This window comes from Phalangium opilio, unplaced genomic scaffold (assembly GCF_054372755.1).
Source record: "Phalangium opilio isolate 3A_F unplaced genomic scaffold, DU_Popi_V2 ptg000056l_1, whole genome shotgun sequence".
Classification (NCBI taxonomy): Eukaryota; Metazoa; Arthropoda; class Arachnida; order Opiliones; family Phalangiidae; genus Phalangium; species Phalangium opilio.
This window is the reverse complement of record NW_028324175.1, coordinates 3,747,556-3,809,912: the sequence shown is the minus strand read 5'-3', so window position 1 is coordinate 3,809,912 and position 62,357 is coordinate 3,747,556. Positions and strand designations below refer to the sequence as shown.

The 62,357-nt window shown below is 38.0% G+C and overlaps 1 protein-coding gene and 3 non-coding genes across 4 annotated transcripts; 2 read left to right on the top strand and 2 right to left on the bottom strand.

The window, feature by feature from the left end:
* The first annotated feature begins 22,525 nt into the window (after positions 1 to 22,525).
* LOC149668034 (uncharacterized) lies at positions 22,526 to 25,288 on the top strand. Its single transcript, XM_089840935.1, has one exon. The coding sequence runs from the start codon at positions 22,526 to 22,528 to the stop codon at positions 25,286 to 25,288; it is 2,763 nt and encodes a 920-aa protein (XP_089697061.1).
* Positions 25,289 to 31,303: 6,015 nt separating this feature from the next.
* Positions 31,304 to 31,376, bottom strand: TRNAD-GUC (transfer RNA aspartic acid (anticodon GUC)). The gene has a single exon. It is a non-coding gene; the product is annotated as a tRNA-Asp (tRNA).
* Positions 31,377 to 34,862: 3,486 nt separating this feature from the next.
* Positions 34,863 to 34,935, bottom strand: TRNAD-GUC (transfer RNA aspartic acid (anticodon GUC)). Its single transcript has one exon. It is a non-coding gene; the product is annotated as a tRNA-Asp (tRNA).
* Positions 34,936 to 54,767: 19,832 nt separating this feature from the next.
* Positions 54,768 to 54,840, top strand: TRNAS-GCU (transfer RNA serine (anticodon GCU)). Its single transcript has one exon. It is a non-coding gene; the product is annotated as a tRNA-Ser (tRNA).
* The last annotated feature ends 7,517 nt before the right edge of the window (positions 54,841 to 62,357 follow it).

Genomic DNA, 62,357 nt, shown 5'->3' with positions numbered 1-62,357 from the left:
TCAGCTTAATTCCCTATAAAACACTCTTTGAAAGTGATTTCATCTTGATTGAACAATAATTAAAAATTTACCTCGATTTTTAATAACATTTTCAAAATCGACGTTTCACGGCCAAAGAAGCTTACTTTGAGTATTTCTTCACTATTTTCAAATATGTTCACTGAAACCATTATTTTTATACTTTTTGCTTTAATTCAAGCAAATGTAACGATATTCAATCAAAAAACTGTTAAAATTAAATTTTTCAATAAGAAATCGTTGTCACGGATTTTGTATCTTGAAGAAGAAAAACATGCGATTTTTTCGGTACTTTTTTGAATGCATTTTTTTCTGGAGAAAGTTTTGACCGAATTCAGCTTAATTCCCTACAAAACACTCAATAAAAGTGATTTCATCTCGATTGAACAATAAATAAAAATGTACCTCGATTTTTAATAACATTTTCACAATCGACGTAACTCGGCCTAAGAAAAACATTTTGAGTATTTGTTCACTATTTACAAATATATTCACTGAAACCATTATTTTTATACTTTTTGCTTTAATTCAAGCAAATGTAACGATATTCATTCAAAAAACTGTTAAAATTCAATTTTTCAATAAGAAATCGTTGTCACGGATTTTGTATCTTGAAGAAGAAAAACATGCGATTTTTTCGGTACTTTTTTGAATGCATTTTTTTTCTGGAGAAATTTTTGACCGAATTCAGCTTAATTCCCTATAAAACACTCATTGAAAGTGATTTCATCTCGATTGAACAATAAATAAAAATGTACCTCGATTTTTAATAACATTTTCAAAATCGACGTAACTCGGCCTAAGAAAAACATTTTGAGTATTTGTTCACTGTTTTCAAATATAACCACTGAAACCATTATTTTTGTAATTTTTGCGTTAATTCAAGCAAATGTAACGATATTCATTCAACAAACTGTTAAAATTCAATTTTAAATAAGAAATCGTTGTCACGGATTTTGTATCTTGAAGATAAAAAACATGCGATTTTTTCGGTACTTTTTTGAATGCATTTTTTTCTGGAGAAATGTTTGACTGAATTCAGCTTAATTGCCTATAAAACACTCATTGAAAGTGATTTCATCTCGATTGAACAATAATTAAAAATTTACCTTGATTTTTAATAACATTTTCAAAATCGACGTTTCACGGCCAAAGAAGCTTACTTTGAGTATTTCTTCACTATTTTCAAATATATTCATTGAAACCATTATTTTTATACTTTTTGCTTTAATTCAAGCAAATGTAACGATATTCAATCAAAAAACTGTTAAAATTAAATTTTTCAATAAGAAATCGTTGTCACGGATTTTGTATCTTGAAGAAGAAAAACATGCGATTTTTTCGGTACTTTTTTGAATGCATTTTTTTCAGGAGAAATTTTTGACCGAATTCAGCTTAATTCCCTATAAAACACTCATTAAAAGTGATTTCATCTCGATTGAACAATAAATAAAAATGTACCTCGATTTTTAATAACATTTTCAAAATCGACGTTTCACGGCCAAAGAAGCATATTTTGAGTATTTCTTCACTATTTTCAAATATAACCACTGAAACCATTATTTTTATACTTTTTGCTTTAATTCAAGCAATGTAACGATATTCATTCAAAAAACTGTTAAAATTCAATTTTCAATAAGAAATCGTTGTCACGGATATTGTATCTTGAAGAAAAAAAACATGCGATTTTTTCGGTACACTTTTGAATGCATTTTTTTGGAGAAATGTTTGACCGAATTCAGCTTAATTCCCTATAAAACACTCTTTGAAAGTGATTTCATCTTGATTGAACAATAATTAAAAATTTACCTCGATTTTTAATAACATTTTCAAAATCGACGTTTCACGGCCAAAGAAGCTTACTTTGAGTATTTCTTCACGATTTTCAAATATGTTCACTGAAACCATTATTTTTATACTTTTTGCTTTAATTCAAGCAAATGTAACGATATTCAATCAAAAAACTGTTAAAATTAAATTTTTCAATAAGAAATCGTTGTCACGGATTTTGTATCTTGAAGAAGAAAAACATGCGATTTTTTCGGTACTTTTTTGAATGCATTTTTTTCTGGAGAAATTTTTGACCGAATTCAGCTTAATTCCCTATAAAACACTCATTGAAAGTGATTTCATCTCGATTGAACAATAATTAAAAATTTACCTCGATTTTTAATAACATTTTCAAAATCGACGTTTCACGGCCAAAGAAGCTTACTTTGAGTATTTCTTCACTATTTTCAAATATGTTCACTGAAACCATTATTTTTATACTTTTTGCTTTAATTCAAGCAAATGTAACGATATTCAATCAAAAAACTGTTAAAATTAAATTTTTCAATAAGAAATCGTTGTCACGGATTTTGTATCTTGAAGAAGAAAAACATGCGATTTTTTCGGTACTTTTTTGAATGCATTTTTTTCAGGAGAAATTTTTGACCGAATTCAGCTTAATTCCCTATAAAACACTCATTAAAAGTGATTTCATCTCGATTGAACAATAAATAAAAATGTACCTCGATTTTTAATAACATTTTCAAAATCGACGTTTCACGGCCAAAGAAGCATATTTTGAGTATTTCTTCACTATTTTCAAAAATAACCACTGAAACCATTATTTTTATACTTTTTGCTTTAATTCAAGCAAATGTAACGATATTCATTCAAAAAACTGTTAAAATTCGATTTTAAATAAGAAATCGTTGTCACGGATTTTGTATCTTGAAGAAAAAAAACATGCGATTTTTTCGGTACTTTTTTGAATGCATTTTTTTGGAGAAATGTTTGACCGAATTCAGCTTAATTCCCTATAAAACACTCTTTGAAAGTGATTTCATCTTGATTGAACAATAATTAAAAATTTACCTCGATTTTTAATAACATTTTCAAAATCGACGTTTCACGGCCAAAGAAGCATACTTTGGGTATTTCTTCACTATTTTCAAATATGTTCACTGAAACCATTATTTTTGTAATTTTTGCGTTAATTCAAGCAAATGTAACGATATTCATTCAACAAACTGTTAAAATTCGATTTTAAATAAGAAATCGTTGTCACGGATTTTGTATCTTGAAGAAAAAAAACAAGCGATTTTTTCGGTACTTTTTTGAATGCATTTTTTTGGAGAAATGTTTGACCGAATTCAGCTTAATTCCCTATAAAACACTCTTTGAAAGTGATTTCATCTTGATTGAACAATAATTAAAAATTTACCTCGATTTTTAATAACATTTTCAAAATCGACGTTTCACGGCCAAAGAAGCATACTTTGAGTATTTCTTCACTATTTTCAAATATGTTCACTGAAACCATTATTTTTGTAATTTTTGCGTTAATTCAAGCAAATGTAACGATATTCATTCAACAAACTGTTAAAATTCAATTTTAAATAAGAAATCGTTGTCACGGATTTTGTATCTTGAAGAAAAAAAACATGCGATTTTTTCGGTACTTTTTTGAATGCATTTTTTTGGAGAAATGTTTGACCGAATTCAGCTTAATTCCCTATAAAACACTCTTTGAAAGTGATTTCATCTTGATTGAACAATAATTAAAAATTTACCTCGATTTTTAATAACATTTTCAAAATCGACGTTTCACGGCCAAAGAAGCATACTTTGAGTATTTCTTCACTATTTTCAAATATGTTCACTGAAACCATTATTTTTGTAATTTTTGCGTTAATTCAAGCAAATGTAACGATATTCATTCAACAAACTGTTAAAATTCAATTTTAAATAAGAAATCGTTGTCACGGATTTTGTATCTTGAAGAAAAAAAACATGCGATTTTTTCGGTACACTTTTGAATGCATTTTTTTCTGGAGAAATGTTTGACTGAATTCAGCTTAATTCCCTATAAAACACTCATTGAAAGTGATTTCATCTCGATTGAACAATAATTAAAAATTTACCTTGATTTTTAATAACATTTTCAAAATCGACGTTTCACGGCCAAAGAAGCATACTTTGAGTATTTCTTCACTGTTTTCAAATATAACCACTGAAACCATTATTTTTGTAATTTTTGCGTTAATTCAAGCAAATGTAACGATATTCATTCAACAAACTGTTAAAATTCAATTTTAAATAAGAAATCGTTGTCACGGATTTTGTATCTTGAAGAAAAAAACATGCGATTTTTTCGGTACACTTTTGAATGCATTTTTTTCTGGAGAAATGTTTGACCGAATTCAGCTTAATTCCCTATAAAACACTCATTGAAAGTGATTTCATCTCGATTGAACAATAATTAAAAATTTACCTTGATTTTTAATAACATTTTCAAAATCGACGTTTCACGGCCAAAGAAGCTTACTTTGAGTATTTCTTCACTATTTTCAAATATGTTCACTGAAACCATTATTTTTACACTTTTTGCTTTAATTCAAGCAAATGTAACGATATTCAATCAAAAAGCTGTTAAAATTAAATTTTTCAATAAGAAATCGTTGTCACGGATTTTGTATCTTGAAGAAAAAAAACATGCGATTTTTTCGGTACTTTTTTGAATGCATTTTTTTGGAGAAATGTTTGACCGAATTCAGCTTAATTCATTATAAAACACTCTTTGAAAGTGATTTCATCTTGATTGAACAATAATTAAAAATTTACCTCGATTTTTAATAACATTTTCAAAATCGACGTTTCACGGCCAAAGAAGCATACTTTGAGTATTTCTTCACTGTTTTCAAATATAACCACTGAAACCATTATTTTTGTAATTTTTGCGTTAATTCAAGCAAATGTAACGATATTCATTCAACAAACTGTTAAAATTCAATTTTAAATAAGAAATCGTTGTCACGGATTTTGTATCTTGAAGAAAAAAACATGCGATTTTTTCGGTACACTTTTGAATGCATTTTTTTCTGGAGAAATGTTTGACCGAATTCAGCTTAATTCCCTATAAAACACTCATTGAAAGTGATTTCATCTCGATTGAACAATAAATCAAAATGTACCTCGATTTTTAATAACATTTTCAAAATCGACGTTTCACGGCCAAAGAAGCTTACTTTGAGTATTTCTTCACTATTTTCAAATATGTTCACTGAAACCATTATTTTTATACTTTTTGCTTTAATTCAAGCAAATGTAACGATATTCAATCAAAAAGCTGTTAAAATTAAATTTTTCAATAAGAAATCGTTGTCACGGATTTTGTATCTTGAAGAAGAAAAACATGCGATTTTTTCGGTACTTTTTTGAATGCATTTTTTTCTGGAGAAATTTTTGACCGAATTCAGCTTAATTCCCTATAAAACACTCATTAAAAGTGATTTCATCTCGATTGAACAATAAATAAAAATGTACCTCGATTTTTAATAACATTTTCACAATCGACGTAACTCGGCCTAAGAAAAACATTTTGAGTATTTGTTCACTATTTACAAATATATTCACTGAAACCATTATTTTTATACTTTTTGCTTTAATTCAAGCAAATGTAACGATATTCATTCAAAAAACTGTTAAAATTCAATTTTTCAATAAGAAATCGTTGTCACGGATTTTGTATCTTGAAGAAGAAAAACATGCGATTTTTTCGGTACTTTTTTGAATGCATTTTTTTCTGGAGAAATTTTTGACCGAATTCAGCTTAATTCCCTATAAAACACTCATTAAAAGTGATTTCATCTCGATTGAACAATAAATAAAAATGTACCTCGATTTTTAAAAACATTTTCACAATCGACGTAACTCGGCCAAAGAAGCTTACTTTGAGTATTTCTTCACTATTTTCAAATATAACCACTGAAACCATTATTTTTATACTTTTTGCTTTAATTCAAGCAATGTAACGATATTCATTCAAAAAACTGTTAAAATTCAATTTTCAATAAGAAATCGTTGTCACGGATATTGTATCTTGAAGAAAAAAAACATGCGATTTTTTCGGTACACTTTTGAATGCATTTTTTTTTGGAGAAATATTGGACCGAATTCAGCTTAATTCCCTATAAAAAACTCTTTGAAAGTGATTTCATCTTGATTGAACAATAATTAAAAATTTACCTCGATTTTTAATAACATTTTCTAAATCGACGTTTCACAGCCAAAGAAGCATACTTTGAGTATTTCTTCACTATTTTCAAATATGTTCACTGAAACCATTATTTTTATACTTTTTGCTTTAATTCAAGCAATGTAACGATATTCATTCAAAAAACTGTTAAAATTCAATTTTCAGTAAGAAATCGTATTCACGGATTTTGTGTCTTGAAGAAGAAAAACCTGCGATTTTTTCGTTACTTTTTTGAATGCATTTTTTTCTGGAGAAATGTTTGACCGAATTCAGCTTAATTCCCTATAAAACACTCATTGAAAGTGATTTCATCTCGATTGAAGAATAAATAAAAATGTACCTCGATTTTTAATAACATTTTCAAAATCGACGTAACTCGGCCTAAGGAAAACATTTTGAGTATTTGTTCACTGTTTTCAAATATAACCACTGAAACCATTATTTTTGTAATTTTTGCGTTAATTCAAGCAAATGTAACGATATTCATTCAACAAACTGTTAAAATTCAATTTTAAATAAGAAATCGTTGTCACGGATTTTGTATCTTGAAGAAAAAAAACATGCGATTTTTTCGGTACACTTTTGAATGCATTTTTTTCTGGAGAAATGTTTGACCGAATTCAGCTTAATTCCCTATAAAACACTCATTGAAAGTGATTTCATCTCGATTGAACAATAATTAAAAATTTACCTTGATTTTTAATAACATTTTCAAAATCGACGTTTCACGGCCAAAGAAGCTTACTTTGAGTATTTCTTCACTATTTTCAAATATGTTCACTGAAACCATTATTTTTATACTTTTTGCTTTAATTCAAGCAAATGTAACGATATTCAATCAAAAAACTGTTAAAATTAAATTTTTCAATAAGAAATCGTTGTCACGGATTTTGTATCTTGAAGAAGAAAAACATGCGATTTTTTCGGTACTTTTTTGAATGCATTTTTTCTGGAGAAATTTTTGAACGAATTCAGCTTAATTCCCTATAAAACACTCATTAAAAGTGATTTCATCTCGATTGACCAATAATTAAAAATTTACCTCGATTTTTAATAACATTTTCAAAATCGACGTTTCACGGCCAAAGAAGCATACTTTGAGTATTTCTTCACTATTTTTAAAAATAACCACTGAAACCACTATTTTTATACTTTTTGCTTTAATTCAAGCAAATGTAACGATATTCATTCAAAAAACTGTTAAAATTCAATTTTTCAATAAGAAATCGTTGTCACGGATTTTGTATCTTGAAGAAGAAAAACATGCGATTTTTTTCGGTACTTTTTTGAATGCATTTTTTTCTGGAGAAATTTATGACCGAATTCAGCTTAATTCCCTATAAAACACTCATTGAAAGTGATTTCATCTCGATTGACCAATAATTAAAAATTTACCTCGATTTTTAATAACATTTTCAAAATCGACGTTTCACGGCCAAAGAAGCATACTTTGAGTATTTCTTCACTATTTTCAAAAATAACCACTGAAACCATTATTTTTGTAATTTTTGCGTTAATTCAAGCAAATGTAACGATATTCATTCAACAAACTGTTAAAATTCAATTTTCAATAAGAAATCGTTGTCACGGATTTTGTATCTTGAAGAAAAAAAACCTGCGATTTTTTCGGTACACTTTTGAATGCATTTTTTTCTGGAGAAATGTTTGACCGAATTCAGCTTAATTCCCTATAAAACACTCATTGAAAGTGATTTCATCTCGATTGAAGAATAAATAAAAATGTACCTCGATTTTTAATAACATTTTCAAAATCGACGTAACTCGGCCTAAGGAAAACATTTTGAGTATTTGTTCACTGTTTTCAAATATAACCACTGAAACCATTATTTTTGTAATTTTTGCGTTAATTCAAGCAAATGTAACGATATTCATTCAACAAACTGTTAAAATTCAATTTTAAATAAGAAATCGTTGTCACGGATTTTGTATCTTGAAGAAAAAAAACATGCGATTTTTTCGGTACACTTTTGAATGCATTTTTTTCTGGAGAAATGTTTGACCGAATTCAGCTTAATTCCCTATAAAACACTCATTGAAAGTGATTTCATCTCTTTTGAACAATAATTAAAAATTTACCTTGATTTTTAATAACATTTTCAAAATCGACGTTTCACGGCCAAAGAAGCTTACTTTGAGTATTTCTTCACTATTTTCAAATATGTTCACTGAAACCATTATTTTTATACTTTTTGCTTTAATTCAAGCAAATGTAACGATATTCAATCAAAAAACTGTTAAAATTAAATTTTTCAATAAGAAATCGTTGTCACGGATTTTGTATCTTGAAGAAGAAAAACATGCGATTTTTTCGGTACTTTTTTGAATGCATTTTTTTCTGGAGAAATTTTTGAACGAATTCAGCTTAATTCCCTATAAAACACTCATTAAAAGTGATTTCATCTCGATTGACCAATAATTAAAAATTTACCTCGATTTTTAATAACATTTTCAAAATCGACGTTTCACGGCCAAAGAAGCATACTTTGAGTATTTCTTCACTATTTTCAAAAATAACCACTGAAACCACTATTTTTATACTTTTTGCTTTAATTCAAGCAAATGTAACGATATTCATTCAAAAAACTGTTAAAATTCAATTTTTCAATAAGAAATCGTTGTCACGGATTTTGTATCTTGAAGAAGAAAAACATGCGATTTTTTCGGTACTTTTTTGAATGCATTTTTTTCTGGAGAAATTTTTGACCGAATTCAGCTTAATTCCCTATAAAACACTCATTGAAAGTGATTTCATCTCGATTGAACAATAAATAAAAATGTACCTCGATTTTTAATAACATTTTCAAAATCGACGTAACTCGGCCTAAGGAAAACATTTTGAGTATTTGTTCACTGTTTTCAAATATAACCACTGAAACCATTATTTTTGTAATTTTTGCGTTAATTCAAGCAAATGTAACGATATTCATTCAACAAACTGTTAAAATTCAATTTTAAATAAGAAATCGTTGTCACGGATTTTGTATCTTGAAGAAAAAAAACATGCGATTTTTTCGGTACACTTTTGAATGCATTTTTTTCTGGAGAAATGTTTGACCGAATTCAGCTTAATTCCCTATAAAACACTCATTGAAAGTGATTTCATCTCGATTGAACAATAATTAAAAATTTACCTTGATTTTTAATAACATTTTCAAAATCGACGTTTCACGGCCAAAGAAGCTTACTTTGAGTATTTCTTCACTATTTTCAAATATGTTCACTGAAACCATTATTTTTATACTTTTTGCTTTAATTCAAGCAAATGTAACGATATTCAATCAAAAAACTGTTAAAATTAAATTTTTCAATAAGAAATCGTTGTCACGGATTTTGTATCTTGAAGAAGAAAAACATGCGATTTTTTCGGTACTTTTTTGAATGCATTTTTTTCTGGAGAAATTTTTGACCGAATTCAGCTTAATTCCCTATAAAACACTCATTGAAAGTGATTTCATCTCGATTGAACAATAAATAAAAATGTACCTCGATTTTTAATAACATTTTCAAAATCGACGTAACTCGGCCTAAGAAAAACATTTTGAGTATTTGTTCACTGTTTTCAAATATAACCACTGAAACCATTATTTTTGTAATTTTTGCGTTAATTCAAGCAAATGTAACGATATTCATTCAACAAACTGTTAAAATTCAATTTTCAATAAGAAATCGTTGTCACGGATTTTGTATCTTGAAGAAAAAAAACCTGCGATTTTTTCGGTACACTTTTGAATGCATTTTTTTCTGGAGAAATGTTTGACCGAATTCAGCTTAATTCCCTATAAAACACTCATTGAAAGTGATTTCATCTCGATTGAACAATAAATAAAAATGTACCTCGATTTTTAATAACATTTTCAAAATCGACGTAACTCGGCCTAAGGAAAACATTTTGAGTATTTGTTCACTGTTTTCAAATATAACCACTGAAACCATTATTTTTGTAATTTTTGCGTTAATTCAAGCAAATGTAACGATATTCATTCAACAAACTGTTAAAATTCAATTTTAAATAAGAAATCGTTGTCACGGATTTTGTATCTTGAAGAAAAAAAACATGCGATTTTTTCGGTACACTTTTGAATGCATTTTTTTCTGGAGAAATGTTTGACCGAATTCAGCTTAATTCCCTATAAAACACTCATTGAAAGTGATTTCATCTCTTTTGAACAATAATTAAAAATTTACCTTGATTTTTAATAACATTTTCAAAATCGACGTTTCACGGCCAAAGAAGCTTACTTTGAGTATTTCTTCACTATTTTCAAATATGTTCACTGAAACCATTATTTTTATACTTTTTGCTTTAATTCAAGCAAATGTAACGATATTCAATCAAAAAACTGTTAAAATTAAATTTTTCAATAAGAAATCGTTGTCACGGATTTTGTATCTTGAAGAAGAAAAACATGCGATTTTTTCGGTACTTTTTTGAATGCATTTTTTTCTGGAGAAATTTTTGAACGAATTCAGCTTAATTCCCTATAAAACACTCATTAAAAGTGATTTCATCTCGATTGACCAATAATTAAAAATTTACCTCGATTTTTAATAACATTTTCAAAATCGACGTTTCACGGCCAAAGAAGCATACTTTGAGTATTTCTTCACTATTTTCAAAAATAACCACTGAAACCACTATTTTTATACTTTTTGCTTTAATTCAAGCAAATGTAACGATATTCATTCAAAAAACTGTTAAAATTCAATTTTTCAATAAGAAATCGTTGTCACGGATTTTGTATCTTGAAGAAGAAAAACATGCGATTTTTTCGGTACTTTTTTGAATGCATTTTTTTCTGGAGAAATTTTTGACCGAATTCAGCTTAATTCCCTATAAAACACTCATTGAAAGTGATTTCATCTCGATTGAACAATAAATAAAAATGTACCTCGATTTTTAATAACATTTTCAAAATCGACGTAACTCGGCCTAAGAAAAACATTTTGAGTATTTGTTCACTGTTTTCAAATATAACCACTGAAACCATTATTTTTGTAATTTTTGCGTTAATTCAAGCAAATGTAACGATATTCATTCAACAAACTGTTAAAATTCAATTTTCAATAAGAAATCGTTGTCACGGATTTTGTATCTTGAAGAAAAAAAACCTGCGATTTTTTCGGTACACTTTTGAATGCATTTTTTTCTGGAGAAATGTTTGACCGAATTCAGCTTAATTCCCTATAAAACACTCATTGAAAGTGATTTCATCTCGATTGAACAATAAATAAAAATGTACCTCGATTTTTAATAACATTTTCAAAATCGACGTAACTCGGCCTAAGGAAAACATTTTGAGTATTTGTTCACTGTTTTCAAATATAACCACTGAAACCATTATTTTTGTAATTTTTGCGTTAATTCAAGCAAATGTAACGATATTCATTCAACAAACTGTTAAAATTAAATTTTTCAATAAGAAATCGTTGTCACGGATTTTGTATCTTGAAGAAGAAAAACATGCGATTTTTTCGGTACTTTTTTGAATGCATTTTTTTCTGGAGAAATTTTTGAACGAATTCAGCTTAATTCCCTATAAAACACTCATTAAAAGTGATTTCATCTCGATTGACCAATAATTAAAAATTTACCTCGATTTTTAATAACATTTTCAAAATCGACGTTTCACGGCCAAAGAAGCATACTTTGAGTATTTCTTCACTATTTTCAAAAATAACCACTGAAACCACTATTTTTATACTTTTTGCTTTAATTCAAGCAAATGTAACGATATTCATTCAAAAAACTGTTAAAATTCAATTTTTCAATAAGAAATCGTTGTCACGGATTTTGTATCTTGAAGAAGAAAAACATGCGATTTTTTTCGGTACTTTTTTGAATGCATTTTTTTCTGGAGAAATTTTTGACCGAATTCAGCTTAATTCCCTATAAAACACTCATTGACAGTGATTTCATCTCGATTGACCAATAATTAAAAATTTACCTCGATTTTTAATAACATTTTCAAAATCGACGTTTCACGGCCAAAGAAGCATACTTTGAGTATTTCTTCACTATTTTCAAAAATAACCACTGAAACCATTATTTTTGTAATTTTTGCGTTAATTCAAGCAAATGTAACGATATTCATTCAACAAACTGTTAAAATTCAATTTTCAATAAGAAATCGTTGTCACGGATTTTGTATCTTGAAGAAAAAAAACCTGCGATTTTTTCGGTACACTTTTGAATGCATTTTTTTCTGGAGAAATGTTTGACCGAATTCAGCTTAATTCCCTATAAAACACTCATTGAAAGTGATTTCATCTCGATTGAACAATAATTAAAAATTTACCTTGATTTTTAATAACATTTTCAAAATCGACGTTTCACGGCCAAAGAAGCTTACTTTGAGTATTTCTTCACTATTTTCAAATATGTTCACTGAAACCATTATTTTTATACTTTTTGCTTTAATTCAAGCAAATGTAACGATATTCAATCAAAAAACTGTTAAAATTAAATTTTTCAATAAGAAATCGTTGTCACGGATTTTGTATCTTGAAGAAGAAAAACATGCGATTTTTTCGGTACTTTTTTGAATGCATTTTTTTCTGGAGAAATTTTTGAACGAATTCAGCTTAATTCCCTATAAAACACTCATTAAAAGTGATTTCATCTCGATTGACCAATAATTAAAAATTTACCTCGATTTTTAATAACATTTTCAAAATCGACGTTTCACGGCCAAAGAAGCATACTTTGAGTATTTCTTCACTATTTTCAAAAATAACCACTGAAACCACTATTTTTATACTTTTTGCTTTAATTCAAGCAAATGTAACGATATTCATTCAAAAAACTGTTAAAATTCAATTTTTCAATAAGAAATCGTTGTCACGGATTTTGTATCTTGAAGAAGAAAAACATGCGATTTTTTCGGTACTTTTTTGAATGCATTTTTTTCTGGAGAAATTTTTGACCGAATTCAGCTTAATTCCCTATAAAACACTCATTGAAAGTGATTTCATCTCGATTGAACAATAAATAAAAATGTACCTCGATTTTTAATAACATTTTCAAAATCGACGTAACTCGGCCTAAGGAAAACATTTTGAGTATTTGTTCACTGTTTTCAAATATAACCACTGAAACCATTATTTTTGTAATTTTTGCGTTAATTCAAGCAAATGTAACGATATTCATTCAACAAACTGTTAAAATTCAATTTTAAATAAGAAATCGTTGTCACGGATTTTGTATCTTGAAGAAAAAAAACATGCGATTTTTTCGGTACACTTTTGAATGCATTTTTTTCTGGAGAAATGTTTGACCGAATTCAGCTTAATTCCCTATAAAACACTCATTGAAAGTGATTTCATCTCGATTGAACAATAATTAAAAATTTACCTTGATTTTTAATAACATTTTCAAAATCGACGTTTCACGGCCAAAGAAGCTTACTTTGAGTATTTCTTCACTATTTTCAAATATGTTCACTGAAACCATTATTTTTATACTTTTTGCTTTAATTCAAGCAAATGTAACGATATTCAATCAAAAAACTGTTAAAATTAAATTTTTCAATAAGAAATCGTTGTCACGGATTTTGTATCTTGAAGAAGAAAAACATGCGATTTTTTCGGTACTTTTTTGAATGCATTTTTTTCTGGAGAAATTTTTGACCGAATTCAGCTTAATTCCCTATAAAACACTCATTGAAAGTGATTTCATCTCGATTGAACAATAAATAAAAATGTACCTCGATTTTTAATAACATTTTCAAAATCGACGTAACTCGGCCTAAGAAAAACATTTTGAGTATTTGTTCACTGTTTTCAAATATAACCACTGAAACCATTATTTTTGTAATTTTTGCGTTAATTCAAGCAAATGTAACGATATTCATTCAACAAACTGTTAAAATTCAATTTTCAATAAGAAATCGTTGTCACGGATTTTGTATCTTGAAGAAAAAAAACCTGCGATTTTTTCGTTACACTTTTGAATGCATTTTTTTCTGGAGAAATGTTTGACCGAATTCAGCTTAATTCCCTATAAAACACTCATTGAAAGTGATTTCATCTCGATTGAACAATAAATAAAAATGTACCTCGATTTTTAATAACATTTTCAAAATCGACGTAACTCGGCCTAAGGAAAACATTTTGAGTATTTGTTCACTGTTTTCAAATATAACCACTGAAACCATTATTTTTGTAATTTTTGCGTTAATTCAAGCAAATGTAACGATATTCATTCAACAAACTGTTAAAATTCAATTTTAAATAAGAAATCGTTGTCACGGATTTTGTATCTTGAAGAAAAAAAACATGCGATTTTTTCGGTACACTTTTGAATGCATTTTTTTCTGGAGAAATGTTTGACCGAATTCAGCTTAATTCCCTATAAAACACTCATTGAAAGTGATTTCATCTCGATTGAACAATAATTAAAAATTTACCTTGATTTTTAATAACATTTTCAAAATCGACGTTTCACGGCCAAAGAAGCTTACTTTGAGTATTTCTTCACTATTTTCAAATATGTTCATTGAAACCATTATTTTTATACTTTTTGCTTTAATTCAAGCAAATGTAACGATATTCAATCAAAAAGCTGTTAAAATTAAATTTTTCAATAAGAAATCGTTGTCACGGATTTTGTATCTTGAAGAAGAAAAACATGCGATTTTTTCGGTACTTTTTTGAATGCATTTTTTTCTGGAGAAATTTTTGAACGAATTCAGCTTAATTCCCTATAAAACACTCATTAAAAGTGATTTCATCTCGATTGACCAATAATTAAAAATTTACCTCGATTTTTAATAACATTTTCAAAATCGACGTTTCACGGCCAAAGAAGCATACTTTGAGTATTTCTTCACTATTTTCAAAAATAACCACTGAAACCACTATTTTTATACTTTTTGCTTTAATTCAAGCAAATGTAACGATATTCATTCAAAAAACTGTTAAAATTCAATTTTTCAATAAGAAATCGTTGTCACGGATTTTGTATCTTGAAGAAGAAAAACATGCGATTTTTTTCGGTACTTTTTTGAATGCATTTTTTTCTGGAGAAATTTTTGACCGAATTCAGCTTAATTCCCTATAAAACACTCATTGAAAGTGATTTCATCTCGATTGACCAATAATTAAAAATTTACCTCGATTTTTAATAACATTTTCAAAATCGACGTTTCACGGCCAAAGAAGCATACTTTGAGTATTTCTTCACTATTTTCAAAAATAACCACTGAAACCATTATTTTTGTAATTTTTGCGTTAATTCAAGCAAATGTAACGATATTCATTCAACAAACTGTTAAAATTCAATTTTCAATAAGAAATCGTTGTCACGGATTTTGTATCTTGAAGAAAAAAAACCTGCGATTTTTTCGGTACACTTTTGAATGCATTTTTTTCTGGAGAAATGTTTGACCGAATTCAGCTTAATTCCCTATAAAACACTCATTGAAAGTGATTTCATCTCGATTGAAGAATAAATAAAAATGTACCTCGATTTTTAATAACATTTTCAAAATCGACGTAACTCGGCCTAAGGAAAACATTTTGAGTATTTGTTCACTGTTTTCAAATATAACCACTGAAACCATTATTTTTGTAATTTTTGCGTTAATTCAAGCAAATGTAACGATATTCATTCAACAAACTGTTAAAATTCAATTTTAAATAAGAAATCGTTGTCACGGATTTTGAATCTTGAAGAAAAAAAACATGCGATTTTTTCGGTACACTTTTGAATGCATTTTTTTCTGGAGAAATGTTTGACCGAATTCAGCTTAATTCCCTATAAAACACTCATTGAAAGTGATTTCATCTCGATTGAACAATAATTAAAAATTTACCTTGATTTTTAATAACATTTTCAAAATCGACGTTTCACGGCCAAAGAAGCTTACTTTGAGTATTTCTTCACTATTTTCAAATATGTTCACTGAAACCATTATTTTTATACTTTTTGCTTTAATTCAAGCAAATGTAACGATATTCAATCAAAAAACTGTTAAAATTAAATTTTTCAATAAGAAATCGTTGTCACGGATTTTGTATCTTGAAGAAGAAAAACATGCGATTTTTTCGGTACTTTTTTGAATGCATTTTTTTCTGGAGAAATTTTTGAACGAATTCAGCTTAATTCCCTATAAAACACTCATTAAAAGTGATTTCATCTCGATTGACCAATAATTAAAAATTTACCTCGATTTTTAATAACATTTTCAAAATCGACGTTTCACGGCCAAAGAAGCATACTTTGAGTATTTCTTCACTATTTTCAAAAATAACCACTGAAACCACTATTTTTATACTTTTTGCTTTAATTCAAGCAAATGTAACGATATTCATTCAAAAAACTGTTAAAATTCAATTTTTCAATAAGAAATCGTTGTCACGGATTTTGTATCTTGAAGAAGAAAAACATGCGATTTTTTCGGTACTTTTTTGAATGCATTTTTTTCTGGAGAAATTTTTGACCGAATTCAGCTTAATTCCCTATAAAACACTCATTGAAAGTGATTTCATCTCGATTGAACAATAAATAAAAATGTACCTCGATTTTTAATAACATTTTCAAAATCGACGTAACTCGGCCTAAGGAAAACATTTTGAGTATTTGTTCACTGTTTTCAAATATAACCACTGAAACCATTATTTTTGTAATTTTTGCGTTAATTCAAGCAAATGTAACGATATTCATTCAACAAACTGTTAAAATTCAATTTTAAATAAGAAATCGTTGTCACGGATTTTGTATCTTGAAGAAAAAAAACATGCGATTTTTTCGGTACACTTTTGAATGCATTTTTTTCTGGAGAAATGTTTGACCGAATTCAGCTTAATTCCCTATAAAACACTCATTGAAAGTGATTTCATCTCGATTGAACAATAATTAAAAATTTACCTCGATTTTTAATAACATTTTCAAAATCGACGTTTCACGGCCAAAGAAGCTTACTTTGAGTATTTCTTCACTATTTTCAAATATGTTCACTGAAACCATTATTTTTATACTTTTTGCTTTAATTCAAGCAAATGTAACGATATTCAATCAAAAAACTGTTAAAATTAAATTTTTCAATAAGAAATCGTTGTCACGGATTTTGTATCTTGAAGATAAAAAACCTGCGATTTTTTCGGTACTTTTTTGAATGAATTTTTTTCTGGAGAAATTTTTGGCCGAATTCAGCTTAATTCCCTATAAAACACTCATTGAAAGTGATTTCATCTCGATTGAACAATAAATAAAAATGTACCTCGATTTTTAATAACATTTTCAAAATCGACGTAACTCGGCCTAAGAAAAACATTTTGAGTATTTGTTCACTGTTTTCAAATATAACCACTGAAACCATAATTTTTGTAATTTTTGCGTTAATTCAAGCAAATGTAACGATATTCATTCAACAAACTGTTAAAATTCAATTTTAAATAAGAAATCGTTGTCACGGATTTTGTATCTTGAAGAAAAAAAACATGCGATTTTTTCGGTACACTTTTGAATGCATTTTTTTCTGGAGAAATGTTTGACCGAATTCAGCTTAATTCCCTATAAAACACTCATTGAAAGTGATTTCATCTCGATTGAACAATAATTAAAAATTTACCTCGATTTTTAATAACATTTTCAAAATCGACGTTTCAGGGCCAAAGAGGCTTACTTTGAGTATTTCTTCACTATTTTCAAATATGTTCACTGAAACCATTATTTTTATACTTTTTGCTTTAATTCAAGCAAATGTAACGATATTCATTCAAAAAAAGTTAAAATTCAATTTTCAATAAGAAATCGTTGTCACGGATTTTGTATCTTGAAGAAGAAAAACATGCGATTTTTTCGGTACTTTTTTGAATGCATTTTTTTCAGGAGAAATTTTTGACCGAATTCAGCTTAATTCCCTATAAAACACTCAATAAAAGTGATTTCATCTCGATTGAACAATAAATAAAAATGTACCTCGATTTTTAATAACATTTTCAAAATCGACTTTTCACGGCCAAAGAAGCATATTTTGAGTATTTCTTCACTATTTTCAAAAATAACCACTGAAACCATTATTTTTATAATTTTTGCTTTAATGCAAGCAAATGTAACGATATTCATTCAACAAACTGTTAAAATTCAATTTTAAATAAGAAATCGTTGTCACGGATTTTGTATCTTGAAGATAAAAAACCTGCGATTTTTTCGGTACTTTTTTGAATGAATTTTTTTCTGGAGAAATTTTTGGCCGAATTCAGCTTAATTCCCTATAAAACACTCATTGAAAGTGATTTCATCTCGATTGAACAATAAATAAAAATGTACCTCGATTTTTAATAACATTTTCAAAATCGACGTAACTCGGCCTAAGAAAAACATTTTGAGTATTTGTTCACTGTTTTCAAATATAACCACTGAAACCATAATTTTTGTAATTTTTGCGTTAATTCAAGCAAATGTAACGATATTCATTCAACAAACTGTTAAAATTCAATTTTAAATAAGAAATCGTTGTCACGGATTTTGTATCTTGAAGAAAAAAAACATGCGATTTTTTCGGTACACTTTTGAATGCATTTTTTTCTGGAGAAATGTTTGACCGAATTCAGCTTAATTCCCTATAAAACACTCATTGAAAGTGATTTCATCTCGATTGAACAATAATTAAAAATTTACCTCGATTTTTAATAACATTTTCAAAATCGACGTTTCACGGCCAAAGAAGCTTACTTTGAGTATTTCTTCACTATTTTCAAATATGTTCACTGAAACCATTATTTTTATACTTTTTGCTTTAATTCAAGCAAATGTAACGATATTCAATCAAAAAACTGTTAAAATTAAATTTTTCAATAAGAAATCGTTGTCACGGATTTTGTATCTTGAAGAAGAAAAACATGCGATTTTCTCGATACTTTTTTGAATGCATTTTTTTCAGGAGAAATTTTTGACCGAATTCAGCTTAATTCCCTATAAAACACTCAATAAAAGTGATTTCATCTCGATTGAACAATAAATAAAAATGTACCTCGATTTTTAATAACATTTTCAAAATCGACTTTTCACGGCCAAAGAAGCATATTTTGAGTATTTCTTCACTATTTTCAAAAATAACCACTGAAACCATTATTTTTATACTTTTTGCTTTAATGCAAGCAAATGTAACGATATTCATTCAACAAACTGTTAAAATTCAATTTTAAATAAGAAATCGTTGTCACGGATTTTGTATCTTGAAGATAAAAAACATGCGATTTTTTCGGTACTTTTTTGAATGCATTTTTTCTGGAGAAATTTTGGACCGAATTCAGCTTAATTCCCTATAAAACACTCATTGAAAGTGATTTCATCTCGATTGAACAATAAATAAAAATGTACCTCGATTTTTAATAACATTTTCAAAATCGACGTAACTCGGCCTAAGAAAAACATTTTGAGTATTTGTTCACTGTTTTCAAATATAACCACTGAAACCATTATTTTTGTAATTTTTGCGTTAATTCAAGCAAATGTAACGATATTCATTCAACAAACTCTTAAAATTCAATTTTAAATAAGAAATCGTTGTCACGGATTTTGTATCTTGAAGAAAAAAACATGCGATTTTTTCGGTACACTTTTGAATGCATTTTTTTCTGGAGAAATGTTTGACTGAATTCAGCTTAATTGCCTATAAAACACTCATTGAAAGTGATTTCATCTCGATTGAACAATAATTAAAAATTTACCTCGATTTTTAATAACATTTTCAAAATCGACGTTTCACGGCCAAAGAAGCATACTTTGAGTATTTCTTCACTATTTTCAAATATATTCATTGAAACCATTATTTTTATACTTTTTGCTTTAATTCAAGCAATGTAACGATATTCATTCAAAAAACTGTTAAAATTCAATTTTCAATAAGAAATCGTATTCACGGATTTTGTGTCTAGAAGAAGAAAAACCTGCGATTTTTTCGGTACTTTTTTGAATGAATTTTTTTCTGGAGAAATTTTTGACCGAATTCAGCTTAATTCCCTATAAAACACTCATTGAAAGTGATTTCATCTCGATTGAACAATAAAGAAAAATGTACCTCGATTTTTAATAACATTTTCAAAATCGACGTAACTCGGCCTAAGAAAAACATTTTGAGTATTTGTTCACTGTTTTCAAATATAACCACTGAAACCATAATTTTTGTAATTTTTGCGTTAATTCAAGCAAATGTAACGATATTCATTCAACAAACTCTTAAAATTCAATTTTAAATAAGAAATCGTTGTCACGGATTTTGTATCTTGAAGAAAAAAAACATGCGATTTTTTCGGTACACTTTTGAATGCATTTTTTTCTGGAGAAATGTTTGACCGAATTCAGCTTAATTCCCTATAAAACACTCATTGAAAGTGATTTCATCTCGATTGAACAATAATTAAAAATTTACCTCGATTTTTAATAACATTTTCAAAATCGACGTTTCACGGCCAAAGAAGCATACTTTGAGTATTTCTTCACTATTTTCAAATATATTCATTGAAACCATTATTTTTATACTTTTTGCTTTAATTCAAGCAATGTAACGATATTCATTCAAAAAACTGTTAAAATTCAATTTTCAATAAGAAATCGTATTCACGGATTTTGTGTCTAGAAGAAGAAAAACCTGCGATTTTTTCGGTACTTTTTTGAATGCATTTTTTTCTGGAGAAATTTTTGACCGAATTCAGCTTAATTCCCTATAAAACACTCATTAAAAGTGATTTCATCTCGATTGAACAATAATTAAAAATTTACCTTGTTTTTTAATTGGTTTTCGTTGAAGGCAGTCGCATGAATTATTGCTCCCGTTTTGAGCCGAGGCTTAGTACCGTGATTTCCCTTACTTTACGGCTTTTATTTTATTTTTTATCTTTAACGAAAGTTTTTAACGACAAATTCAACAATTCTCAAATATTTGAGTGCAAAAGATGGGAGACACCGACGATAGCGACAGCTCACAAGATCCGTTGTACTGTCTTGAAACTGGATGTAAATATAAACGCAAGGATGCACAGAGTAGTCAGGTCACCATGGTAAGCTGTGGCATATGCCTTCAATACTACCATCTTACTTGCATTGGACTAAAATCAGCGGACGCAAAACGCCTCTACCTCTGTAATGACTGTAGGCTTACAGTGTTATCGGTAAAAAAGAATGGTCGCGCAGGACAGAAACTCGCGAAAGAAATTGACTTGATAAAAAAAACCATTGAAAATCTCCAAGACAACATTAAAAAAAGCAATGAGGCATTAAGCCTTGGCATAGAAGAATTAAAACGTGAACTGTTACAAATAAATCAATCAAACCAAGATCATGAAAAAACCATACACTCGCTGTCCGAGTCAGCATCGCGGCAAGGAAACCTGTATACGGAGAGCTTAAAAAATATAACAGAGCAACTCCGAACCATCGACACATCCCGAGATGGGATTAGTGAACAAAAAAGGTGGGCAACACAGACTAGGAATAGTGTGGTAATACCATCAGAAATAAAGGAGACAACTGGCTTACCTACGGAAGGTTGCTCTATGTTTGCAAATGTACCGAGCCATCTTTCTGTACCGGGAAAACGGTTTCCTGTGGCAAGGAACGGAATCCCAACAAATTTTCCTATTCTTCCAAGCAACAGTCTTACAAAAATTATAAACAACATCCCAAGAACGATAGCAACATCTAATACGCGCAACAAAATGGCCAGCAAAAGTACCTCGCTTCTAAAACATCATGGATCAATGCCTGCTGAGAAACTGTCGTCATGCAAGATCAAGACATATACAACCCATAGGGAATACTTTATTGGGAACTGTTCCAGAAAATGTACAGTGGACGATATCAAAGAACATCTAAAAAGTCAAAATATCATAGTAAGTGGAATTCGCACCACGTTTAAATCACAAGAACCGGAATGCCCGAATAAGTGTTTCATTCTTCGAACTCCCTCCGATTCTTCACATGTGCTGGACCCGTCCATTTGGCCAGTTGGTGTGAGCTGCCATCAACTAGGGCAGGTAGATGGAATAAAGACATGGGGTTCAAACGAAGAAGGCAATGTACTAATCTTATCAAATGCACCGGAGTCAACATACTGGCTAAGTAATTGCAACATGGAAGTCATGGCTGAAGATGTCAAAACTCATCTGGAAGAATTGGGTGTCGACCAAGTGGAAGTAACCCTAGCAAATCAAGGAAGAAACTGGAAGAATTCATTTTCTATCAAATGCAGCGGGAAATTTGATAAAATTATTACCAATCTGGAAAACTGGCCCAGCACACTGCGCATAGTGCGGCGACGCCACATAAACACAGAACCGGAGCAAAGTCAATGCTGACTTCCAACTGACAAATTAACAGTACCTCTCAACGCCGCCGCTGCACCCTTCTTCCCAAAAAGTAAACCCCAATTCTCAAATATTCCTAGCTCGATTCCAAGAGGATTAAAAATTGCGAATCTAAACGTGAGAAGTATGAAAAAAGGACACTTCCAGTCAGTTATGGAGGTGGAAGTCCTCCTACAAACACTTGGTATTGACATACTGGGTATCTGTGAGACCTGGTTATCCAATGATATTCCCGATGCCCCACTAAATATTCTGGGATATAAATTTCTTCGGAAAGATCGTGAACATAACAAAGGTGGCGGTGTAGGTTTCTACTATCGGGAACACTTACACATAACACCTATGACAACCATACGTCAATGCAATAACTCGTCCCTTGAGAGCTTATGGATTTCACTACATGAAGTAAACACAAAACCTCTTCACATTGGTACCTGTTACATACCACCGAATGTACCAAACATGGACGCTACTTTCGACGACCTAAAATCCCAAATTGAGGGACTAACTGAGGACATAAATGCAGAAGTTATGGTAATCGGAGACTTCAACTGTGATCTGCTGGCCGATAAAAAATCAACAAAAACAAAAATGTTAATAAAAACAATGCTGAAGTTTTCCCAGCAAATATGTGAACCCACAAGAATAACTACTACTTCTAGAACCCTAATCGACCACATCTACGCAAACTATCCACTGAGGCTGGTAAAATCTATAGTAATACCGTATGGACTTTCGGACCACGATATAATTCTGAGTATCAGACGTAAAAAGTCACCGGCTATACCGAAGATTATTAGGAAATCAAGAGACTTTAAAAATTTCAATTCAGACACTTTTGTGCGAACAGTTCAAAGTAGTCTTGCCTGCAGAATGAATACTACTATAACCGCGGATACGGGACTTGCCATTCTTTACCGTACAATTCTGGATAATTTGGACACTCAAGCACCAATGAGAGAAAAGCGTACTGCTTTACACACGCCTAGGTGGCTAACTCAAGACATAAAACATCATATGCACCTACGGAACTCGCTGCTCAGGAAAAGTCGAAAAAACCCAATACTTCGCAATGAATACCAACGTTTAAGGAATCTTGTAACAGCCAAACTCAATAAGTCCAAAAAGATATACTTAACAACGTACATTTCATCCTCAAATTCTGATTCGACAAATATGTGGAAGGCATTGAAGCCACACCTGAAGCCGTCCAAATCAAAAATTAGCCATCTTACAATAAGCAGCGAAACTTTCACAAATGAAATTGAGATCCTAGAAGAACTGAACAAATTTTATACCACTATTCATGACAGCGTGCCTGTCACGACAGAGCCACATGCTAAATCTAATGCTCACAAGGAAACGTTTCAATTTAAGATTGTAACCGAAGGGGCGGTACTTAAACTTCTCACAAATCTTGATTCAAATAAAGCTACTGGTCTAGATAATCTTTCACCAGCTCTCGCCAAAACTCTATCTCATATCATATGCCCTTTCCTTACCAAAATCATAAATTGCTCACTGACCACGGGAATATTTCCCCAACAATGGAAGCTGGGAAAAGTCACGCCTATTCCCAAAGTGAATGGAGCTTCGGAAGCAAATGATCTACGTCCAGTTACAATACTGGCGTGTCTCTCAAAAATCCTAGAACGAATTGTTCATGACCAACTCTATACTTACCTCCAGACGAACAACCTGATTTATGAAAGACAATCTGGCTTCCGGACTGGCTACTCTACAACTACCTGTGCAATTGACTTAATTGAGACAACTATTGAGAGACTGCGCAAAGGACACTATGTTGGCATAGTGTTTGTAGACCTCTCAAAGGCGTTCGACAAGGTTGATCATGGCTTCTTACTCAAATTACTCAAAACCTATGGCGTTGTAGGTCATAGCCTAGATTGGTTTCACTCTTACCTCTCCACTAGACAACAATGTGTGTCTATTGGAAGTAATACTTCGACAATGCTTCCTGTTAAGAGAGGCGTTCCTCAGGGTAGTGTGCTAGGGCCGCTACTTTTTAATATATACACCTCGGATATACACACCTGCCTCGTAACGAGTAGGGCACACGAATATGCGGATGATAACGCATTACTCGACTCGTCACCGAACCTAGCCTGTCTTCTAAACAAACTCGAGACTGATGTCAATAATATTAAGACAAAGCTCCTCATGCGGAACCTAACCTTAAATGAAAAGAAGACCAAATTGATGATTCTAAATCCCAGCCTAAAGACTATGGACTACGCAATATCGACACTTGGCACCCTCAATATTGAACTGGTCTCATCATTTCTATACCTGGGATTCCTCATCACAAACACCCTATCCTGGAATGACCATGTCGATCTCAGGATAAGGAAAGCTCGCCAGAGAATGTGGTTACTAAGACCACTTCAAAAACATCTTCCGATAAAAACCCTGGACACGCTATATAAAGCTCTCATTTTCCCAATCTTAACCTACGGCATAATGTTATACAGCACGGCCAACAGAAAAACGCTGGATAAGCTACAAGTCATGCACAACCATGGAGCTCGATTTGTAAGCAAGGTATCAAAGCGCTCTTCTGCCACTGCGGTACGAGAACAGCTGAACTGGACCACGCTGGAAAAAACTTACCTCCGATCACTGGCAGTACTCATGTATAACGTCAATACTTCAAACGCACCAGATTATATAATATCGCTTTTTGTTAAGCCAAAAGATGTTCACAGCTACAACACTCGTACCTGCGACATTAACTTCTGTTCTGCACCACGATCAAAGACCCGAAAACTTACCAATGCCAGTCTGGAACAGAGAGCTACGAAACTGTGGAATGACCTACCTCGTCATATTAAAACATGTAGTAGTAGCACTCTATTCAAGAAACTTACAACACAGTATTTAACTACACTAATGTAATATTTAAATTTTTTAAATTAATGAGACTCTTTTGTAAATCAGAAACTCTCTGAAAAGAATATCTCAAATAAAAGCTATTATTATTATTATTATTATTATTTTCAAAATCGACGTTTCACGGCCAAAGAAGCATATTTTGAGTATTTCTTCACTATTTTCAAAAATAACCGCTGAAACCATTATTTTTATACTTTTTGCTTTAATTCAAGCAAATGTAACGATATTCATTCAAAAAACTGTTAAAATTCAATTTTTCAATAAGAAATCGTATTCACGGATTTTGTGTCTTGAAGAAGAAAAACATGCGATTTTTTCGGTACTTTTTTGAATGAATTTTTTTCTGGAGAAAGTTTTGACCGAATTCAGCTTAATTCCCTATAAAACACTCATTAAAAGTGATTTCATCACGATTGAACAATAAATAAAAATGTACCTCGATTTTTAATAACATTTTCAAAATCGACGTAACTCGGCCTAAGAAAAACATTTTGAGTATTTGTTCACTGTTTTCAAATATAACCACTGAAACCATTATTTTTGTAATTTTTGCGTTAATTCAAGCAAATGTAACGATATTCATTCAACAAACTGTTAAAATTCAAATTTCAATAAGAAATCGTTGTCACGGATTTTGTATCTTGAAGAAAAAAAACATGCGATTTTTTCGGTACACTTTTGAATGCATTTTTTTCTGGAGAAATGTTTGACCGAATTCAGCTTAATTCCCTATAAAACACTCATTGAAAGTGATTTCATCTCGATTGAACAATAATTAAAAATTTACCTTGATTTTTAATAACATTTTCAAAATCGACGTTTCACGGCCAAAGAAGCTTACTTTGAGTATTTCTTCACTATTTTCAAATATGTTCACTGAAACAATTATTTTTATACTTTTTGCTTTATTTCAAGCAAATGTAACGATATTCAATCAAAAAACTGTTAAAATTAAATTTTTCAATAAGAAATCGTTGTCACGGATTTTGTATCTTGAAGAAGAAAAACATGCGATTTTTTCGGTACTTTTTTGAATGCATTTTTTTCTGGAGAAATTTTTGACCGAATTCAGCTTAATTCCCTATAAAACACTCATTAAAAGTGATTTCATCTCGATTGAACAATAAATAAAAATGTACCTCGAATTTTAATAACATTTTCAAAATCGACGTTTCACGGCCAAAGAAGCATATTTTGAGTATTTCTTCACTATTTTCAAAAATAACCACTGAAACCATTATTTTTATACTTTTTGCTTTAATTCAAGCAAATGTAACGATATTCATTCAAAAAACTGTTAAAATTCAATTTTTCAATAAGAAATCGTTGTCACGGATTTTGTATCTTGAAGAAGAAAAACATGCGATTTTTTTCGGTACTTTTTTGAATGCATTTTTTTCTGGAGAAATTTTTGACCGAATTCAGCTTAATTCCCTATAAAACACTCATTGAAAGTGATTTCATCTCGATTGACCAATAATTAAAAATTTACCTCGATTTTTAATAACATTTTCAAAATCGACGTTTCACGGCCAAAGAAGCATACTTTGAGTATTTCTTCACTATTTTCAAATATATTCATTGAAACCATTATTTTTATACTTTTTGCTTTAATTCAAGCAATGTAACGATATTCATTCAAAAAACTGTTAAAATTCAATTTTCAATAAGAAATCGTATTCACGGATTTTGTGTCTTGAAGAATAAAAACCTGCGATTTTTTCGGTACTTTTTTGAATGAATTTTTTTCTGGAGAAATTTTTGACCGAATTCAGCTTAATTTCCTATAAAACACTCATTGAAAGTGATTTCATCTCGAATGAACAATAATTAAAAATTTACCTCGAATTTTAATAACATTTTCAAAATCGACGTTTCACGGCCAAAGAAGCATACTTTGAGTATTTCTTCACTATTTTCAAATATGTTCACTGAAAGCATTATTTTTATACTTTTTGCTTTAATTCTAGCAAATGTAACGATATTCAATCAAAAAACTGTTAAAATTAAATTTTTCAATAAGAAATCGTTGTCACGGATTTTGTATCTTGAAGAAGAAAAACATGCGATTTTTTCGGTACTTTTTTGAATGCATTTTTTTCAGGAGAAATTTTTGACCGAATTCAGCTTAATTCCCTATAAAACACTCATTAAAAGTGATTTCATCTCGATTGAACAATAAATAAAAATGTACCTCGATTTTTAATAACATTTTCAAAATCGACGTTTCACGGCCAAAGAAGCATATTTTGAGTATTTCTTCACTATTTTCAAAAATAACCACTGAAACTATTATTTTTATACTTTTTGCTTTAATTCAAGCAAATGTAACGATATTCATTCAAAAAACTGTTAAAATTCAATTTTCAATAAGAAATCGTATTCACGGATTTTGTGTCTTGAAGAAGAAAAACCTGCGATTTTTTCGGTACTTTTTTGAATGAATTTTTTTCTGGAGAAATTTTTGACCGAATTCAGCTTAATTCCCTATAAAACACTCATTAAAAGTGATTTCATCTCGATTGAACAATAAATAAAAATGTACCTCGATTTTTAATAACATTTTCAAAATCGACGTAACTCGGCCTAAGAAAAACATTTTGAGTATTTGTTCACTGTTTTCAAATATAACCACTGAAACCATTATTTTTGTAATTTTTGAGTTAATTCAAGCAAATGTAACGATATTCATTCAACAAACTGTTAAAATTCAATTTTCAATAAGAAATCGTTGTCACGGATTTTGTATCTTGAAGAAAAAAAACATGCGATTTTTTCGGTACACTTTTGAATGCATTTTTTTCTGGAGAAATGTTTGACCGAATTCAGCTTAATTCCCTATAAAACACTCATTGAAAGTGATTTCATCTCGATTGAACAATAATTAAAAATTTACCTCGATTTTTAATAACATTTTCAAAATCGACGTTTCACGGCCAAAGAAGCTTACTTTGAGTATTTGTTCACTATTTTCAAATATTTTCACTGAAACCATTATTTTTATACTTTTTGCTTTAATTCAAGCAAATGTAACGATATTCAATCAAAAAACTGTTAAAATTAAATTTTTCAATAAGAAATCGTTGTCACGGATTATGTATCTTGAAGAAGAAAAACATGCGATTTTTTCGGTACTTTTTTGAATGCATTTTTTTCAGGAGAAATTTTTGACCGAATTCAGCTTAATTCCCTATAAAACACTCATTAAAAGTGATTTCATCTCGATTGAACAATAAATAAAAATGTACCTCGATTTTTAAAAACATTTTCAAAATCGACGTTTCACGGCCAAAGAAGCATACTTTGAGTATTTCTTCACTATTTTCAAATATGTTCATTGAAACCATTATTTTTATACTTTTTGCTTTAATTCAAGCAATGTAACGATATTCATTCAAAAAACTGTTAAAATTCAATTTTCAATAAAAAATCGTATTCACGGATTTTGTGTCTTGAAGAAGAAAAACCTGCGATTTTTTCGGTACTTTTTTGAATGAATTTTTTTCTGGAGAAATTTTTGACCGAATTCAGCTTAATTCCCTATAAAACACTCATTGAAAGTGATTTCATCTCGAATGAACAATAATTAAAAATTTACCTCGAATTTTAATAACATTTTCAAAATCGACGTTTCACGGCCAAAGAAGCATACTTTGAGTATTTCTTCACTATTTTCAAATATGTTCACTGAAAGCATTATTTTTATACTTTTTGCTTTAATTCAAGCAAATGTAACGATATTCAATCAAAAAACTGTTAAAATTAAATTTTTCAATAAGAAATCGTTGTCACGGATTTTGTATCTTGAAGAAGAAAAACATGCGATTTTTTCGGTACTTTTTTGAATGCATTTTTTTCAGGAGAAATTTTTGACCGAATTCAGCTTAATTCCCTATAAAACACTCATTAAAAGTGATTTCATCTCGATTGAACAATAAATAAAAATGTACCTCGATTTTTATTAACATTTTCAAAATCGACGTTTCACGGCCAAAGAAGCATACTTTGAGTATTTCTTCATTATTTTCAAATATGTTCACTGAAAGCATTATTTTTATACTTTTTGCTTTAATTCAAGCAAATGTAACGATATTCAATCAAAAAACTGTTAAAATTAAATTTTTCAATAAGAAATCGTTGTCACGGATTTTGTATCTTGAAGAAGAAAAACCTGCGATTTTTTCGGTACTTTTTTGAATGAATTTTTTTCTGGAGAAATTTTTGACCGAATTCAGCTTAATTCCCTATAAAACACTCATTAAAAGTGATTTCATCTCGATTGAACAATAAATAAAAATGTACCTCGATTTTTAATAACATTTTCAAAATCGACGTAACTCGGCCTAAGAAAAACATTTTGAGTATTTGTTCACTGTTTTCAAATATAACCACTGAAACCATTATTTTTGTAATTTTTGCGTTAATTCAAGCAAATGTAACGATATTCATTCAACAAACTGTTAAAATTCAATTTTCAATAAGAAATCGTTGTCACGGATTTTGTATCTTGAAGAAAAAAAACATGCGATTTTTTCGGTACACTTTTGAATGCATTTTTTTCTGGAGAAATGTTTGACCGAATTCAGCTTAATTCCCTATAAAACACTCATTGAAAGTGATTTCATCTCGATTGAACAATAATTAAAAATTTACCTCGATTTTTAATAACATTTTCAAAATCGACGTTTCACGGCCAAAGAAGCTTACTTTGAGTATTTGTTCACTATTTTCAAATATTTTCACTGAAACCATTATTTTTATACTTTTTGCTTTAATTCAAGCAAATGTAACGATATTCAATCAAAAAACTGTTAAAATTAAATTTTTCAATAAGAAATCGTTGTCACGGATTATGTATCTTGAAGAAGAAAAACATGCGATTTTTTCGGTACTTTTTTGAATGCATTTTTTTCAGGAGAAATTTTTGACCGAATTCAGCTTAATTCCCTATAAAACACTCATTAAAAGTGATTTCATCTCGATTGAACAATAAATAAAAATGTTCCTCGATTTTTAAAAACATTTTCAAAATCGACGTTTCACGGCCAAAGAAGCATACTTTGAGTATTTCTTCACTATTTTCAAATATGTTCACTGAAAGCATTATTTTTATACTTTTTGCTTTAATTCAAGCAAATGTAACGATATTCATTCAAAAAACTGTTAAAATTCAATTTTTCAATAAGAAATCGTTGTCACGGATTTTGTATCTTGAAGAAGAAAATCATGCGATTTTTTCGGTAAACTTTTGAATGCATTTTTTTCTGGAGAAATTTTTGACCGAATTCAGCTTAATTCCCTATAAAACACTCATTGAAAGTGATTTCATCTCGATTTAACAATAATTAAAAATTTACCTCGATTTTTAATAACATTTTCAAAATCGACGTTTCACGGCCAAAGAAGCATACTTTGAGTATTTCTTCACTATTTTCAAATATGTTCACTGAAACCATTATTTTTATACTTTTTGCTTTAATTCAAGCAAATGTAACGATATTCAATCAAAAAACTGTTAAAATTAAATTTTTCAATAAGAAATCGTTGTCACGGATTTTGTATCTTGAAGAAGAAAAACATGCGATTTTTTCGGTACTTTTTTGAATGCATTTTTTTCTGGAGAAATTTTTGACCGAATTCAGCTTAATTCCCTATAAAACACTCAATAAAAGTGATTGTGTAAAAACCTTGACCTTTTACGTCACATCTGAGACCTCACAACACCGCTCCCGGATGGGCTAGAACCACCAACCTATTGGTTAACAGCCGAACGCGCTAACCATTGCGCCACGGAAGCCCAAAAGTTAAATGTTCGTCTGGTGTTGTGGAAAAACTCTGACATTTTACGTTACATCTGAGACGTCACAACACCGCTCCCGGGAGGGCTCGAACCACCAACCTTTCGGTTAACAGCTGAACGCGCTGACCATTGCGCCACTGAAGCCCAAAAATTAAATTTTCGTCAGGTATTGAGGTAAAACTTTGACTTTTTACTTCACATCCGAGACCTCACAACACCGCTCCCGGATGGGCTCGAACCACCAACCTTACGATTGACAGCCGAACGCGCTAACCATTGAGCCACGGAAGCTCAGAAATTAAATGGTTGTCACGTATTGTGGAAAAGTTTTGACATTTTACGTTACATCTGAGACCCCACAACACCTCTTCCGGGAGGGCTCGAACCACCAACCTTTCGGTTAACAGCTGAACGCGCTGACCATTGCGCCACTGAAGCCCAAAAATTAAATTTTCGTCAGGTATTGAGGTAAAACCTTGACTTTTTACTTCTCATCTGAGACCTCACAACACCGCTCCCGGATGGGCTCGAACCACCAACCTTTCGGTTAACAGCCGAACGCGCTAACCATTCGCCACGGACGCCCAAAAATTAAATGGTCGTCAGGTATTGTGGAAAAACTTTGGCTATTTACGTTACATCTGAGATCCAAAAACACCGCTCCCGGGTGGGCTCGAACCACCAACCTATTGGTTAACAGCCGAACGCGCTAACCATTGAGCCACGGAAGATCAGAAATTAAATGGTTGTCACGTATCGTGGAAAAGTTTTGACTTTTAACGCTACATCTGAGACCCCACAACACCTCTTCCGGGTGCGCTCAAACCACCAACCTTTCGATTAAGAGCTGGACGCGCTAATTACTGCGCCACGGAAGCCCAAAAATTAAATGTTCGTCAGGTATTGTGGAAAAACTCTGACATTTTACGTAACATCTGAGACGTCACAACACCGCTCCCGGATGGGCTCGAACCACCAACCTTTCGGTTAACAGCCGAACGCGCTAGCCATTGCGCCACGGACGCCCAAAAATTAAATGGTTGTCAGGTATTGTTGAAAAGTTACGACTTTTCACGCTACATCTGAGACCCCACAAATCCTCTCTCGTTTGGGCTCTAACCACCAACCTTTCGGTTAGCAGCTGAACGCACTAACCATTGCGCCACGGAAGCCCAAAAATTAAATGGTCGTCAGGTATTGAGGTAAAACTTTGGCCATTTACGTTACATTTGAGATCCAAAATCACCGCTCCCGGGTGGGCTCGAACCACCAAGCTATTGGTTAACAGCCGAACGCGCTAACCATTGAGCCACGAAAGATCAGAAAATAAATGGTTATCACGTATTATGGAAAAAGTTTGACTTTTCACGCTACATCTGAGACCTCACAACACCTCTCCCGGGTGGGCTCGAACCACCAACCTTTCGATTAACAGCTGAACGCGCTAACCATTGCGCCACGGAAGCCCAAAAATTAAATGTTCGTCAGGTATTGTGGAAAAACTCTGACATTTTACGTTACATCTGAGACATCACAACACCGCTCCCGGATGGGCTAGAACCTCCAACCTATAGGTTAACAGCCGAACGCGCTAACCATTGAGCCACGGAAGCTCAGAAATTAAATGGTTGTCAGGTATTGATGAAAAGTTACGACTTTTCAAGCTACATCTGAGACCCCACAAAACCTCTCTCGTTTGGGCTCGAACCACCAACCTTTCGGTTAACAGCTGAACGCGCTGACCATTGCGCCACTGAAGCCCAAAAATTAAATGTTCGTCAGGTATTGTGGAAAAACTCCGACATTTTACGTTACATCTGAGACGTCACAACACTTCTCCCGGATGGGCTCGAACCACCAACCTATTGGTTAATAGCCGAACGCGCTAACCATTGCGCCACTGAAGCCCAAAAATTAAATTTTCGTCAGGTATTGAGGTAAAACTTTGGCCATTTACGTTACATTTGAGATCCAAAAACACCGCTCCCGGGTGGGCTCGAACCACCAAGCTATTGGTTAACAGCCGAACGCGCTAACCATTGAGCCACGAAAGATCAGAAAATAAATGGTTATCACGTATTATGGAAAAAGTTTGATTTTTACTGCACATCCGAGACCTCACAACACCGCTCCCGGATGGGCTCGAACCACCAACCTTTCGATTAACAGCCGAACGCGCTAACCATTGAGCCACGGAAGCTCAGAAATTAAATGGTTGTCACGTATTGTGGAAAAGTTTTGGCTTTTTACGCTACATCTGAGACCCCACATCACCTCTTCCGGGTGGGCTCGAACCACCATCCTTTCGGTTAACAGCCGAACGCGCTAACCATTGCGCCATGGAAGCCCAAAAATTAAATGGTAGTCAGGTATTGTGGAAAAACTTTGGCTTTCTACGTTACATTTGAGATCACACAACACCGCTCCCGGGTGGGCTCGAACCACCAACCTTTCGATTAACAGCTGGACGCGCTAATTATTGCGCCACGGAAGCCCAAAAATTAAATGTTCGTCAGGTATTGTGGAAAAACTCTGACATTTTACGTAACATCTGAGACGTCACAACACCGCTCCCGGATGGGCTCGAACCACCAACCTTTCGGTTAACAGCCGAACGCGCTAACCATTGCGCCACGGACGCCCAAAAAAAATGTTCGTCAGGTATTGTGGAAAAACTTTGGCTTTTTACGTTACATTAGATATCCCACAACACCGCTCCCGGGTGGGCTCGAACCACCAAACTTTCGGTTAACAGCCGAACGCGCTAACCATTGCGCAACGGAAGCCCAAATATTAAATGGTCGTCAGGTATTGAGGTAAAACTTTGTCTTTTTACTTCACATCTGAGACCTCACAACACCGCTCCCGGCTGGGCTCGAACCACCACCTTTCGGTTAACAGCCGAACGCGCTAACCATTGCGCCACGGACGCCCAAAAATTAAATGGTCGTCAGGTATTGTGGAAAAACTTTGGCTATTTACGTTACATTTGAGATCCCAAAACACCGCTCCCGGATGGCCTCGAACCACCAACCTTTCGATTAACAGCCGAACGCGCTAACATTGAGCCACGGAAGCCCAAAAATTAAATGTTCGTCAGGACAATAAATAAAAATGTACCTCGATTTTTAATAACATTTTCAAAATCGACGTTTCACGGCCAAAGAAGCATATTTTGAGTATTTCTACACTATTTTCAAATATAACCACTGAAACCATTATTTTTATACTTTTTGCTTTAATTCAAGCAATGTAACGATATTCATTCAAAAAACTGTTAAAATTCAATTTTCAATAAGAAATCGTATTCACGGATTTTGTGTCTTGAAGAAGAAAAACCTGCGATTTTTTCGGTACTTTTTTGAATGCATTTTTTTCTGGAGAAATTTTTGACCGAATTCAGCTTAATTCCAATAAAACACTCATTAAAAGTGATTTCATCTCGATTGAACAATAAATAAAAATGTACCTCGATTTTTAATAACATTTTCAAAATCGACGTAACTCGGCCTAAGATATGGCCGTTGCCGAGAGTGCTAGTTAAAAATTCGAATTTAAATTAAGTGAGACAAATTAACCTTCATCTTTATAACCTTGACTTTTTACGTCACATCTGAGACCTCACAACACCGCTCCCGGGAGGGCTCGAACCACCAACCTTTCGGTTAACAGCTGAACGCGCTGACCATTGCGCCACTGAAGCCCAAAAATTAAATTTTCGTCAGGTATTGAGGTAAAACTTTGACTTTTTACTTCACATCCGAGACCTCACAACACCGCTCCCGGATGGGCTCGAACCACCAACCTTACGATTGACAGCCGAACGCGCTAACCATTGAGCCACGGAAGCTCAGAAATTAAATGGTTGTCACGTATTGTGGAAAAGTTTTGACATTTTACGTTACATCTGAGACCCCACAACACCTCTTCCGGGAGGGCTCGAACCACCAACCTTTCGGTTAACAGCTGAACGCGCTGACCATTGCGCCACTGAAGCCCAAAAATTAAATTTTCGTCAGGTATTGAGGTAAAACCTTGACTTTTTACTTCTCATCTGAGACCTCACAACACCGCTCCCGGATGGGCTCGAACCACCAACCTTTCGGTTAACAGCCGAACGCGCTAACCATTCGCCACGGACGCCCAAAAATTAAATGGTCGTCAGGTATTGTGGAAAAACTTTGGCTATTTACGTTACATCTGAGATCCAAAAACACCGCTCCCGGGTGGGCTCGAACCACCAACCTATTGGTTAACAGCCGAACGCGCTAACCATTGAGCCACGGAAGATCAGAAATTAAATGGTTGTCACGTATCGTGGAAAAGTTTTGACTTTTAACGCTACATCTGAGACCCCACAACACCTCTTCCGGGTGCGCTCAAACCACCAACCTTTCGATTAAGAGCTGGACGCGCTAATTACTGCGCCACGGAAGCCCAAAAATTAAATGTTCGTCAGGTATTGTGGAAAAACTCTGACATTTTACGTAACATCTGAGACGTCACAACACCGCTCCCGGATGGGCTCGAACCACCAACCTTTCGGTTAACAGCCGAACGCGCTAGCCATTGCGCCACGGACGCCCAAAAATTAAATGGTTGTCAGGTATTGTTGAAAAGTTACGACTTTTCACGCTACATCTGAGACCCCACAAATCCTCTCTCGTTTGGGCTCTAACCACCAACCTTTCGGTTAGCAGCTGAACGCACTAACCATTGCGCCACGGAAGCCCAAAAATTAAATGGTCGTCAGGTATTGAGGTAAAACTTTGGCCATTTACGTTACATTTGAGATCCAAAATCACCGCTCCCGGGTGGGCTCGAACCACCAAGCTATTGGTTAACAGCCGAACGCGCTAACCATTGAGCCACGAAAGATCAGAAAATAAATGGTTATCACGTATTATGGAAAAAGTTTGACTTTTCACGCTACATCTGAGACCTCACAACACCTCTCCCGGGTGGGCTCGAACCACCAACCTTTCGATTAACAGCTGAACGCGCTAACCATTGCGCCACGGAAGCCCAAAAATTAAATGTTCGTCAGGTATTGTGGAAAAACTCTGACATTTTACGTTACATCTGAGACATCACAACACCGCTCCCGGATGGGCTAGAACCTCCAACCTATAGGTTAACAGCCGAACGCGCTAACCATTGAGCCACGGAAGCTCAGAAATTAAATGGTTGTCAGGTATTGATGAAAAGTTACGACTTTTCAAGCTACATCTGAGACCCCACAAAACCTCTCTCGTTTGGGCTCGAACCACCAACCTTTCGGTTAACAGCTGAACGCGCTGACCATTGCGCCACTGAAGCCCAAAAATTAAATGTTCGTCAGGTATTGTGGAAAAACTCCGACATTTTACGTTACATCTGAGACGTCACAACACTTCTCCCGGATGGGCTCGAACCACCAACCTATTGGTTAATAGCCGAACGCGCTAACCATTGCGCCACTGAAGCCCAAAAATTAAATTTTCGTCAGGTATTGAGGTAAAACTTTGGCCATTTACGTTACATTTGAGATCCAAAAACACCGCTCCCGGGTGGGCTCGAACCACCAAGCTATTGGTTAAAAGCCGAACGCGCTAACCATTGAGCCACGAAAGATCAGAAAATAAATGGTTATCACGTATTATGGAAAAAGTTTGATTTTTACTGCACATCCGAGACCTCACAACACCGCTCCCGGATGGGCTCGAACCACCAACCTTTCGATTAACAGCCGAACGCGCTAACCATTGAGCCACGGAAGCTCAGAAATTAAATGGTTGTCACGTATTGTGGAAAAGTTTTGGCTTTTTACGCTACATCTGAGACCCCACATCACCTCTTCCGGGTGGGCTCGAACCACCATCCTTTCGGTTAACAGCCGAACGCGCTAACCATTGCGCCATGGAAGCCCAAAAATTAAATGGTAGTCAGGTATTGTGGAAAAACTTTGGCTTTCTACGTTACATTTGAGATCACACAACACCGCTCCCGGGTGGGCTCGAACCACCAACCTTTCGATTAACAGCTGGACGCGCTAATTATTGCGCCACGGAAGCCCAAAAATTAAATGTTCGTCAGGTATTGTGGAAAAACTCTGACATTTTACGTAACATCTGAGACGTCACAACACCGCTCCCGGATGGGCTCGAACCACCAACCTTTCGGTTAACAGCCGAACGCGCTAACCATTGCGCCACGGACGCCCAAAAAAAATGTTCGTCAGGTATTGTGGAAAAACTTTGGCTTTTTACGTTACATTAGATATCCCACAACACCGCTCCCGGGTGGGCTCGAACCACCAAACTTTCGGTTAACAGCCGAACGCGCTAACCATTGCGCAACGGAAGCCCAAATATTAAATGGTCGTCAGGTATTGAGGTAAAACTTTGTCTTTTTACTTCACATCTGAGACCTCACAACACCGCTCCCGGCTGGGCTCGAACCACCACCTTTCGGTTAACAGCCGAACGCGCTAACCATTGCGCCACGGACGCCCAAAAATTAAATGGTCGTCAGGTATTGTGGAAAAACTTTGGCTATTTACGTTACATTTGAGATCCCAAAACACCGCTCCCGGATGGCCTCGAACCACCAACCTTTCGATTAACAGCCGAACGCGCTAACATTGAGCCACGGAAGCCCAAAAATTAAATGTTCGTCAGGACAATAAATAAAAATGTACCTCGATTTTTAATAACATTTTCAAAATCGACGTTTCACGGCCAAAGAAGCATATTTTGAGTATTTCTACACTATTTTCAAATATAACCACTGAAACCATTATTTTTATACTTTTTGCTTTAATTCAAGCAATGTAACGATATTCATTCAAAAAACTGTTAAAATTCAATTTTCAATAAGAAATCGTATTCACGGATTTTGTGTCTTGAAGAAGAAAAACCTGCGATTTTTTCGGTACTTTTTTGAATGCATTTTTTTCTGGAGAAATTTTTGACCGAATTCAGCTTAATTCCAATAAAACACTCATTAAAAGTGATTTCATCTCGATTGAACAATAAATAAAAATGTACCTCGATTTTTAATAACATTTTCAAAATCGACGTAACTCGGCCTAAGATATGGCCGTTGCCGAGAGTGCTAGTTAAAAATTCGAATTTAAATTAAGTGAGACAAATTAACCTTCATCTTTATAACCTTGACTTTTTACGTCACATCTGAGACCTCACAACACCGCTCCGGGATGGGGTCGAACCACCAACCTATTGGTTAACAGCCGAACGCGCTAACCATTGAGCCACGGAAGCTCAGAAATTAAATGGTTGTCAGGTATTGTGGAAAACCTTGACTTTTTACGTCACATCTGAGACCTCACAACACCGCTCCCGGATGGGCTCGAACCACCAACCTATTGGTTAACAGCCGAACGCGCTAACCATGGCGCCACGGAAGCCCAAAAGTTAAATGCTCGTCAGGTATTATGTAAAAACCTTGACTTTTTACGTCACATCTGAGACCTCACAACACCGCTCCCGGATGGGGTCGAACGACCAACCTATTGGTTAACAGCCGAACGCGCTAACCATTGCGCCACGGAAGCCCAAAAATTAAATGGTCGTCATTTATTGTGCAAACACTTTGGCTTTCTACGTTACATTTCAGATCCCACAACACCGCTCTCGGGTGGGCTCGAACCACCAACCTATTGGTTAACAGCCGAACGCGCTAACCATTGCGCCACGGAAGCCCAAAAGTTAAATGCTCGTCAGGTATTGTGTAAAAACCTTGACTTTCTACGTCACATCTGAGACCTCACAACACCGCTCCCGGATGGGCTCGAACCACCAACCTATTGGTTAACAGCCGAACGCGCTAACCATGGCGCCACGGAAGCCCAAAAGTTAAATGCTCGTCAGGTATTATGTAAAAACCTTGACTTTTTACGTCACATCTGAGACCTCACAACACCGCTCCCGGATGGGGTCGAACGACCAACCTATTGGTTAACAGCCGAACGCGCTAACCATTGCGCCACGGAAGCCCAAAAATTAAATGGTCGTCATTTATTGTGCAAACACTTTGGCTTTCTACGTTACATTTCAGATCCCACAACACCGCTCTCGGGTGGGCTCGAACCACCAACCTATTGGTTAACAGCCGAAAGCGCTAACCATTGCGCCACGGAAGCCCAAAAGTTAAATGCTCGTCAGGTATTGTGTAAAAACCTTGACTTTCTACGTCACATCTGAGACCTCACAACACCGCTCCCGGATGGGCTCGAACCACCAACCTATTGGTTAACAGCCGAACGCGCTAACCATTGCGCCACGGAAGCCCAAAAGTTAAATGCTCGTCAGGTATTATGTAAAAACCTTGACTTTTTACGTCACATCTGAGACCTCACAACACCGCTCCCGGATGGGGTCGAACCACCAACCTATTGGTTAACAGCCGAACGCGCTAACCATTGCGCCACGGAAGCCCAAAAATTAAATGGTCGTCATTTATTGTGCAAAAACTTTGGCTTTCTACGTTACATTTCAGATCCCACAACACCGCTCCCGGGTGGGCTCGGACCACCAACCTATTGGTTAACAGCCGAACGCGCTAACACTTGAGCCACGGAAGCTCCGAAATTAAATGGTTGTCAGGTATTGTGGAAAACCTTGACTTTTTACGTCACATCTGAGACCTCACAACACGGCTCCCGGATGGGCTCGAACCACCAACCTATTGGTTAACAGCCGAACGTGCTAACCATTGCGCCACGGAAGCCCAAAAATTAAATGGTCGTCAGGTATTGTGGAAAAACTTTGGCTTTCTACGTTACATTTGAGACCCCACAACACCTTTCCCGGGTGGGCTCGAACCACCAACCTTTCGATTAACAGCTGAACGCGCTAACCATTGCGCCACGGGAGCCCAAAAATTAAATGCTCGTCAGGTATTGTGTAAAAACCTTGACTTTTTACGTCACATCTGAGACCTCACAACACCGCTCCCGGATGGGCTCGAACCACCAACCTATTGGTTAACAGCCGAACGCGCTAAACATAGCGCCACGGAAGCCCAAAAGTTGTATGCTCGTCAGGTATTGTGTAAAAACCTTGACTTTTTACGTCACATCTGAGACCTCACAACACCGCTCCCGGATGGGCTCGAACCACCAACCTATTGGTTAACAGCCGAACGCGCTAACCATTGCGCCACGGAAGCCCAAAAGTTAAATGCTCGTCAGGTATTGTGCAAAAACTTTGGCTTTCTACGTTACATTTGAGATCCCACAACACCGCTCCCGGGTGGGCTCGAACCACCAACCTATTGGTTAACAGCCGAACGCGCTAACCATTGAGCCACGGAAGCTCAGAAATTAAGTGGTTGTCAGGTATTGTGGAAAAACTTTGGCTTTCTACGTTACATTTGAGATCACACAACACCGCTCCCGGGTGGGCTCGAACCACCAACCTATTGGTTAACAGCCGAACGCGCTAACCATTGCGCCACGGAAGCCCAAAATCTAAATGCTCGTCAGGTGTTGTGCAAAAAACTTGACTTTTTACGTCACATCTGAGACCTCACAACACCGCTCCCGGATGGGCTCGAACCACCAACCTATTGTTTAACAGCCGAACGCGCTAACCATTGCGCCACGGAAGCCCAAAAGTTAAATGCTCGTCAGGTATTGTGTAAAAACCTTGACTTTTTACGTCACATCTTAGACCTCACAACACCGCTCCCGGATGGGCTCGAACCACCAACCTATTGGTTAACAGCCGAACGCGCTAACCATTGAGCCACGGAAGCTCAGAAATTAAATTGTTGTCAGGTATTGTGGAAAAACTTTGGCTTTCTACGTTACATTTGAGACCCCACAACACCTCTCCCGGGTGGGCTCGAACCACCAACCTTTCGATTAACAGCTGAACGCGGTAACCATTGTGCCACGGAAGCCCAAAAATTAAATGCTCGTCAGGTATTGTGTAAAAACCTTGACTTTTTACGTCACATCTGAGACCTCACAACACCGCTCCCGGATGGGCTCGAACCACCAACCTATTGGTTAACAGCCGAACGCGCTAACCATTGCGCCACGGAAGCCCAAAAATTAAATAAATGGTCGTCAGGTATTGTGGAAAAACTTTGGCTTTCTACGTCACACTTGAGATCACACAACACCGCTCCCGGGTGGGCTCGAACCACCAACCTATTGGTTAACAGCTGAACGCGCTAACCATTGAGCCACGGAAGCTCAGAAATTAAACGGTTGTCAGGTATTGTGGGAAAACTTTGGCTTTTTACTTCACATCTGAGACCTCACAACACCGCTCCCGGATGGGCTCGAACCACCAACCTTTCGGTTAACAGCCGAACGCGCTAACCATTGCGCCACGGACGCCCAAAAAAAAATGGTCGTCAGGTATTGCGGAAAAACTTTGGCTATTTACGTTACATTTGAGATCCAACAAGTTGGGAAAACCAAAATATTACCTCTCCGAGTCAAGACGACTACTTACAAACTTATTTACCCAGATATGGAAATGTTTCTTAAGTTAAAATTTATGAAATATGAAAGCAGTATACAAAGCATAGCAAATATACTGTAAATCAGACGACATTTTACATCCAATAATGATATACTTGTACACATTAAAATCATCCGATGGGGGAGAAACGGGAAATGAAGAGATAAAACTTTGGAGGGATACTACCTTTACGTGTTTGTAAAGGCCCAATTTTCTACTCCTCAACTGTATGCCCTCTATGTTCAAAGCCATATTCACAACAGGGTTGCCATATAAACACTATCCTCTCGTTTCACCTCAACGATTTTCTTAGTTTGTCAACATGACTGTTAACGTTACATAACACCAAAGCTTATTTGTGGCTACACACACTGAAAGTAAATGCGTACCATGAAAAGCATGAAAACACGAAGCTATTATCCGATTACGATCAGACCTTTCACTGGTCTGGGCTGCGTTCAGCAGAGCTCACCAAAAAAGACAGCGGATTTTGGAAATGTTTACCGGTGAGCTCTGTCGTCATAGCTTTTCTCCGGTCATCGGCGTTTTATAAATGACGCTAGCGCAATAAAGCGTGCAAGGTACCAAGGCTTAACAAAAATTGTATGATAACATATTTATAGAGATAGATAACAACTTTTATAATTAAAATTAGAAACTAACATATCTCTTAAAATTCTCGCGTGATCAACTGGTGTCACGCCAATTAAATAGCTATAGTCCCATAGAGCTATTTGTATTGATTCATCCATGGTTTTTTCGCAAAGCTGAGAACTACACGTTTTACGTCACGTTATCCAAAAGGCCGACTATTTTCTTTGAAGACCGCGCTAGCTCAGCGCTAACCACCGTGACTTCAAAATTCAAAAACAAAATCCCGTTATGTAGGACACTGCTAACAGCGCTGGGCTCTGCTGAACCCGGCCCAGATTTCCACCATGATTATATAATCTAAGCCTAATTATTTAATAGTGTATTTAACTTTCGGCTCACTCTGAACCGTTAATGTCTCTGCATTGCAGAAACGAATACCAAACCGAAGCGTTTATTTTTGGTTCACTAGGCCTATTAACAAATAACAGTTCATTTGACCAACATTGTAGCGTTGAGCTTGTATTCACTTTAGGAAGGATTATGCTATAAACAGGTGTAGTATAGCTTAAGTAATATATAAACATCCATTTTAAATAATAATATTAAAAAAAATCTTTGGAATATCAAAATGAAATAGAGCTTTAAAGCTACAAAAGTACTAAATGCATCATAATTACGAAAAATATTTCCACATATTCATTTTATATTATTGAAAACGGGAATATTAAGGTTCTGAAGGATTTCTTTACACATCAAAACAAAAACGAACTTCTAACGCAGCGCACTAGTGTAACAACGGACGGACACATATAGACAAACACATAGACTACTGTTTTACCCTTTCCGTATTAATTTTGAGTTTAGAGACATGATTATCTTAAATATTAAAATAAATATAATTAATATTAAATATTTTCTTCGATAGTTGTTCGCCTTATTGAGCGTTACATCGTTTTGAAAAAGAATAATTAAACATTCTTGAGAGACTTGACTAATATTGGCGTTTGAAATGAAGCATACGCCGGTTGCGTCGCCTTACTCAAATAGGTAGTATATAAGGGTGTCGAATCGCAGGTATGGATAAGAACAGCGCAATTGCGTGAACCTTTGGTGGAAGCCCCTCCTTAGGGAGGCCGGACGTTTCTCGTAACCCTGGCCGATCGCCGCGTATGTCTTAACCTTAACGATGATGATGGAGTAGAAGCCAGTTGTACAGACTGGTGTCCATGTGGGATGGACAAAAACAAAGACCAGAAGATGGTGGTGTTAGAAGCCAGGTGTACAGACTGGTGTCCATGTGGGATTGACAAAGAGCAGATGACGGTGGTGATTAGAAGCCAGTGTGTACAGACTGATGTCCATGTGGGATGGACAAAGACCACAAGAGGGTGGGGATTAGAAGCCAGTGTATACAGACTGGTGTCCATGTGGGATGGACAAAGAGCAGCAGACGATTGTGATTAGAAGCCAGTGTGTACAGACTGGTGTCCATGTGGGATGGACAAAGACCAGAGGCTGGTGATGTTAGACAGGCAATGGAGTAATAGCCTGTAAGTGTAATACAATTTTCGAAATTTCCGGAAATTGAGAACACGTTTGCTCCGATTTGCAAACTGCGAACGCGGTCACGTGGGTATAACAACAGACAGACACCCACACACACACCCACACACCCACACCCACACACACACCCAAACACACACAGACACGTCGAAATTAGAACCTCTCCGTGACATACGTCACTCGGAGAGGTAAAAACACCGCTCCCGGGTGGGCTCGAACCACCAAGCTATTGGTTAACAGCCGATCGCGCTAACCATTGAGCCACGAAAGATCAGAAAATAAATGGTTATCACGTATTATGGAAAAAGTTTGACTTTTCACGCTACATCTGAGACCTCTCAACACCTCTCCCGGGTGGGCTTGAACCACCAACCTTTCGATTAACAGCTGAACGCGCTAACCATTGCGCCACGGAAGCCCAAAAATTAAATGCTCGTCAGGTATTGTGGAAAAACTCTGACATTTTACGTTACATCTGAGACGTCACAACACCGCTCCCGGGAGGGCTCGAACCACCAACCTTTCGGTTAACAGCTGAACGCGCTGACCATTGCGCCACTGAAGCTCAGAAATTAAATGGTTGTCACGTATTGTGGAAAAGTTTTGACTTTTTACGCTACATCTGAGACCCCACATCACCTCTTCCGGGTGGGCTCGAACCACCAGCCTTTCGATTAACAGCTGAACGCGCTAACCATTGCGCCAAGGAAGCCCAAAAATTAAATGGTCGTCATTTATTGTGCAAAAACTTTGGCTTTCTACGTTACATTTGAGATCCCACAACACCGCTCCCGGGTGGGCTCAAACCACCAACCTATTGGTTAACAGCCGAACGCGCTAACCATTGAGCCACGGAAGCTCAGAAATTAAATGGTTGTCAGGTATTGTGGAAAAACTTTGGCTTTCTACGTTACATTTGAGATCACACAACACCGCTCCCGGGTGGGCTCGAACCACCAACCTATTGGTTAACAGCCGAACGCGCTAACCATTGCGCCACGGAAGCCCAAAAGCTAAATGCTCGTCAGGTGTTGTGCAAAAAACTTGACTTTTTACGTCACATCTGAGACCTCACAACACCGCTCCCGGATGGGCTCGAACCACCAACCTATTGGTTAACAGCCGAACGCGCTAACCATTGCGCCACGGAAGCCCAAAAGTTAAATGCTCGTCAGGTATTGTGTAAAAACCTTGACTTTTTACGTCACATCTTAGACCTCACAACACCGCTCCCGGATAGGCTCGAACCACCAACCTATTGGTTAACAGCCGAACGCGCTAACCATTGAGCCACGGAAGCTCAGAAATTAAATTGTTGTCAGGTATTGTGGAAAAACTTTGGCTTTCTACGTTACATTTGAGACCCCACAACACCTCTCCCGGGTGGGCTCGAACCACCAACCTTTCGATTAACAGCTGAACGCGGTAACCATTGTGCCACGGAAGCCCAAAAATTAAATGCTCGTCAGGTATTGTGTAAAAACCTTGACTTTTTACGTCACATCTGAGACCTCACAACACCGCTCCCGGATGGGCTCGAACCACCAACCTATTGGTTAACAGCCGAACGCGCTAACCATTGCGCCACGGAAGCCCAAAAATTAAATGGTCGTCAGGTATTGTGGAAAAACTTTGGCTTTCTACGTTACACTTGAGATCACACAACACCGCTCCCGGGTGGGCTCGAACCACCAACCTATTGGTTAACAGCTGAACGCGCTAACCATTGAGCCACGGAAGCTCAGAAATTAAACGGTTGTCAGGTATTGTGGAAAAACTTTGGCTTTTTACTTCACATCTGAGACCTCACAACACCGCTCCCGGATGGGCTCGAACCACCAACCTTTTGGTTAACAGCCGAACGCAATAACCATTGCGCCACGGACGCCCAAAAAAAATGGTCGTCAGGTATTGCGGAAAAACTTTGGCTATTTACGTTACATTTGAGATCCAAAAACACCGCTCCCGGGTGGGCTCGAACCACCAAGCTATTGGTTAACAGCCGAATGCGCTAACCATTGAGCCACGAAAGATCAGAAAATAAATGGTTATCACGTATTATGGAAAAAGTTTGACTTTTCACGCTACATCTGAGACCTCTCAACACCTCTCCCGGGTGGGCTTGAACCACCAACCTTTCGATTAACAGCTGAACGCGCTAACCATTGCGCCACGGAAGCCCAAAAATTAAATGCTCGTCAGGTATTGTGGAAAAACTCTGACATTTTACGTTACATCTGAGACGTCACAACACCGCTCCCGGGAGGGCTCGAACCACCAAGCTTTCGGTTAACAGCTAAACGCGCTGACCATTGCGCCACTGAAGCTCAGGAATTAAATGGTTGTCACGTATTGTGGAAAAGTTTTGACTTTTTACGCTACATCTGAGACCCCACATCACCTCTTCCGGGTGGGCTCGAACCACCAACCTTTCGATTAACAGCTGAACGCGCTAACCATTGCGCCAAGGAAGCCCAAAAATTAAATGTTCGTCAGGTATTGTGGAAAAACTCTGACATTTTACGTTACATCTGAGACATCACAACACCGCTCCCGGATGGGCTAGAACCACCAACCTATTGGTTAACAGCCGAACGCGCTAACCATTGAGCCACGGAAGCTCAGAAATTAAATGGTTGTCAGGTATTGTTGAAAAGTTACGACTTTTCACGCTACATCTGAGACCCCACAAAACCTCTCTCGTTTGGGCTCGAACCACCAACCTTTCGGTTAACAGCTGAACGCGCTGACCATTGCGCCACTGAAGCCCAAAAACTAAATGTTCGTCAGGTATTGTGGAAAAACTCTGACATTTTACGTTACATCTGAGACGTCACAACACTTCTCCCGGATGGGCTCAAACCACCAACCTATTGGTTAATAGCCGAACGCGCTAACCATTGCGCCACTGAAGCCCAAAAATTAAATTTTCGTCAGGTATTGTGGAAAAACTTTGGCTATTTACCTTACATTTGAGATCCCAAAACACCGCTCCCGGATGGGCTCGAACCACCAACCTTTCGATTAACAGCCGAACGCGCTAACATTGAGCCACGGAAGCCCAAAAATTAAATGTTCGTCAGGACAATAAATAAAAATGTACCTCGATTTTTAATAACATTTTCAAAATCGACGTTTCACGGCCAAAGAAGCATATTTTGAGTATTTCTACACTATTTTCAAATATAACCACTGAAACCATTATTTTTATACTTTTTGCTTTAATTCAAGCAATGTAACGATATTCATTCAAAAAACTGTTAAAATTCAATTTTCAATAAGAAATCGTATTCACGGATTTTGTGTCTTGAAGAAGAAAAACCTGCGATTTTTTCGGTACTTTTTTGAATGCATTTTTTTCTGGAGAAATTTTTGACCGAATTCAGCTTAATTCCAATAAAACACTCATTAAAAGTGATTTCATCTCGATTGAACAATAAATAAAAATGTACCTCGATTTTTAATAACATTTTCAAAATCGACGTAACTCGACCTAAGATATGGCCGTTGCCGAGAGTGCTAGTTAAAAATTCGAATTTAAATTAAGTGAGACAAATTAACCTTCATCTTTATAACCTTGACTTTTTACGTCACATCTGAGACCTCACAACACCGCCCGGGATGGGGTCGAACCACCAACCTATTGGTTAACAGCCGAACGCGCTAACCATTGAGCCACGGAAGCTCAGAAATTAAATGGTTGTCAGGTATTGTGGAAAACCTTGACTTTTTACGTCACATCTGAGACCTCACAACACCGCTCCCGGATGGGCTCGAACCACCAACCTATTGGTTAACAGCCGAACGCGCTAACCATTGCGCCACGGAAGCCCAAAAGTTAAATGCTCGTCAGGTATTATGTAAAAACCTTGACTTTTTACGTCACATCTGAGACCTCACAACACCGCTCCCGGATGGGGTCGAACGACCAACCTATTGGTTAACAGCCGAACGCGCTAACCATTGCGCCACGGAAGCCCAAAAATTAAATGGTCGTCATTTATTGTGCAAAAACTTTGGCTTTCTACGTTACATTTCAGATCCCACAACACCGCTCTCGGGTGGGCTCGAACCACCAACCTATTGGTTAACAGCCGAACGCGCTAACCATTGCGCCACGGAAGCTCAGAAAATAAATGGTTATCACGTATTATGGAAAAAGTTTGACTTTTCACGCTACATCTGAGACCTCACAATACCGCTCCCGGATGGGCTCGAACCACCAACCTTTCGATTAACAGCCGAACGCGCTAACCATTGAGCCACGGAAGCTCAGAAATTAAATGGTTGTCACGTATTGTGGAAAAGTTTTGACTTTTTACGCTACATCTGAGACCACACAATACCTCTTCCGGGCGGGCTCGAACCACCAACCTTTCGATTAACAGCTGAACGCGCTAACCATTGCGCCACGGAAGCCCAAAAGTTAAATGTTCGTCAGGTGTTTTGGAAAAACTCTGACATTTTACGTTACATCTGAGACGTCACAACACCGCTCCCGGAAGGCCTCGAACCACCAACCTTTCGGTTAACAGCTGAACGCGCTGACCATTGCGCCACTGAAGCCGAAAAATTAAATGTTCGTCAGGTATTGTGGAAAAACTCCGACATTTTACGTTACATCTGAGACGTCACAACACTTCTCCCGAATTGGCTCGAACCACCAACCTATTGGTTAATAGCCGAACGCGCTAACCATTGCGCCACTGAAGCCCAAAAATTAAATTTTCGTCAGGTATTGAGGTAAAACTTTGACTTTTTACTTCACATCTGAGGCCTCACAACACCGCTCCCGGATGGGCTCGAACCACCAACCTTTCGGTTAACAGCCGAACGCGCTAACCATTGCGCCACGGACGCCCAAAAAAAAATGGTCGTCAGGTATTGCGGAAAAACTTTGGCTATTTACGTTACATTTGAGATCAAAAACACCGCTCCCGGGTGTGCTCGAACCACCAAGCTATGGGTTAACAGCCGAACGCGCTAACCCTTGAGCCACGAAAGATCAGAAAATAAATGGTTATCACGTATTATGGAAAAAGTTTGACTTTTCATGCTACATCTGAGACCTCACAACACCTCTCTCGGGTGGGCTCGAACCACCAACCTTTCAATTAACAGCTGAACGCGCTAACCATTGCGCCACGGAAGCCCAAAAATTAAATGCTCGTCAGGTATTGTGGAAAAACTCTGACATTTTACGTTACATCTGAGACGTCACAACGACGCTCCCGGGAGGGCTCGAACCACCAACCTTTCGGTTAACAGCTGAAAGCGCTGACCATTGCGCCACTGAAGCTCAGAAATTAAATGGTTGTCACGTATTGTGGAAAAGTTTTGACTTTTTACGCTACATCTGAGACCCCACATCACCTCTTCCGGATGGGCTCGAACCACCAACCTTTCGATTAACAGCTGAACGCGCTAACCATTGCGCCACGGAAGCCCAAAAATTAAAAGTTCGTCAGGTATTGTGGAAAAACTCTGACATTTTACGTTACATCTGAGACGTCACAACACTTCTCCCGGATGGGCTCGAACCACCAACCTATTGGTTAATAGCCGAACGCGCTAACCATTGCGCCACTGAAGCCCAAAAATTAAATTTTCGTCAGGTATTGAGGTAAAACTTTGACTTTTTACTTCACATCTGAGGCCTCACAACACCGCTCCCGGATGGGCTCGAACCACCAACCTTTTGGTTAACAGCCGAACGCGCTAACCATTCGCCACGGACGCCCAAAAATTAAATGGTCGTAAGGTATTGTGGAAAAACTCTGACATTTTACGTTACATCTGAGACGTCACAACACTTCTCCCGGATAGGCTCGAAAAACCAACCAATTGGTTAATAGCCGAACGCGCTAACCATTGAGCCACAGAAGCTCAGAAATTAAATGGTTGTTAGGTTTTGTGGATAAGTTATGACTTTTTACGTTACATCTGAGACCCTACAACACCTCTCCCAGGTGGGCTCGAACCACCATCCTTTCGGTTAACAGCCGAACGCGCTAACCATTGCGCCAAGGAAGCCCAAAAATGAAATGGTCGTCAGGTATTGTGGAAAAACTTTGGCTATTTACGTTACATTTGAGATCCCAAAACACCGCTCCCGGGTGGGCTCGAACCACCAACCTATTGCTTAACAGCCGAACGCGCTAACCATTGAGCCACGGAAGCTCAGAAAATAAATGGTTATCACGTATTATGGAAAAAGTTTGACTTTTCACGCTACATCTGAGACCTCACAACACCGCTCCCGGATGGGCTCGAACCACCAACCTTTCGATTAACAGCCGAACGCGCTAACGGAAGCCCAAAAATTAAATGTTCGTCAGGACAATAAATAAAAATGTACCTCGATTTTTAATTTTCAGCTGTTAACCGAAAGGTTGGTGGTTCGAGCCCTCCCGGGAGCGGTGTTGTGACGTCTCAGATGTAACGTAAAATGTCAGAGTTTTTCCACAATACCTGACGAGCATTTAATTTTTGGGCTTCCGTGGCGCAATGGTTAGCGCGTTCAGCTGTTAATCGAAAGGTTGGTGGTTCGAGCCCACCCGGGAGAGGTGTTGTGAGGTCTCAGATGTAGCGTGAAAAGTCAAACTTTTTCCATAATACGTGATAACCATTTATTTTCTGATCTTTCGTGGCTCAATGGTTAGCGCGTTCGGCTGTTAACCAATAGCTTGGTGGTTCGAGCCCACCCGGGAGCGGTGTTTTTGGATCTCAAATGTAACGTAAATAGCCAAAGTTTTTCTACAATACCTGACGACCATTTAATTTTTGGGCTTCCGTGGCGCTATGGTTAGTGCGTTCAGCTGTTAACCGAAAGGTTGGTGGTTCGAGCCCAAACGAGAGAGGATTTGTGGGGTCTCAGATGTAGCGTGAAAAGTCGTAACTTTTCAACAATACCTGACAACCATTTAATTTTTGGGCGTCCGTGGCGCAATGGCTAGCGCGTTCGGCTGTTAACCGAAAGGTTGGTGGTTCGAGCCCATCCGGGAGCGGTGTTGTGACGTCTCAGATGTTACGTAAAATGTCAGAGTTTTTCCACAATACCTGACGAACATTTAATTTTTGGGCTTCCGTGGCGTAGTAATTAGCGCGTCCAGCTCTTAATCGAAAGGTTGGTGGTTTGAGCCCACCCGGAAGAGGTGTTGTGGGGTCTCAGATGTAGCGTTAAAAGTCAAAACTTTTCCACAATACGTGACAACCATTTAATTTCTGATCTTCCGTGGCTCAATGGTTAGCGCGTTCGGCTGTTAACCAATAGGTTGGTGGTTCGAGCCCACCCGGGAGCGGTGTTTTTGGATCTCAAATGTAACGTAAATAGCCAAAGTTTTTCCACAATACCTGACGACCATTTAATTTTTGGGCGTCCGTGGCGAATGGTTAGCGCGTTCGGCTGTTAACCGAAAGGTTGGTGGTTCGAGCGCATCCGGGAGCGGTGTTGTGAGGTCTCAGATGAGAAGTAAAAAGTCAAGGTTTTACCTCAGTACCTGACGAAAATTTAATTTTTGGGCTTCAGTGGCGCAATGGTCAGCGCGTTCAGCTGTTAACCGAAAGGTTGGTGGTTCGAGCCCTCCCGGGAGCGGTGTTGTGACGTCTCAGATGTAACGTAAAATGTCAAGGTTTTTACACAATACCTGACGAGCAATTAATTTTTGGGATTCCGTGGCGCAATGGTTAGCGCGTTCAGCTGTTAATCGAAAGGTTGGTGGTTCGAACCCACCCGGGAGAGGTAATGTGGGGTCTCAAATGTAACGTAGAAAGCCAAAGTTTTTCCACAACACCTGACAACCATTTAATTTCTGAGCTTCCGTGGCTCAATGGTTAGCGCGTTCGGCTGTTAACCAATAGGTTGGTGGTTCGAGCCCATCCGGGAGCGGTGTTGTGAGGTCTCAGATGTGACGTAAATAGTCAAGGTTTTTACACAATACCTGACGAGCATTTAACTTTTGGGCTTCCGTGGCGCAATGGTTAGCGCGTTCGGCTGTTAACCAATAGGTTGGTGGTTCGAGCCCATCCGGGAGCGGTGTTGTGAGGTCTCAGATGTGACGTAAGAAGTCAAGGTTTTTACACAATACCTGACGAGTATTTAACTTTTGGGCTTCCGTGGCGCAATGGTTAGCGCGTTCGGCTGTTAACCAATAGGTTGGTGGTTCGAGCCCATCCGGGAGCGGTGTTGTGAGGTCTCAGATGTGACGTAAAAAGTCAAGTTTTTTGCACAATACCTGACGAGCATTTAGGTTTTGGGCTTCCGTGGCGCAATGGTTAGCGCGTTCGGCTGTTAACCAATAGCTTGGTGGTTCGAGCCCACCCGGGAGCGGTGTTTTTGGATCTCAAATGTAACGTAAATAGTCAAAGTTTTTCTACAATACCTGACGACCATTTAATTTTTGGGCTTCCGTGGCGCTATGGTTAGTGCGTTCAGCTGTTAACCGAAAGGTTGGTGGTTCGAGCCCAAACGAGAGAGGACTTGTGGGGTCTCAGATGTAGCGTGAAAAGTCGTAACTTTTCAACAATACCTGACAACCATTTAATTTTTGGGCGTCCGTGGCGCAATGGCTAGCGCGTTCGGCTGTTAACCGAAAGGTTGGTGGTTCGAGCCCATCCGGGAGCGGTGTTGTGACGTCTCAGATGTTACGTAAAATGTCAGAGTTTTTCCACAATACCTGACGAACATTTAATTTTTGGGCTTCCGTGGCGCAGTAATTAGCGCGTCCAGCTCTTAATCGAAAGGTTGGTGGTTTGAGCCCACCCGGAAGAGGTGTTGTGGGGTCTCAGATGTAGCGTTAAAAGTCAAAACTTTTCCACAATACGTGACAACCATTTAATTTCTGATCTTCCGTGGCTCAATGGTTAGCGCGTTCGGCTGTTAACCAATAGGTTGGTGGTTCGAGCCCACCCGGGAGCGGTGTTTTTGGATCTCAAATGTAACGTAAATAGCCAAAGTTTTTCCACAATACCTGACGACCATTTAATTTTTGGGCGTCCGTGGCGAATGGTTAGCGCGTTCGGCTGTTAACCGAAAGGTTGGTGGTTCGAGCGCATCCGGGAGCGGTGTTGTGACGTCTCAGATGTAACGTAAAATGTCAGAGTTTTTCCACAACACCAGACGAACATTTAACTTTTGGGCTTCCGTGGCGCAATGGTTAGCGCGTTCGGCTGTTAACCAATTGGTTGGTGGTTCGAGCCCATCCGGGAGCGGTGTTGTGAGGTCTCAGATGTGACGTAAAAAGTCAAGGTTTTTACACAATACCTGACGAGCAATTAATTTTTGGGATTCCGTGGCGCAATGGTTAGCGCGTTCAGCTGTTAATCGAAAGGTTGGTGGTTCGAGCCCACCCGGGAGAGGTAATGTGGGGTCTCAAATGTAACGTAGAAAGCCAAAGTTTTTCCACAACACCTGACAACCATTTAATTTCTGAGCTTCCGTGGCTCAATGGTTAGCGCGTTCGGCTGTTAACCAATAGGTTGGTGGTTTGAGCCCATCCGGGAGCGGTGTTGTGAGGTCTCAGATGTGACGTAAGAAGTCAAGGTTTTTACACAATACCTGACGAGTATTTAACTTTTGGGCTTCCGTGGCGCAATGGTTAGCGCGTTCGGCTGTTAACCAATAGGTTGGTGGTTCGAGCCCATCCGGGAGCGGTGTTGTGAGGTCTCAGATGTGACGTAAAAAGTCAAGTTTTTTGCACAATACCTGACGAGCATTTAGGTTTTGGGCTTCCGTGGCGCAATGGTTAGCGCGTTCGGCTGTTAAGCAATAGGTTGGTGGTTCGAGCCCATCCGGGAGCGGTGTTGTGAGGTCTCAGATGTGACGTAAAAAGTCAAGGTTTTTACACAATACCTGACGAGCATTTAAATTTTGGGCTTCCTTGGCGCAATGGTTAGCGCGTTCGGCTGTTAACCAATAGGTTGGTGGTTCGAGCCCACCCGGGAGGGGTGTTGTGTGATCTCAAATGTAACGTAGAAAGCCAAAATTTTTCCACAATACCTGACGACCATTTAATTTTTGGGCTTCCGTGGCGCAATGGTTAGCACGTTCGGCTGTTAACCAATAGGTTGGTGGTTCGAGCCCATCCGGGAGCGGTGTTGTGAGGTCTCAGATGTGACGTTAAAAGTCAAGGTTTTCCACAATACCTGACAACCATTTAATTTCTGAGCTTCCGTGGCTCAATGGTTAGCGCGTTCGGCTGTTAACCAATAGGTTGGTGGTTCGAGCCCACCCGGGAGCGGTGTTGTGTGATCTCAAATGTAACGTAGAAAGCCAAAGTTTTTCCACAATACCTGACGACCATTTAATTTTTGGGCTTCCGTGGCGCAATGGTTAGCGCGTTCAGCTGCTATTCAAAAGACTGGTGGTTTGAGCTCTCCCGGGAGCGGTGTTGTGACGTCTCAAATGTAACATAAAATGTCAGAGTTTTTCCACAATACCTGTCGAACATTGAATTTTTGGGCTTCCGTGGCGCAATGGTTAGCGCGTTCAGCTGTTAATCGAGAGGTTGGTGGTACGAGCCCACCCGGGAGAGGTGTTGTGGGGTCTCAGATGTAGCGTAAAAAGTCAAAACTTTTCCACAATACGTGACAACCATATAATTTCTGGGCTTCCGTGGCTCAATGATTAGCGCGTTCGGCTGTTAACCAATAGGTTTGTGGTTCGAGCCCATCCGGGATGCGGTGTTGTGAGGTCTCAGATGTAACGTAAAATGTCTGAGTTTTTCACAATACCTGACGAACATTTAATTTTTGAACTTCCGTGGCGCAATGATTAGCGCGTTCAGCTGTTAATCGAAAGGTTGAAGGTTCGAGCCCACCCGGGAGAGGTGTTGTGGGGTCTCATATGTAGCGTAGAAAGCCAAAGTTTTTCCACAATACCTGACGACCATTTAATTTTTGGGCTTCCGTGGCTCAATGGTTAGCGTGTTCGGCTGTTAATCAATAGGTTGGTGGTTCGAGCCCATCCGGGAGCGGTGTTGTGTGATCTCAAATGTAACGTAGAAAGCCAAAGTTTTTGCACAATAAATGACGACCATTTAATTTTTGGGCTTCCGTGGCGCAATGGTTAGCGCGTTCGGCTGCTAACCAATAGGTTGGTGGTTCGACCCCATCCGGGAGCGGTGTTGTGAGGTCTCAGATTTGACGTAAAAAATCCAGGTTTTTACACAATACCTGACGAGCATTTAACTTTTGGGCTTCCGTGGCGCAATGGTTAGCGCGTTCGGCTGTTAACCAATAGCTTGGTGGTTCGAGCCCACCCGGGAGCGGTGTTTTTGGATCTCAAATGTAACGTAAATAGCCAAATTTTTCTACAATACCTGACGACCATTTAATTTTTGGGCTTCCGTGGCGCTATGGTTAGTGCGTTCAGCTGTTAACCGAAAGGTTGGTGGTTCGAGCCCAAACGAGAGAGGATTTGTGGGGTCTCAGATGTAGCGTGAAAAGTCGTAACTTTTCAACAATACCTGACAACCATTTAATTTTTGGGCGTCCGTGGCGCAATGGCTAGCGCGTTCGGCTGTTAACCGAAAGGTTGGTGGTTCGAGCCCATCCGGGAGCGGTGTTGTGACGTCTCAGATGTTACGTAAAATGTCAGAGTTTTTCCACAATACCTGACGAACATTTAATTTTTGGGCTTCCGTGGCGCAGTAATTAGCGCGTCCAGCTCTTAATCGAAAGGTTGGTGGTTTGAGCCCACCCGGAAGAGGTGTTGTGGGGTCTCAGATGTAGCGTTAAAAGTCAAAACTTTTCCACAATACGTGACAACCATTTAATTTCTGATCTTCCGTGGCTCAATGGTAGCGCGTTCGGCTGTTAACCAATAGGTTGGTGGTTCGAGCCCACCCGGGAGCGGTGTTTTTGGATCTCAAATGTAACGTAAATAGCCAAAGTTTTTCCACAATACCTGACGACCATTTAATTTTTGGGCGTCCGTGGCGAATGGTTAGCGCGTTCGGCTGTTAACCGAAAGGTTGGTGGTTCGAGCGCATCCGGGAGCGGTGTTGTGAGGTCTCAGATGTGAAGTAAAAAGTCAAGGTTTTACCTCAATACCTGACGAAAATTTAATTTTTGGGCTTCAGTGGCGCAATGGTCAGCGCGTTCAGCTGTTAACCGAAAGGTTGGTGGTTCGAGCCCTCCCGGGAGCGGTGTTGTGACGTCTCAGATGTAACGTAAAATGTCAGAGTTTTTCCACAACACCAGACGAACATTTAACTTTTGGGCTTCCGTGGCGCAATGGTTAGCGCGTTCGGCTGTTAACCAATTGGTTGGTGGTTCGAGCCCATCCGGGAGCGGTGTTGTGAGGTCTCAGATGTGACGTAAAAAGTCAAGGTTTTTACACAATACCTGACGAGCAATTAATTTTTGGGATTCCGTGGCGCAATGGTTAGCGCGTTCAGCTGTTAATCGAAAGGTTGGTGGTTCAAGCCCACCCGGGAGAGGTAATGTGGGGTCTCAAATGTAACGTAGAAAGCCAAAGTTTTTCCACAACACCTGACAACCATTTAATTTCTGAGCTTCCGTGGCTCAATGGTTAGCGCGTTCGGCTGTTAACCAATAGGTTGGTGGTTCGACCCCATCCGGGAGCGGTGTTGTGAGGTCTCAGATGTGACGTAAGAAGTCAAGGTTTTTACACAATACCTGACGAGTATTTAACTTTTGGGCTTCCGTGGCGCAATGGTTAGCGCGTTCGGCTGTTAACCAATAGGTTGGTGGTTCGAGCCCACCCGGGAGGGGTGTTGTGTGATCTCAAATGTAACGTAGAAAGCCAAAATTTTTCCACGATACCTGACGACCATTTAATTTTTGGGCTTCCGTGGCGCAATGGTTAGCACGTTCGGCTGTTAACCAATAGGTTGGTGGTTCGAGCCCATCCGGGAGCGGTGTTGTGAGGTCTCAGATGTGACGTTAAAAGTCAAGGTTTTCCACAATACCTGACAACCATTTAATTTCTGAGCTTCCGTGGCTCAATGGTTAGCGCGTTCGGCTGTTAACCAATAGGTTGGTGGTTCGAGCCCATCCGGGAGCGGTGTTGTGAGGTCTCAGATGTGACGTAAAAAGTCAAGGTTTTTACACAATACCTGACAAGCATTTAACTTTTGGGCTTCCGTGGCGCAATGGTTAGCGCGTTCGGCTGTTAACCAATAGGTTGGTGGTTCGAGCCCATCCGGGAGCGGTGTTGTGAGGTCTCAGATGTGACGTAAAAAGTCAAGTTTTTTGCACAATACCTGACGAGCATTTAGGTTTTGGGCTTCCGTGGCGCAATAGTTAGCGCGTTCGGCTGTCAAGCAATAGGTTGGTGGTTCGAGCCCATCCGGGAGCGGTGTTGTGAGGTCTCAGATGTGACGTAAAAAGTCAAGGTTTTCCACAATACCTGACAACCATTTAATTTCTGAGCTTCTGTGGCTCAATGGTTAGCGCGTTCGGCTGTTAACCAATAGGTTGGTGGTTCGAGCCCACCCGGGAGCGGTGTTGTGGGATCTGAAATGTAACGTAGAAAGCCAAAGTTTTTGCACAATAAATGACGACCATTTAATTTTTGGGCTTCCGTGGCGCAATGGTTAGCGCGTTCGGCTGTTAACCAATAGGTTGGTGGTTCGACCCCATCCGGGAGCGGTGTTGTGAGGTCTCAGATGTGACGTAAAAAGTCAAGGTTTTTACATAATACCTGACGAGCATTTAACTTTTGGGCTTCCGTGGCGCAATGGTTAGCGCGTTCAGCTGCTATTCAAAAGACTGGTGGTTTGAGCTCTCCCGGGAGCGGTGTTGTGACGTCTCAAATGTAACATAAAATGTCAGAGTTTTTCCACAATACCTGTCGAACATTGAATTTTTGGGCTTCCGTGGCGCAATGGTTAGCGCGTTCAGCTGTTAATCGAGAGGTTGGTGGTACGAGCCCACTCGGGAGAGGTGTTGTGGGGTCTCAGATGTAGCGTAAAAAGTCAAAACTTTTCCACAATACGTGACAACCATTTAATTTCTGGGCTTCCGTGGCTCAATGATTAGCGCGTTCGGCTGTTAACCAATAGGTTTGTGGTTCGAGCCCATCCGGGATGCGGTGTTGTGAGGTCTCAGATGTAACGTAAAATGTCAGAGTTTTTCACAATACCTGACGAACATTTAATTTTTGGGCTTCCGTGGCGCAATGATTAGCGCGTTCGGCTGTTAACCAATAGGTTGGTGGTTCGAGCCCATCCGGGAGCGGTGTTGTGTGATCTCAAATGTAACGTAGAAAGCCAAAGTTTTTCCACAATACCTGACGACCATTTAATTTTTGGGCTTCCGTGGCGCAATGATTAGCGCGTTCAGCTGTTAATCGAAAGGTTGAAGGTTCGAGCCCACCCGGGAGAGGTGTTGTGGGGTCTCAGATGTAGCGTAAAAAGTCAAAACTTTTCCACAATACGTGACAACCATTTAATTTCTGAGCTTCCGTGGCTCAATGGTTAGCGCTTTCAGCTGTTAACCAATAGGTTGGTGGTTCGACCCCATCCGGGAGCGGTGTTGTGAGGTCTCAGATGTGACGTAAAAAGTCAAGGTTTTTCCACAATACCTGACGAGCATTTAATTTTTGGGCTTCCGTGGCGCAATGGTTAGCACGTTCGGCTGTTAACCAATAGGTTGGTGGTTCGAGCCCATCCGGGAGCGGTGTTGTGAGGTCTCAGATGTGACGTTAAAAGTCAAGGTTTTCCACAATACCTGACAACCATTTAATTTCTGAGCTTCCGTGGCTCAATGGTTAGCGCGTTCGGCTGTTAACCAATAGGTTGGTGGTTCGAGCCCATCCGGGAGCGGTGTTGTGAGGTCTCAGATGTGACGTAAAAAGTCAAGGTTTTTACACAATACCTGACAAGCATTTAACTTTTGGGCTTCCGTGGCGCAATGGTTAGCGCGTTCGGCTGTTAACCAATAGGTTGGTGGTTCGAGCCCATCCGGGAGCGGTGTTGTGAGGTCTCAGATGTGACGTAAAAAGTCAAGTTTTTTGCACAATACCTGACGAGCATTTAGGTTTTGGGCTTCCGTGGCGCAATAGTTAGCGCGTTCGGCTGTCAAGCAATAGGTTGGTGGTTCGAGCCCATCCGGGAGCGGTGTTGTGAGGTCTCAGATGTGACGTAAAAAGTCAAGGTTTTCCACAATACCTGACAACCATTTAATTTCTGAGCTTCTGTGGCTCAATGGTTAGCGCGTTCGGCTGTTAACCAATAGGTTGGTGGTTCGAGCCCACCCGGGAGCGGTGTTGTGGGATCTGAAATGTAACGTAGAAAGCCAAAGTTTTTGCACAATAAATGACGACCATTTAATTTTTGGGCTTCCGTGGCGCAATGGTTAGCGCGTTCGGCTGTTAACCAATAGGTTGGTGGTTCGACCCCATCCGGGAGCGGTGTTGTGAGGTCTCAGATGTGACGTAAAAAGTCAAGGTTTTTACATAATACCTGACGAGCATTTAACTTTTGGGCTTCCGTGGCGCAATGGTTAGCGCGTTCAGCTGCTATTCAAAAGACTGGTGGTTTGAGCTCTCCCGGGAGCGGTGTTGTGACGTCTCAAATGTAACATAAAATGTCAGAGTTTTTCCACAATACCTGTCGAACATTGAATTTTTGGGCTTCCGTGGCGCAATGGTTAGCGCGTTCAGCTGTTAATTGAGAGGTTGGTGGTACGAGCCCACTCGGGAGAGGTGTTGTGGGGTCTCAGATGTAGCGTAAAAAGTCAAAACTTTTCCACAATACGTGACAACCATTTAATTTCTGGGCTTCCGTGGCTCAATGATTAGCGCGTTCGGCTGTTAACCAATAGGTTTGTGGTTCGAGCCCATCCGGGATGCGGTGTTGTGAGGTCTCAGATGTAACGTAAAAAGTCAAAACTTTTCCACAATACCTGACGAACATTTAATTTTTGGGCTTCCGTGGCGCAATGATTAGCGCGTTCGGCTGTTAACCAATAGGTTGGTGGTTCGAGCCCATCCGGGAGCGGTGTTGTGTGATCTCAAATGTAACGTAGAAAGCCAAAGTTTTTCCACAATACCTGACGACCATTTAATTTTTGGGCTTCCGTGGCGCAATGATTAGCGCGTTAGCTGTTAATCGAAAGGTTGAAGGTTCGAGCCCACCCGGGAGAGGTGTTGTGGGGTCTCAGATGTAGCGTAAAAAGTCAAAACTTTTCCACAATACGTGACAACCATTTAATTTCTGAGCTTCCGTGGCTCAATGGTTAGCGCTTTCAGCTGTTAACCAATAGGTTGGTGGTTCGAGCCCATCCGGGAGCGGTGTTGTGAGGTCTCAGATGTGACGTAAAAAGTCAAGGTTTTTCCACAATACCTGACGAGCATTTAATTTTTGGGCTTCCGTGGCGCAATGGTTAGCGCGTTCAGCAGTTAACAAATAGGTTAGTGGTTCGAGCCCACCCGGGAGCGGCGTTGTGGGATCTCAAACGTAACGTAGAAAGCCAAAGTTTTTCCACAATACCTGACGACCATTTAATTTTTGGGCTTCCGTGGCGCAATGGTTAACGCGTTCGGCTGTTAACCAATAGGTTGGTGGTTCGAGCCCACCCGGGAGCGGTGTTGTGGGATCTCAAATGTAACGTAGAAAGCCAAAGTTTTTCCACAATACGTGACGACCATTTAATTTCTGAGCTTCCGTGGCTCAATGGTGAGCGCGTTCGGCTGTTAACCAATAGGTTGGTTGTTCGAGCCCATCCGGGAGCGGTGTTGTGAGGTCTCAGATGTGACGTAAAAAGTCAAGGTTTTTCCACAATACCTGACGAACATTTAATTTTTGGGCTTCCATGGCGCAATGGTTAGCGCGTTCGGCTGTTAACCGAAAGGTTGGTGGTTCGAGCCCACCCGGGAGAGGTGTTGTGGGGTCTCAGATGTAGCGTTAAAAGTCAAAACGTTTCCACAATACGTGACAACCATTTAATTTCTGAGCCTCCGTGGCTCAATGGTTAGCGCGTTCGGCTGTTAACCAATAGGTTAGTGGTTCGAGCCCACCCGGGAGCGGCGTTGTGGGATCTCAAATGTAACGTAGAAAGCCAAAGTTTTTCCACAATACCTGACGATCATTTAATTTTTGGGCTTCCGTGGCGCAATGGTTAGGGCGTTCGGCTGTTAACCATTAGGTTGGTGGTTCGAGCCCACCCGGGCGCGGTGTTGTGGGATCTCAAACGTAACGTAGAAAGCCAATGTTTTTCCACAATACCTGACGACCATTTAATTTTTGGGCTTCCGTGGCGCAATGATTAGCGCGTTCAGCTGTTAATCGAAAGGTTGAAGGTTCGAGCCCACCCGAGAGAGGTGTTGTGGGGTCTCAGATGTAGCGTAAAAAGTCAAAACTTTTCCGCAATACGTGAAAACCATTTAATTTCTGAGCTTCCGTGGCTCAATGGTTAGCGCGTTCGGCTGTTAACCAATAGGTTGGTGGTTCGAGCCCATCCGGGAGCGGTGTTGTGACGTCTCAGATGTGACGTAAAAAGTCCAGGTTTTTCCACAATACCGGACGACCATTTAATTTTGGGGCTTCCGTGGCGCAATGGTTAGCGCGTTCAGCAGTTAACAAATAGGTTAGTGGTTCGAGCCCACCCGGGAGCGGCGTTGTGGGATCTCAAACGTAACGTAGAAAGCCAAAGTTTTTCCACAATACCTGACGACCATTTAATTTTTGGGCTTCCGTGGCGCAATGGTTAACGCGTTCGGCTGTTAACCAATAGGTTGGTGGTTCGAGCCCACCCGGGAGCGGTGTTGTGGGATCTCAAATGTAACGTAGAAAGCCAAAGTTTTTCCACAATACGTGACGACCATTTAATTTCTGAGCTTCCGTGGCTCAATGGTGAGCGCGTTCGGCTGTTAACCAATAGGTTGGTTGTTCGAGCCCATCCGGGAGCGGTGTTGTGAGGTCTCAGATGTGACGTAAAAAGTCAAGGTTTTTCCACAATACCTGACGAACATTTAATTTTTGGGCTTCCATGGCGCAATGGTTAGCGCGTTCGGCTGTTAACCGAAAGGTTGGTGGTTCGAGCCCACCCGGGAGAGGTGTTGTGGGGTCTCAGATGTAGCGTTAAAAGTCAAAACGTTTCCACAATACGTGACAACCATTTAATTTCTGAGCCTCCGTGGCTCAATGGTTAGCGCGTTCGGCTGTTAACCAATAGGTTAGTGGTTCGAGCCCACCCGGGAGCGGCGTTGTGGGATCTCAAATGTAACGTAGAAAGCCAAAGTTTTTCCACAATACCTGACGATCATTTAATTTTTGGGCTTCCGTGGCGCAATGGTTAGGGCGTTCGGCTGTTAACCATTAGGTTGGTGGTTCGAGCCCACCCGGGCGCGGTGTTGTGGGATCTCAAACGTAACGTAGAAAGCCAATGTTTTTCCACAATACCTGACGACCATTTAATTTTTGGGCTTCCGTGGCGCAATGATTAGCGCGTTCAGCTGTTAATCGAAAGGTTGAAGGTTCGAGCCCACCCGAGAGAGGTGTTGTGGGGTCTCAGATGTAGCGTAAAAAGTCAAAACTTTTCCGCAATACGTGAAAACCATTTAATTTCTGAGCTTCCGTGGCTCAATGGTTAGCGCGTTCGGCTGTTAACCAATAGGTTGGTGGTTCGAGCCCATCCGGGAGCGGTGTTGTGACGTCTCAGATGTGACGTA

What these genes read in the sequence shown, in the direction of transcription:
- LOC149668034 (XM_089840935.1), top strand. Translation starts at nt 22,526, where the DNA reads ATGGAGGTGGAAGTCCTCCTACAAACACTTGGTATTGACATACTGGGT.